Source organism: Mytilus trossulus, chromosome 1, assembly GCF_036588685.1.
Source record: "Mytilus trossulus isolate FHL-02 chromosome 1, PNRI_Mtr1.1.1.hap1, whole genome shotgun sequence".
Taxonomy (NCBI): Eukaryota; Metazoa; Mollusca; class Bivalvia; order Mytilida; family Mytilidae; genus Mytilus; species Mytilus trossulus.
In genome coordinates this window covers 90,168,370-90,230,996 of record NC_086373.1, presented here as the reverse complement: position 1 = coordinate 90,230,996, position 62,627 = coordinate 90,168,370, and the positions used below count along the sequence as shown (strand labels likewise).

Sequence of the window (62,627 nt, the reverse complement as noted above, 5' to 3'; positions counted from 1 at the left end):
TTGAAGATTACTTTCCTGTGCAAGTCTGAGTAAGGTTGCTTTAAAGTTGATTACATTTTGTTTTCTATTATTTATAAACTTTTCAAATTTTTATTTAACTTATATATTTACATTTTTATATATATTTTTTCACATTAAGATAAAAACAATAGGCACATTTGATTTAAATGAGAGAATGTTTTAGGAGGACTTCATGAGTAAGTTCATCCTTAATATTGTCTATAAAGGTTGTGTTTAAAATTTCAGGTGGTAATTTATTCCAATCTTTTGATTGTTTGGCTGAAGAATGAGAACTTAAAACGGAGTTTGATGCATTGAAGTTATCTGTATGTTTGTTAATGGGTATATATCTTGTTTTGGACTGGCAGTTTAAATTATGAGAATATCTTGAGATGGTATTCCTATATTTCATTGTTTATAACCTCGTTCTTGTAGGGTTTGCCAGTTAAAAATGTGTAGCTTTTCAGATAAACTGCTGGTGTTGTGAAATCTGTAACAAGTATACCGTAAAGCTTTTCTTTACTCTTGTTCCAGTCTGTATATGTTTTCTAAAGTGTGAGGATCCCAAACTGTGCAGAAGTATTCCAGTTATGGTCTTACTATATATTGTTTGATATGCTCTTTACTTTACTAATTTTAAGCTGATTTTCAGATTTCATCTGACGGATGATAAAGATTGATTTGCTTTTGCTGATGATTGTTGTATATCTGAAGACTGGTTGTAAAAGAGGGACGAAAGACACCAAAGGGACAGTCAAACTCGTTAATCTAAAACAAAATGACAACGCCATGGCTAAAAATGAAAAAGACGAACAGAAAAACAATAGTACACATGACACAACATAGAAAACTAAAGAATAAACAACACGAACCCCACCAAAAACTAGGGGTGATCTCAGGTGCTCCGGAAGGGTAAGCAGATCCTGCTCCACATGCGGCACCCGTCGTGTTGCTTAGGTAGCACTCCACAGTTAGAAAATAAAATTAAAAATGAGCCCCAAAATGTTTTATCATCTCCTATTCCTGGATTTCTAATACATTAACCTAACTGTTTGTGTTGAACATGTGCATATGTATGTAATCAGTATCTTCCATAGATTCAATTTTCAAAAGTTAAAAGGGTGAAAATTAATTCCTTTTATGTGTATCCATGGCAACATTCAGCATTTATTTACCATAAAATATTGCAAAAAGGGGGGGTGAACATGTCATATATCCCCCAAAAATTTGGATCAAACTAGAATTTCAATGCCTTTGAGTGATACCTTTTTAGAAACTGTTTTCTTAAATCTTCCTAATGATCAAATAAAAAATGGGTGTCTTTCGCCTCATTTTTTCGTAAAATCCAATCACAAAGTTCGTGCGATAAAAAGTTGGAAAAAAACATTACAATAATTGCCGGACCAATGTATGGTATGGACATGCAAATACGGACTGTCATACAGAAAACAGCCTATATTACATACATTACATAACCTTGATGTTCATATAAACCCAATACAAAGGCTATTTTAATACTCAATGAATTTTATTGCACACTAGCTCTCATATTTAAAAAATCCACAGGGGCCAAAATGCGAAACTACACACCTAACTGTGGAGTGCTACCTTATGTGATTACAAATCCGGTAAATAGTATAATTCGGTAGGTCAAATTCATGAAAGGGAAGGGGATTGTAGTTACGACGTAAGGAACATATCCGATATCATTTGTGAAACGGTTATTCCATAACGGTCAACCAACTCGTGATGGCGTCCGTAAAATTTACGAAGGGATGATTTCAACTTCACCATTTGGAACTCTTGGTTTAATAGCTTCCTTGTGAGCAGTAACCATCTATCAAGAAAATCATGATAGGAAATGCAAGCACGGGAATATCGTATCAATTGGGAGATATATACCCCGTATGCAGGTGCTGCTGGAATGTTGCTACTTAGAAATGGAAAGTTCACAATTGGAAAGCTGAAATCATCTCTTTTGTCGTAAAGTTTTGTCTTCAACCGACCCTCATTGTCAATTTCTAGATGTAAGTCAAGATATGAAGCCGACTTAACTGTATCTGTAGTATCCTTTATCTCCAATTCGATGGGATAGATGCGATCCACATAGTCACCAAATTTTGAATTGTTTAGTGAAAGAACGTCATCTATATAGCGGAAAGTAGAGTTAAAGGATATTGCTAACTTCTTATCTTTCTTCCTAAGAAGTTCCTGCATGAAGTCAGCCTCATAATAATAAAGAAACAAGTCAGCAAGTAGAGGGGCACAGTTTGTTCCCATTGGGATGCCGACAGTCTGTTGAAAAACACGTCCTCCGAACGTAACAAATATGTTGTCAATCAAGAAATCAAGCATCTTGATAATATCGGTTTCAGAGAATTTTTTGTTTGAATCAGAATGGTTCTTTACAAAGTATGATTTATCCCTCCCTAAGACAAGAAACTTGTATCTACGTTGGCCATTCTTTTTTATGAAGCAAAGTAATACCAACTCTTTTAATTTGTCTTTTAGTTTGGAATGTGGAATACTTGTGTAAAGCTGAGACTACTATAACACATGTGTTATAGTAGTCTCAGTGTAAAGAGTAGAAAAGTCAAATGTTTTAATACTGTTACAAGATGAAAGAGAGTTAGATTGTATGTACTCTAAAAGATCTTTGGAATTTTTAACGGTATCCACATCTGATTCACGCCACCTCTAGAATAGGCAGTTTCACAATAACTTTGAAGCCCGTCTTTGATTGCTGATAAAATGGATGTTAATAATTTAGAAAGGGGTTTCGTGGAGCACTTGGAAGACCCAGCAATATACCGTTGTTTGTAAGGACACTTATGTAGTTTAGGTATCCAATACAGTGATGGAAGATCCAGTTCTTCATCTTTGGTTGAAATACTAAAGGAACAAAGAACAGACCTATGATTATCCAGGATTTCCTCTTTGGTAAGTGTAATAGATACAGGAGGACTTGTTATGAGTGCCAATGAGAAAACTCTCCATCCAAGTCACAATTTTTAAAAGTAAATCATTATCATGAGGACAAGGTACGGTCTTAAACATTATTATTGTTTTAAGCTAGTTGGTGTATGGAGATATTACTTAAGATTTGCATGATCTTTTTTGCTCTAAATCCGTGTTGTAGTTGCACAGTATTTTATTTGATTCAAGGTGTTTCATCATATTGTTTACAAGTATATGTTCAAGTAATTGAGATGCAAGCAAGTGCAATTGGTCTATCATTACCAGGATGATGTTGGTCTCATTTTGTATATACTGGTGAAAAGTTTGCATGGTTCCAGTCGGATGGTACTTTGCCCGTTTCTATGAATTTGTTGAAAATGATTGTGAGTATATCCAAGGATTTGTATAAGATTATACAAATTCTTGGTATATCTGATGCTCTTTTGAATGTTTTCATTTAGTATTTTGCCAGCAATAGTATCTGGTCCTGTAGCTTGTTCCATTTTAGGTTGTGTACTAGGTTCTTTCCTTGGTATCTAGTCTGTATTTGAGTCTGATGTGAAAGCAGATTGAAATTTATTGTTAAATATGATGGACTTTTCGGAGGGGTTTGTATGAAGGGTTCCATCTTCTTCTGTCCTCCACTGTCGAGAGTACCACTACAATTGTAGTGTAGCATCGTTTCTTAAAGATGAAATGCTGATGTTTTCCTTGATTTGGCTTTTTATGTAAGAGTACAGCTGTTTTAGTTGTTGTTGAAGCATTGCTGATCTTGCTCTTTTATGTTGATGTCAAAGATCATGTTTTGAATGTATGCCCAGTTTGCTTCTCTCGTCTCTTAGTGTTTTGTTTTTTTATAGATGTCAGAGTAAAGATTTTTTTGAAAAGTTTATTTTGATTTCCAAGCTCAAAGTTTTTGTTTGTCCATGTTTTCTTATCCCCATTTTACTTGCATCAATTTTCATGTAGAATGTTTTGATGCAAAATATTGATTACAAACTGGTCAATCAAATGTGGAAATTGATAAATATTAAACCTACAGTATCAAATTATGACAAAGTTGCTGCACTAAATATTCCTCCATTGGACATCTTTGATACCAGGATGAATAGTTAAGCATTTGGAAAACATTCTCTCTGATCCTGGTATTTATGGGTTTATTTGCAAATATGTGATTATTTAATAATAAACAGTGGCCTATAATTGCTAACTAATTTCATTTCAACTCGTAGGGATAGTTGTCTCATTGACAATCATACCAAATGATCTGCTCTCCTTATTTTTATACAACTTGTAGTAGAAACACTACACATGGTTATAGACTTTAAGTGTGCATTTTTGTTTCACACAAATCACCATAACTTTACCTCAAGTTTCTTTAGTATTATTGCTGGTTTTTTTCTACATTGGCTAGAGGTATAGGGGGAGGGTTGAGAAAATCACAAAACATGTTTAACCTGCTGCAGTGTTGTGCCTGTCCCAAGTCAGGAGCTTCTGGCCTCTGTTAGTATTGTATACTTATTTTAATTTTAGTTCATTTATGTTTTGGAGTTGAGGGTGATATCTTTTTTTTACAGAACTACTAGTATTATTAAGGAGCCAGCCGAAGCATGCCTCAAGGTTCAGGATTTTCCCGCTGTGTTGAAGATCCATTGAAGGCCTTGGGCTGTTTGGTTGGGTTATTGTCTCTTTGACACATGGTTGCTTTCTGTCGATAATATTTCATTTCTCATTGAGCAGCACGTATGACTAAATTACGTTTATAACATATTTGGAAGATTTTCATGACTATTTGTTGAAAATTTCATCTGACAGGGGCATGCATCTAGCCTTTACTTCATTTTCAAGGTTTTTAAAGTTAAGTGTTTTTAGGTGGCAGTCTTATATATACCCTGCATCTCCTTCTTTCATATTAAATGAAAACTGGCTAGAATAAGTTTCAACTTGCCTAGTGAGACCAACATTTGAAAAAAGAGTAAAGGCATGAACTTTTTTGAGAGTACAGCCCACATTTGTCTTTTGGGTCACCTAAGCTAAAAATTAAAAAGAGATAGTGGTACAGTTGTAGGATTAAATAGTGTCCCCCATGAAATGATGTCCCATAGACAAAATTTCATGGATATGACCTGTGAAATTTTGTTCAGGACAGAATTTTATTATAAAATATTGTCCACCTCTGTGTAAAAGTGTCCCTTGAAAAGATATTCCATTTTGACCTTTTTTTTAATAATTTTTTCATAGCTAAGGAAATCAGATTAAAATTGCATAAAAGTCTTGTCTAATACCCTGTTTCAGTTTGTCCTTTGAATAACAAGTTTAATGTTTTCTTCTGTGTTTTTTTGTCAATATGTACAAATGTATATAAAACATTTCATTGTTTCTAATCTCAAATTACTTGCCCTTCTTTCCTTACAAATCATCTACTTTCATTATTATTAAACTCTGGAGGGTACATTTATTCAAACACACAAAAGGTCATATAGCTGTTTATATTCACCACTTTCCATTTTTGTTAACATCTTTGCTGTCTTGATTTAAATTTCAATTATCATTTAACAAATTGATTAAAACATTTCAATGATTGCTAAATTATTTCCCTTCTTTGCGACAGAAAAAATTAGCTAATCTATGAGAAATTGTCCCTTGTAACAAATTTTTATAAAACATCCATGAAATTATGTCAAATTACTAGGGACAATTTTTCACTAAAGGAGACACTATTTTATAGTTTGTGATATTCTGTCCCGTGAACGAAATTTCATAGATGAACTGTGAAATATAGTTCAAGAAGACACTATTTCATGGGTCACTTTTTTGGCTTACAGTGTCATGACAATGAAAGAAAAAAGAAATTGAAACAACTGTACAGGATTTTTACATACAGATCTAATTTAAGTCTCTTTAAACAACAAAACAATTGACAACATTGAGCATCAATTTTAGAATTTTTGCAAATAATTGCTTTGAAATTCATGTTAATTATAAAAGTTAATTTTGGTAATTTGCGTTCTTTATTTTTCATATTTTTTTCTGTTATCAAATTCAAAATGCTTATACTTTAGGCTCCAATTAGTCTGTATTGCAATCACCAAAAACGATTTTATAGATTGGACAGATGGTTTCAAAGCAACTTGTTACAGTCCTATAATTTTCTATTTTACCAATGCAGCAATCTGATCCAAAATAAGTCCCTGCAGGTTTTCCAAGATAAGCATTTGTATAATTTGATTGTTTGTATCACACAGATTTAAACAACATAATTACCCTGCCGCAAAAAAAAACCCAGTTTATAGAGTTATCTCCCATGTTTTTCATTACTACATAGACAGACAAAAGCATAGATCTTACAAGAATGCAAATCTTATTGATAAAAAGGCTTACAATCATTATTTTTAATGAATATTTTAGACATATAACTAAGCTACAACGTGTAAATAATACATTAAATACCAACAAACACTGAATTATTAACAAAAAGATGGAAAAACTTGAACAATTCTCTATATTACAATATCACAGTTATGCCTTGATGAGCAATATGTTCTTGTCCTGCCATTTTAACTGATGTGACATGAATGATAACTCCTGTGAAAATTTTTTTATTTTTTTATTTAGAAGCAATATAAGCTTTAAAAGTTTTGTTTATTGTTTTATTTTTAATTCTTTAACGGTACTGTAAGAATAAGTTGTCATGGGTATGAAAAAATGGCAGGGTACATAAGAAACAATATTGTCATTAATAAACTTGAACAAAAACATTAAATTTAACTATCATTAATAATTCAACAACTGGAATCCACTTTATCACAGTCATAAATCACAGGTTACTTTGGCATAAAATTTAATTAACAGTGTTTTTAAAGGATCAAATAAAAGTCAATAGACTGCTTTAAATAGAAAAAGTTCAAAAGAGGGGGAAGTTCGGAACATTTTAAAATGAGTGGAAAACATGGTAGTGTGTTGTCTGCTTTTTGATAAGAACATAAAATGTATTAGAAAAAATATGAAATCAAGAACTTCATATAATGACCCATAAAAATAAAGGTTTGGTCAGGTGTCCACTGTCAGAATGAATGAGTCTTCTTTTTTAATGAAGTAAATTACTTATAGTAGCAATGAAGCTGAAATTTTAATGAACTACCCTTGAACATTGTGTCTGAACAGAATTGCAAGTGCCTTGTCCAGAGTAAACACATATGTATTGTACATAGAATAGAAAAAATAAACATGAGTTACAGTAAATATCATTCATATCTGGTATATTCATTTTTTCTGATCCTTTAAAAAGCATATTTGATATCCAAGAAAATGATTATAAATTAATAAAAAAAAAATGTTAAATCTATTTAAAATAATAATAAAGGTAAATATTGAATACAAAAAAATAGCTATTTTATCTAGTACATTATAATACAAAAGAGTTTCCATCCTCCGAAATAACTAATAAAAAAAACAAACAAACACATGACTAACCTATAGCCACAGTATAATTAAATTAAGTATAAAAAGTTTACATCATTATATAAATTCTAATTCAAAGGAACATTTTTCAGACTCTTTTGAGTTTAGGATGTAAACTGCTAAGTTTCTGTAGTTTTGATAAACCCAGTCTGTATGGCTTTTTACATGTCTTCATAGGTGCTGGCAATAATGGCTTAGCTAAAAGAGAAAATAAAATTTGAGATATCATTTATTATACATATGTACAATTGAATATTACTGGTAACAAGAAGCTGTAAAATGTAAAAATTTCAGTTATACAAATTTCAAAACCAGGAGCCTGATTGGCTTGTGTATAATAAGTATTTATTTGTCATAATTATACTTGAACTTCATATGAAAATGCAGGATTCTGATTGTTTAATAAGAGGGAGAGACAATTAACTAACCCATGGCAAATTCTATCACTCTGTATGGAGACGCTTGATCAATTGTGCGCTTTATTAGGTGATTGTTTTGTACAAGTTATAGTTTTTATAAGTTATTATAGTAATAGAACATTCAGTAAAATAAAGTAAATAATACACAGCTGATAGGATGATTATAAGAGTAGATTGTTACCACTCAAAAAGGCATTGTCAACCTTGGATTAGCGGCAATTGATAATGTTTTCTTGGAGGTAACAATCTATTGATAGTAAATATTAGAATAATGGAAAATATTACTGATCTATCACAAGTAGTTCTTATTAAACTTAATTACACAGAAAAAGAAGTTAACATTGTCTAGAATTAGTCCTTGTTTTCAAAATTCCAATAGGGAACATACTTTATATAATAGTATCAAGAAACCAATTTTTCAAGACGTTTCGGCCATTGGCCTTCTTCAGTTCTTTAGTTCTCCTCACAACTACATGGCTGACATAACATTTTTCAATCATTTTAAAGATGTTATAGAATTAGCCTTCAAAGCTCAAACTGATATATATGCACATGTAATAGTAAGTGATTGAGAACTTATACATGTTATAGTTATATGTGTCTTAAAACAGACTTATGTTTCAGTCTTATACAGATTGACCCTACAGCAGCATAGAAATTGAAAACAAAAACATTTAAAAAAAGTTGATTTCAAAAACTAGAGGGTCTCAAGAGCCTGTGTCGCTCACTTGTTACTGTATTTATTGATGTCCGCCATTTAGTTTGGTAGGCAGGGTCATAATAGATACCCTAGTAATGATTGTGATCAAGTTTGGTTAAATTTGGCCCATAGTTTTAGAAAAGAAGATTTTTGTACAAGTTACAAAAATGATGAAAATTTGTTCAATATTGACTATAAAGGGCAATAACCCCTTAAGGGGTCCTCCAACAATTTTGATCAAATTGACTTATTTGTAGATCTTACTTTGCTGAACATTACTGCTGTCTACAGTTTATCTCTATCTATAATAGTATTCAAGATAATAACCAAAATCTGCAAAATTTCCTTAAAATTACCAATTTTAGGGCAGCAACGGCCAACCCAACAACGGGTTGTCAGATTCATCTGAAAATTTGTGAGGGGGTAGCTCTTATTCTAATGGACATTTAATTGTTGACAGATTTGCCCTAAATGTCTTAGTTTCAAAGATATAAAGCAAAAACTGCATTTTACCACTATGTTCTAATTTTAGCCAAGTCGGCCATTTTGTTTGGTAGGCTGGGTCATCAGACACATTTTTTAAACAATATACCACAATGATAATTGTGGCCAAGTTTGGAGGTTAAATGCAGTTTTTGGTTATTTCTCAAAAACCAAAGCATTTAGAGCAAATCTGACAAGAGGTAAAATTGTTTATCTGGTCAAGATCTATCTGCCCTGACATTTGAAGATGAAAGATACCCCAAGGATGATTGTGGCCAAGTTTGGTTAAATTTGGCCCAGTAGTTTCAGAGGAGAAGATATTTGTAAAAGTGTACGGAGGACGGACGCCAAGTGATGAGAAAAGCTCACTTGACCTTTCAGGTCAGGTGAGCTAAAAAATAAATGGTAACCATGGATGAAATATTCACATACCATCTTTTTCTTCTTCACAATTAGGTACAACTGAGTCTAGATCTATGGAAGGTACATACTTCCATTTAAATGCCTGAACCATTGAGTTGCCATGAAAGTCTGAAAAAAGTAGAACATTTGTCATCATGCTGAAATATCTCGCCTGCTTCACTAACCATGATCAATGGTATTTTTAAAGTCTAAAGGATAAAGGTTTTTTACAAGTATCACAAAAACTTAAAAAACTTTTTTCAAATTTCAGCAGTCAGAAGCACATATATTTTTTTCAACATTATCAATGCTCCAAAACAATGAAATCAGTCAAATAAGCCATGCAAGAAAGACATATGCACTGTATAATCATTTCATACACCAATTTTTATAGCTGACTGAGTAATGGGCGGATCATTGTTGAAGGTAGTATGGTGACTTATAGCCTTAGACTGTCACAAACTTTAATTTAAGACAAGACACCAATTGTTCAGAAAACTTTTACAGCTTAATCATACCATTGTTTTCTCTGCATATGTAATCCTCTGACATCTCCTCTGGTAAAATATGTTTGCCATCTCCCTTCATGTCCATTGTACACATATCATCTTCCTTTTTATCTAAAATTAAACATTTCAATTGTCATTCATGAGCTGGAATATACTTATACATATGAAAAACATATCTATTTCACTTAACCAACAGATAAAACTCTTTTGTGAAACATTTTTCGTTTCTCAAGGTACATTAAATTTTCAAATGATGCAAATCCTTTAAAATCGTTTAGATTTGATCAACATATTTACTATTCTTGACATGTTACTTCATGAAAAACATTTAAACTTACCAGCACAAAAATTATTCTTTCATAAAATTTCTTTTATCATAAGGTTTGTGAGGCCTCTTTTCAGGAAAATTTCACAGACACAAACACATTATTACATTCCTGGCTTGTGATTAATGTGAACACTGATTTATAAGCATGCACAAAAACCTAGCAATATGTCTTATGAACAAGAGGCTCTCAAGAGCCTGAATCGCTCACCTTAATTTTTTTGGGTTAAATCTCTCATCAATGATTAAGTTGGCTTTTCAATTTATTTAAATGTTCTTTGAATCGTCCTATTTTCTTCAAAAGCAAAAAAAATCAAATCATTTTCTCCTATGTTCTATTTTAGCCATAGGAGCTATGTTTCTTGACATACAAGGAAATAAAATATAAAATTTATAGTATACTAGATACTCTGAAACTCATTTAGCCTAAGTTTGGCTGAAATTGATACAGCAGTTTCAAAGGAGAAGATTTTTTAAAGTAAGTCAACATGATGAACAAATTGTGAAAAAAGTCTTTAAAGGGCAATAACTCCTTAAGGGGTCAATTGCCAATTTTGGTCAATTTGACTTTATCTGTATCTATTATAAAATATTCAAGATAATAACCAAAAACTGCAAAATTTCTTTAAAATCATCAATTCAGGGGCATTATACCTGCAAAACCACAGTCCAGTTACCCAATTCGGCTGAAAATTTCAGGACAGGTAGACCTTGACCTAATAAATACTTGAACTTCTTGTCTAATTTGCTCTAAATGCTGGAGTTTTTGAGATTTAAGCCAAAAACTGCATTTTAACCTGTGTTCTATTTTTAGCCATGACGGCCATGTTTTTTGACAAAATAGAAAATAAAACACAAACTTTATTTTATACACCCTACTGATCATTCAGTTGAAGTTTGGTTGAATTTGGTTGAGTTGTTTTAGAGGAGAAGATTTTTTAAAGTTAGCTAATATGATGAACAAATTGTGAAAAATTGTCATTAAAGGACAATACCCCTTAAGGTCAAGGAACAGTAAATGGGCTATGTCGCAGATTTTGCTAAAAATTTGCATACAACCTTGGCTCGTTGAACTACAACTGAAAATTGAAAAAATAATACATTTATCTCTTTTATTATCTGAAAAATTGCAGATTGATTTCTTTTTATATGGGTGAACATTTGTATAGAAAGCACATAAAATCAGCGAAAAACCTTCTAAAATTTGTATTAAAATCGCCAAATCTCTAATTCTACTCCATAGATTTTTCTTAAAAAACTATATATTGTTGACACATAAATTTCTGTTTTAATGACATAAAATAATCATAGGGTCACCGACTTCGTTTTTTGTCTAATAATCAATTTTATACCTTGTTGGAAGTGAAAAACGTCAAAAATCAACGTTTTACGGCCTGCAACGCGATAACGTTACAATTATTTCGACGTTTTGTTGGATTTTTTCACAAAGAACGCAACTTTGAATGATGTATACCATAAAAACGAAGTCGGTGACCCTATCTTTATTTTGCATCATTATAACGAAAATGTATGTATCAACAACATATAGTTTTCTAAGAAAAATCTATGGAGTAGAATTCAAGATTTGGCGATTTTAAGACAAATTTTAGAAGGGTTTCTACTGATTTTATGTGCCTTCTATACAAATGTTCAACCATTTTGTAAGAATTCAAACAGTAATATTTCAAATGATAATTGAGAAAAATACATTATTTTTTTCGATTTTCAGTTGAAGTTCATCGAGCCACAATTGTATGCCAAATTTTACTGAAATCTGTGACATAGCCCATTTACTGTTACTTGACCTTAAGGGGTCAATTGACAATTTTGGTCATATTAACTTATTTGTAGATCTTACTTTGCTGATCATTTTTGCTGTTTACAGTTTATCTTTATCTATAATAATATTCAAGATAATGACCAAAAACTGCAAAATTTCCTTAAAATTACCAATTAAGTGGCAGCAACCCAACAATGGATTGTTTGATTCATCTGAAAATTTCAGGGCTGATAGATCTTGACCTTATGAACATTTTTACCCCCATGTCAGATTTGCTCTAAATGCTTTCGCTTTTGAGATATAAGCCAAAAATTGCATTTGACCCCTATGTTCTATTTTTAGCAATGGCGACCATGTTTGTTGATAGATCAAAACTTCGGATACAATTTATAAACTAGATACCCTAAGGAACATTCCTTTAAAGTTTGGAAGTATTTGGCCCAGTAGTTTCAGAGGAGAAGATTCTTGAAATAGTTTACGACAATGAAAGACGACGCATACGACCACGGACGCCAAGTGATGGCATAAGCTCACATGGCTATGCCAGGTGAGCTAAAAAGAAACTTAAACTAGAGGCTCTACAGAGCCTGTGTCGCTCACCTTGGTATATGTGAATTAAACAAAGGAAGCAGACAGTTCCTGACAAAATTGTGTTTAGGTGATTGTGATGTGTTTGTACATCTTACTTTACTGAACATTCTTGCTGCTTACAATTATCTCTATCTATAATGAACTTGTCTGTGTAGTTTCAGTAGAAAATATAAGTAAAAATTTACAAATTTTATGAAAATTGTTAAAAATTGATTATAAAGGACAATAACTTCTTAGGGGGTCAATTGACCATTTTGGTCATTTTGACTTATTTTTGAGTCTTAAATTGCTGTACATTATTGCTGTTTACAGTTTATCTCTATCCATAATAATATTCAAGATAATATCCAAAAACAGCAAAATTTCCTTAAAATTACCAATTCAGGGGCAGCAACCCAACAATGGGTTGTCCCATTCATCTTGAAATTTCAGGGCAGATAGATCTTGACCTGATAAACAATTTTACCCCATGTCAGATTTGCTCTAAATGCTTTTGTTTTTGAGTTATAAGCCAAAAACTGCATTTTACCTCTATGTTCTATTTTTAGCCATGGCAGCCATCTTGGTTGGTTGGCCGGGTCAAAAAACAAAATTTTTTAAACAAGATACATCAATGATGATTGTGGCCAAGTTTGGTTTAATTTGGCCCAGTAGTTTCAGAGGAGAAGATTTTTGTAAAAGTTAACGACGGACGACAGACGACGGTTGCCGAGAGATGAGAAAAGCTCACTTCGGGCCCGGTGAGCTAAAAAATCAAGCTTGTGCACCTAATTATATTTTCTACGAAGTAAAATATTATAAAGATAAGATTAATCATACCCATCTGTTGAGAATAAAGCGTTTCTGTTGCCAGCTTTACACCATCGTCAATTTCATCAGGCACTGTCTGGTCCATTTGTTCCTTAGCACAACATTTCTTTTGTATATCATTGTAATGTAATTCCTCAGTCATTTTGATATCAACAGGTTCAGATACTGTATCGTCCTCATGCTGTGTTCCCTCTTTGTCCACTAATCTGACATCAGCATATTCATACTTTTCATCAACTTGATCAAGTCTTTCAGATATGGAATGATATGTAGACACTTTTGCTGATGGTTCTTCATCCTCAATCTCCGTCTTCGTTACAGATCTCTTTCTGTCTAATCTTTGATTAGTCTGGTTAGTTTGAAGATAATTTGAAGATAAATGATTTTCATTTATTTTAATAAACCTCTCCTCATCATTCTGATTGATACTAGTGCTTTCTTGCACTTGCAATTTGGCATCTTCACTGACTGCATTTGAGTGCAGATCTAATTGTTTGTTAATTACTATTGATTCAGAGCTTTCATTTAAACATGGATTAAGTTCCTGCTGTTGGTTCTTAGAATTAGATAATCCATTGAAGTCAATATTACTTTCTATAATAGGTACATTACTTTCTTGGTCTTTATCCAAATTACAATCCTTTGAAACATTTTTATAAATCAAAATGTTTGTTGTGTCATCATCAATCAAATCAGAGTTTGGTTTTCTGTCTGAAGAATCAGCTGGAGATTCATTGGGAAATTCTTCAGGAATATTTTGTTTGTCATCGATATGTTCATCCTTTCCATTAAATGCATGTTCATGATCTATCTTCAAACTTTCATTCACATTAGAAAATACCATTGTAACATCATTACTTTGCTCCACCTCTTTTGGACTAATGCTATTACAGTTGTCTCCCCCTTTTTGTGCTTCTGCACACAGATCTTGTTCATCACTCTTTATATTGTTATGTAAATCTTCATCTCCTTTTCTTGGATTTTCAAAATTGGTAATGCACTGATCCACAATTTCTTCACTTTCTGAGATCTCATCATTTTCATTGCCTTTTGTCTTGTCATTTAATCCATTTAATGGTTTGATATCTTCTACTTGAATGAAAGATTCATGCATTTCTGTTTCTGATTCAGTACTTTCATTTTCACTATCAAATATTTGAAGTTGTGAATTAGATTGCTCCTCAACAGATTGCTGTGAATGTGAACTTATTGATGTAACTTGATTATCACAGGAACTCATTGCAATTTCTGATTCTTCAATTTCCCTCTTCGATTCAAGACATTTTGGAGACAAAATCTGATTTACTTTTTCTTTATTTTCTTCCTGTAACATCTTGGCTTTATCACTGTAGTTTGGTGTGTTTGAAATGTTTGCCAAATCCTCCAATTGAGACATGTTATTTTCAGTTTCTAAATGGATAGAAGGTTGAATATCTATCATCTCTAACTTACTGTTTTCAGTAGATGAAAGTTCTTCTGATACAGAGTTTTCAAAGTTAATATCTTCTGATGATTGCTGTTGGTTGGAATTTAAAAGTATTGCTTCATCTAACTCATCAATATCAAACTTGGTAAAATCTTTAGTTATAACTTGTCTAACCTCTTGTCTATGAGAGTCAGAAAATGTCTCCAACTCTTTCTCCTTTTGTGAAAATTGTGAGAGCCCATTTTCTTCAAATGATACTTTGAGCATGACAAGGGCACAGTTTGGTTCAGATGTACATTTGACTTCATATTCATTTTTTAAACATTCATCATTTATGTCACAGCATTGAACAATTAGATTTTCTAAAGTTTTTCTTACTTCTGAAATAATCTTGTCTTCTTGAGAAGAATCATCAGAGGGAATTAGACTTTCAGAGTCTTTTACTATCTTGTTTTCAAATGAAGATGATGGAGCAACTTGTACACTTTCTTCTGACAATTTATTGTTATATATTGAAGGTATAACAGTATGTGCAGATATTTTTATAGACAAGTTACTTGTACTCTTGTTCTCAAATTGATCACTAAACATAATGGGATGTAAATTGTCTTCAGAAACTTTGGTAGAAGTATCACTTATTTCCTCAGATCTATTTGTACTTAGTTCCATAGATTGTTTTAATACTTCTTGTGGACTTTTACTTTCCATAGATTCTTCTAGCAATTCTAGAGGATCTTTACTTTCCAAAGATGTTTCTGATACTCCAAGAGGACCCTTACTTTCCATAGATTTTTCTAATACTTTTGGAGGACCCTTACTTTCCATAGATTCTTCTATGATTTCTAGTGGACCCTTACTTATGTCCCTTGTCTTGTTTTCTACACTTGATTCATCCGATCTAATTTCTGATTCAAGGATTTCCATACTACTATCAGAATCCATGGTCTCAGTTCTACTGGAACATTCACTTATGCTGTATTCATGATAGACAAATAATGGAGAAGCAAAATGCACTTGTAAACCATCAACAGTTTGACTCCTTTCTGGTTTAATCTGCTGTTCATCTAAATTAGGTAATAATAATGTTTCATGTAATGACTCTGCTTGTTTTATCGTTTCATCATTATTTTCTGTTGTGTGTATTGAATAATCATGTTCAGTTAAATCTTTTCTTGGTTCAGTGATGGGTTTACCAAAGGAATTCTCATTTTCCTCTTCCTGTATTTCTTTTGACATTTCATTTGGAAAAAAGTCTGTTTTTTCTGATGCTTCCTCAAATTGATTTCCATTGAAGTTGGTACTTATTTCTTCTGATGCCATTAATTTGAATAAATGTTCCTTAACTTGTTTTGCGTTTTCCTTACCTAGCGTCTGACATTGCAAATCTGAACTTTGTTGTGAAGACATGCCTGGATTATTTTCAATCTTTGTTGAATCTTGAGTTCCATTGTTTTGTAAAGTTTTTTCAGCAGTAAAATTGTCCTGATACAAGGTTATATCATCTGACTTGTTCAAAGCATCTAGTTCAGTTTCAGAGCTAAACATCATAGCTTAAGACTGTCTTGTTATCTGAAAAAAGGAAAATATTTAAAGTTATTTTCCTAATTATGCTTGCAGTTTCGAAAATTGGATGACTTTCTTGCTTTTTTGTATAAATGATTGCTCAAGCATTGTAATTAGATTGACTTATGTAATTAATTGATAGGCAGGGCTTCAGCTTGCTTGGAAAAAAAGCTCTAAAAAATATTAAAACACAGAATACTGTACTCAAATAAAGATTTTAGATACCTTTTTAACAAGTACTTGTCAGTTTCATCTTTTTATTATTATGACTTTTATGTTTATTGAAATTTGATTTAAAGGAGTAGGTCAGGTAAGGGCCGATTTTGGCCTCAATTTACAAGTTCATCTAACGAAAGATTATAACCCCTTTAAACCCTTTCCTCCATAATAACCTCTTTTGACGACACCCCCTTTACTCCATAATGACGCCTGTGTATTACCTCAGTTGAAACGCTTTGACTACAAAGTGTCTGCAGTAGTTTTAATAAAATTTGTATCCAATATGAAAAGGAATATCATAGGAATATTCAACTTAAATTTAATTGATGAAATAGTTGTTTTTCGCAATGCCTTTATACTTTAAGGAGGCTCGCGGTTATAAGATTTTGAGAAAAAAATTAAACATTTATTTTTCATTAAAAATTTTATTTATTACCTTAAGTAGTTGTTACTTTATCATATGGTACAAAAATCATTCCAAAAAATCAATTCGTGTTGACCCCAGGTGACTTATAAAAAGTAAATATCATTGAAAAAGCTCCAAATTATCTCCCTTTTGGTGCAAAAATGCCATTTTTTTGGCATTAAAATTGAACTATCTTTTTTAAATCATCGGTTACCTATATTTTTATTGTTGTTTTCGAATAAGCTGTACATAAACTAAATAATTGTAAAATTTAAGCGATTTCTGTAATTTAGTTCTTTTTTGATTTTGATATTACCTTATTTCTCCTATTAGATCAATAGAAAAAAAGGAAATTAACCAAAATGTATGCTTCTATTGAAAGCAGATTGTGAGCGTAAATGAACGGTGACCCCATTTTTTTATTTCATTTTTCTATTAAGTTTAAGATAAAGTTCATTTATAGAAAAATATGGCGAAGTCCTATATTAAATAAAAAAAATCATTTAGACCCGCAAGCCCCCTTAAAGCATATTTTTTGCATTTTATTAAAAAAAATCCTATGCGAATCAAGTATGCAAAAAAATAATTTCAATTGAGGAAAGGGTGAAACACTTAAGTGTCTATTTCAATTGATTTGATTGGTTTAAGTGAAAGATTTTAACTGATTTAATCATTAAAAACGCTCGGATTGAAGCTTAAATATGAAAAATCTGTGAAATATGCCAAAAAACGTCACTTTTTGGGTGGTTTTTCACAAAAATGAAAATGGTCACATCAATGTTCATCCTCAACCTTAATATACTATTATGTATTATCATCAAATACAACTTAATTTCAATATTATGAATGAACATGAATGTGGCCACTTTCATTTTAGACAGACCGTCTACAATTTAACTAAATTGCAGAAATTGTGAAGATTTCAATAATTTAGCATGACTAAATGATGCTAGAATCCATCAAATGTGCATTGTATTGTCAAACCAGATGCTCCACAGGGCGCAGCTTTATACGACCGCAGAGGTTGAACCCTGAACGGTTGGGGCAAGTATGGACACAACATTCAAGCTGGATTCAGCTCTAAATTTGGATTGTGATTAAATAGTTGACACAGCATAGGTTTTTGACACAGAATGAATGTGGTCTAATGAACTTAATTTTTGTTTTGCCTTTGAGCAATTCACTATGCTATTGAATATTAATCCTCTCAAAAAAAAGTTTAAAGAAATTTTCTTTTAATTTATGAAATCTGAAATGAGAAAAATTTACCCCCCCCCCCCCCCCCAATTTTTTTTCACATCCCCCTTTCTCTTATTCCAAAACTGATCTCAATTCAAATTTCTTATGGAGTTTGCAACAGTAACTACTCATTTGAATAAATCTTAAAATCTTAAAATGTAAAAAAAAGTGCTTGTTATCACTGAATGGTAAAGATTGTTTTAATTTATCAGTTGGTAGTAAAAGTGAATTTACATTGTATATTGTATAAAACAATGATTTTAGTTGATTCAACTACTATTCTGGACAAAGAAAGAATACTCCAATTAAAATTTCTTTCTATTGCACAACAATGTGTAATTGAAAATGTCTTGCCATTCAGTATTGCACAATACTGTGCAATTGAAAAATTTCTTGCTATTGCACAATACTTAATATATTAACTTGGGTTCCTGATTTGGACCAACTTGAAAACTGGGCCCATAATCAAAAATCTAAGTACATGTTAAGCCCAAAATTTCAATTTTTGTTAAAATCAAACTTAGTTTAATTTTGGACCCATTGTAGACCAATTGGAAAACGGACCAAAAATTAAGAATCTACATTCACAGTTAGATTTGGCATATCAAAGAACCCCAATCATTAAATTTTTGATGAAATCAAATAAAGTTTAACTTTGGTAAATATATTAGAAATTTTAAAATATGGTTTGGAACATAATCATATCAGACCTTATGAGTCCACATATGGACCCCGATTTGGGCCAACTTGAAAACTGGGCCAACAATAAACAAGAGGCTCTCAAAAGCCTGAATCACTCACCTTAATTCTTTTGGTTAAATCTCTCATCAATGATTATTTTGGCTTTTCAATTTATTTAAATGTTCTTTGGATCCTCCTATTTTCTTCAAAAGCAAAAAAAAATCATTTTCTCCTATGTTCTATTTTAGCAATAGGAGCTATGTTTCTTTACATACAAGGAAATAAAATTTATACTAGATACTCTGAAACTCATTTAGCCTAAGTTTAGCTGCAGTTTTTTTAAAGTAAGTCAACATGATGAACAAATTGTGAAAAAAGTCTTTAAAGGGCAATAACTCCTTAAGGGGTCAATTGACAATTTTGGCCAAATTGACTTATTTGTAGATCTTACTTTGCGGAACATTATTGCTCACTTTACAGTTTATCTATATCTATAATAATATTCAAGATAATAACCAAAAACAGCAAAATTTCCTTAAAATTATCAATTCAGGGGCAGCAACCCAACAACAGAATGTCTGATTCATCTGAAAATTTCAGGGCAGATAGATCTTGACCTGATAAACAATATTACCCCCTGTCAGATTTGCTCTAAATGCTTTGGTTTTTGAGTTATAAGGTAGCAATACACAGTTAGGAAAAAAACTTAAAATCGACACTCATAATTTTTAAACACCCCCTTTCCCCTCCTGTCTAACAAAGAAGGCTTTATATGTGTGTTATGCATGTATATACTTGTAGAAAGAGAATCTTCCATAGATTTGATTTCTAATGGTCATAAGGGTGAAATATAATCCCTTTTGGGTGTAACCATGGCAACAATCTGCATTTCTTAGATACAAAATATAGCAAAAAAGGGGGGTGAACATGTCACAAAAGTCTCCAAAATTTGGTCTAAAGGAAAATTTCAATGAATTACAGTGATACCTTTCCTGAATCCATAGGTTTATATCTATCAAGTGGTCCAAAAAAAATCATATGTCTTCCTGCTCGTTTTTCCATAAAATTGAATTGAAAAGATCGAGCGCAAAATCTTTGTTGATAAACACTACAATAATTTATGGACCTATGAACGGTACGGATAGGAAAATACGGACTGTCAATCATTGAAATGGCCTATAAAACATGTTAAAATCAATCTAAATGTTCATATAAACCCACTAAGAAGGCTATATTATTCTTCAATTACCTAAAAATCAATTTTATTGTACAAAAACTTTCATATTTAAAAAATTCACAGGGGCCATAATGCGAAACTAAACTTCTAACTGTGTATTGCTACCTTAAGGATTAACATTTTTTTTCCCAATTCCACTTTAAATGGATTTCTGTTTTCTACTAGTTAAAACGAGCATTTTCGCCTGCTAGTTTTGAAAATCGGTTCAGAAATAAATATTTTATGAAGGTTAGCAGTTGACACTGAAATGCAACAAAAAAGTGATTTTATGAAACATGCCATGTCAAAGTGCATTTTCTCCTTTTTTAGTCAATTTTCTAAAACTATACCTTCTAAGCCTGTCTTTCCTTGTTTAAAAACCTAACTTAACCTTAACAGTAGACAACTTTTACAAGTTAAAGCTATTTTAAAGCTCTAGAATGTCAATTTTGTTGTGTATTACCATACGAAGGCCTTGGTTAAAATTTAGTCAATACTGAATTTATTTATAACAGCGGGGAAAAAATTGGGCTTAATTCATGCTAAATTGTGACTCTATACTTGCTAAAATAATAAATTTGATTTAGTCGCATGAAAAAATATAAAGCGTTCCCTTCTAAGGTTTCTACATAACGCGCAATCTTCTTTTCCAAGGGGTAGCCAATAAAGTATCAATTAATAACGGAACCAAGTCTATGTGTCAAAATGTCTATATTGGTTGCTAAGGACAATAAACAACAAAACTAACATACATTGTCATACTAAAGGTTGTTTCTTCCTTAGAATTGTATCTATAACCTAAATATCAATAGTTTTGTGGTATGTTTGTCTGAAAAAAAGGCAATTATTTGCTTTGTCAAATGCCATAAGGTAGCAATACACAGTTAGGAAAAAAACTTAAAATCGACACTCATAATTTTTAAACACCCCCTTTCCCCTCCTGTCTAACAAAGAAGGCTTTATATGTGTGTTATGCATGTATATACTTGTAGAAAGAGAATCTTCCATAGATTTGATTTCTAATGGTCATAAGGGTGAAATATAATCCCTTTTGGGTGTAACCATGGCAACAATCTGCATTTCTTAGATACAAAATATAGCAAAAAAGGGGGGTGAACATGTCACAAAAGTCTCCAAAATTTGGTCTAAAGGAAAATTTCAATGAATTACAGTGATACCTTTCCTGAATCCATAGGTTTATATCTATCAAGTGGTCCAAAAAAAATCATATGTCTTCCTGCTCGTTTTTCCATAAAATTGAATTGAAAAGATCGAGCGCAAAATCTTTGTTGATAAACACTACAATAATTTATGGACCTATGAACGGTACGGATAGGAAAATACGGACTGTCAATCATTGAAATGGCCTATAAAACATGTTAAAATCAATCTAAATGTTCATATAAACCCACTAAGAAGGCTATATTATTCTTCAATTACCTAAAAATCAATTTTATTGTACAAAAACTTTCATATTTAAAAAATTCACAGGGGCCATAATGCGAAACTAAACTTCTAACTGTGTATTGCTACCTAAGCCAAAAACTGCATTTGATCCCTATGTTCTATTTTTAGCAATGGCGACCATGTTTGTTGATGGATCAAAATTTCGGATACAATTTATAAACAAGATACCCTAAGAAACATTCAGTTAAAGTTTGGAAGTATTTGGCCCAGTAGTTATAGGAGAAGATTTTTGTAAAAGATTACCAAGATTTACGAAAAATGGTTAAAAATTGACTATAAAGGGCAATAACTCCTTAAGGGGTCAACTGACAATTTCGGTCATGTTGACTTATTTGTAAATCTTACTTTGCTGAACATTATTGCTGTTTACAGTTTATCTTTATCTATAATAATATTCAAGATAATAACCAAAAACAGCAAAATTTCTTTAAAATTACCAATTTAGGTGCAGCAACCTAACAACGAAAAATATCAGATCAGATAGATCTTAACCTGATAAACAATTTATCACTGTCAGATTTGCTCTAAATGCTTTGGTTTTTGAGTTATAAGCCAAAAACTGCATTTTACCCCTATGTTCTATTTTTAGCCATGGCGGCCATCTTGGTTGGTTGGCCAGGTTACCGGACACAATTTTTAAACTAGATACCCCAATGATGATTGTGGCCAAGTTTGGATTTATTTGGCCTGGTAGTTTCAGAGGAGAAGATTTTTGTAAAAGATCATGGAGATTTACGAAAAATGGTTAAAGATTGACTATAAAGGGCAATAACTCCTAAAGGGGTCAACTGACCATTTTGGTCATGTTGACTTATGTGTAAATCTTACTTTGCTGAACATTATTGCTGTTTACAGTTTATCTCCATCTATAATAATATTCAAGATAATAGCCCAAAACAGTAAAATTTCCTTAAAATTACCAATTTAGGGGCAGCAACCCAACAATGGGTTGTCTGATTCATCTGAAAATTCCAGAGCAGATAGATCTTGACCTGATAAACAATATCAACCCTGTCAGATTTGCCCTAAATGCTTTGGTTTTTGAGTTATAAGCCAAAAACTGCATTTTACCCCTATGTTCTATTTTTAGCTGTGGCGGCCATCTTGGTTGGTTGGCCGGGTCAAAAAACACAAATTTGAAACTAGTTACATCAATGATGATTGTGGCCAAGTTTGGATTTATTTGGCCAGGTAGTTTCAGAGGAGAAGATTATCGTAAAAGATCATGGAGATTTACGAAAAATGGTTAAAAATTGACTATAAAGGGCAATAACTCCTAAAGGGGTCAACTGACTATTTTGGTCATGTTGACTTATTTGTAAATCTTACTTTGCTGAACATTATTGCAGTTTACAGTTTATCTCCATCTATAATAATATTCAAGATAATAACCCAAAACAGTAAAACTTCCTTAAAATTACCAATTTAGGGGCAGCAACCCAACAATGGGTTGTTTGATTCATCTGAAAATTTCAGGGCAGGTAGATCTTGACCTGATAAACAATATCAACCCTGTCAGATTTGCTCTAAATGCTTTGGTTTTTGAGTTATAAGCCATTTTACCCCTATGTTCTATTTTTAGCCATGGCAGCCATCTTGGTTGGTTGGGCGGGTCAAAAAACACAAATTTGAAACTTAAGATACATCAATGATGATTGTGGCCAAGTTTGGTTTAATTTGGTCCAGTAGTTTCAGAGGAGAAGATTTTTGTAAAAGTTAACGACGACAGACGCCGGACGCCAAGTGATGAGAAAAGGCCAGGTGAGCTAAAAAGTAAATAGAAATTTATTTGGTCCTGTCATTGTCGATTTTGGCCCTGTCATTATCAGCGTTGGTCAAGCCACGTTTTCTAACGTGTTTTAAAAAAGATTTTTTTTTTTTTTTTTTTACATCAATATATAAAATGATAAAATCTTTTAAATTTCAAATTTTAAATAAAGATGAAGTTCATTTTCTTTTATATTGTTCTCTATATAAAGACCTTCGAGAGAAGTTTGATATTTTCAAAAACCTTAATAATGATGATGATATTAAATCAACGATTTATTTTACTTAATCTAGTAAATCTGGTTGACACCAGACAAATATGTAATTATTTAAGTCAAGCTTTTGAACTTCGTAATAAAAATCTAATGTCAGTTGGTCTACCATTGGTATTATATATATATATAATTAGTACTTGAAATGTTTTCTGTATGTTGTATTTGCATAAATTGTCACATTTAATGTGTTTGTATCTTGGAATACACATTGGGCCTAAATTAAAATATTGTTTGTTTGCCCGACCCTAAGTTTTGAAACATGGTAGGTAGGTAGGTAAAATATTTTATTTTTTTCTCTAATAAAATAACTTGGCTCGGTATATTATTTGTCATGGGTAGGCAGGTAGGTATAATATTTTATTTTATAGATACAAAATCTGCATACTGTCATTTTGGTCCGTTTTGTTTTTGCTAATAAGTTTTCTGGGACTATATTAGTTTTGAAAAAAAAATATGTAGAATGTGAAGCTAATTCATATGCACTACAATTTTGTTTTCAAATATCAAAATATAGACCTGTGCAGCATATCTTCAACGTTTATATGCCTGGAACTTTGAAGAGTTGGAACTTGCACTCATATTCTGAACTACGTCATGTACGTACCTTGTACGCTTTCCTAAAGGTTTTCTGTAAGAGATAACTTTGTACTGGTAAGATATGTCCGGGAAGTCATACATTACTAGTAGAAAAGTCCCTAGAGTGTTAATTTCGTGTGTGCCTAAAAGTTGTTTCCAATAAAAATGCTACAAGACTCAATTGTAACGTATTTTACATCGCATATATAAATGATCTGTATTGAAAAGTTGGCGATTTTACTGCCAGATATTCTCCACTTTACAGGCTTTCGTCACTTTTGGTTCATGTCAGATATAAATAATATATCGGCATCGTTAATATAATCATCCTGGTCTGCGGAACACAACGTCCGTTTACAAATTAGTTTGTACACACGTTGACAATTTTGTATCAAACGAACTTTTGTAAATGAACCCTGCTCTTTAAGTATAAAGGTACAGAGTAACGTACGTTATATCATGAGGAAACGTTCAACATCGATTTCAAACAAATGCATTGAAACTTCAAATGCGAGTGTTCATGTCAAAAGCTGAGGTGATACCAAACGGACCGGACCGTATACGTTAAAGATAAAACCCGAGGATTCTGGTAAAAATGTTTTGAGCGGGAAATACAAATATAAGATTTTTGGAAGGAACGAAAAAATAAAACGAAATAAAATCTTGCTGGTAAATACAAATAAAAGATTTTCAGGCGGAACAAATTGATAGGGTCGGTCGGTAAAGGACAAACAAACAATATTCTAATTTAAGCCCTGTATCATATGTGCTTTGTCCAATAAAATATTTGAATACTGGAATAAAAGATAAATCCTTCGAGAAATGAAAAAGTTATTAGCATTTTTCATTTGGTCCTGTCATTCGATGGATATATATGAAGACATATAACAAGATACAAGATATATAAAAATCGATTTTTTGAAGATCTTGTATACTTTTATTAAATATGAACGCCTTAAACCTTATTATTGTATGCGGTTACACTCATTTAAGCAGTACAACACCAATAACACCATTAAAAATCTTTTTCTAAGGATATATATATCAGCTTGTTTTGGGGATATTATGTTTTTCTCGTATTTCTCAGGAAATCGTGGTACCCTTATAACACCATTAAAAAAATCTTTTTCTCAGGATATATCAGTTTGTTTTGGGGATATTATGTTTTTCTCGTATTTCTCGTGAAATTGTGGTACCCTTATAACACCATTAAAAATCTTTTTCTCAGGATATATCAGTTTGTTTTGGGGATATTACGTTTTTCTCATATTTCTCGGGAAATTGGGGTACCCTTTCCCCAAGCTACTTGTTTCTGTGCATATCCACAGGAGTTTGAAATCCTATCAATCAGTGGGTAAAAATATACCAAAGTCGACTCTCTACTGTGATAGTCGACTTTGGTATATTTTTACCCACTTATTGATAGGATTTCAAACTCCTGTGGCCTATTCTCCCTCATCTTCGCTAGCCAAGGGTTACGATCCACTCCCGTTCTCTTCACGGGAGTGGATGGTAACCCTTGGCTAGCGAAGATGATCCTCCCTTAATAGCTCATAGGTCCTTATGTTATCTTTTGACTATTTGTGGTCTGCAATTAGTCAAAAAATAATATAAGGACCTATGAGCTACGGTTCTGCAGCTAAAGATGAAGAACTGGATCTTCCATCACTTTATTGGATACCTAAACTACATAAGTGTCCTTACAAACAGCGGTATATTGCTGGGTCTTCCAAGTGCTCCATGAAACCTCTTTCTAAATTATTAACATCTATTTTATCAGCAATCAAAGACGGGCTTCAAAGTTATTGTGAAACTGCCTATTCTAGAGGTGGCGTGAATCAGATGTGGATACTATAAAGATCTTTTAGAGTACATACAATCTAACTCTCTTCCATCTTGTAACAGTATCAAAACATTTGACTTTTCTACTCTTTACACAAGTATTCAACATTCCAAACTAAAAGACAAATTGAAAGAGTTGGTATTACTTTGCTTCTTAAAAAAGAATTGGCCAACGTAGATACAAGTATCTTGTCTTAGGGAGGGATAAATCCTAATTTGTAAAAAATCACTCTGATTCAAACAAAAATTTCTCTGAAACTGATATTATCAAGATGCTTGATTTCTTGATTGAAAACATATTTGTTACATTTGGAGGACATGTTTTTCAACAGACTGTCGGCATTCCAATGGGAAAAAACTGTGCCCCTCTACTTGCCGACTTGTTTCTTTATTATTATGAGGCTGACTTCATGCAAGAACTTCTTAGGAAGAAAGATAAGAAGTTAGCAATATCCTTTGATCTACTTTCCGCTATATAGATGATGTTCTTTCACTAAACAATTCAAAATTTGGTGACTATGTGGAACGCATCTATCCCATCGAACTAGAGATAAAGGATACTAGAGATACAGTTAAGTCGGCTTCATATCTTGACTTACATCTTGAAATTGACAATGAGGGTCGGTTGAAAACAAAACTTTACGACAAAAGAGATGATTTCAGCTTTCCAATTGTGAACTTTCCATTTCTAAGTAGCAACATTCCAGCAGCACCTACATACGGGGTATATATCTCCCAATTGATACGATATTCCCGTGCTTGCATTTCCTATCATGATTTTCTTGATAGAGGGTTGCTGCTCACAGGGAAGCTATTAAACCAAGAGTTCCAAATGGTGAAGTTGAAATCATCCCTCTGTAAATTTTACGGACGCCATCATGAGTTGTTTGACCGTTATGGAATAACCGTTTCACAAATGATATTGGATATGTTCCTTACGTCGTACCTACAATCCCCTTTCCATTCATGAATGTGACCTACCGAATTAGACTATATACCGGATTTGTAATCACATAAGCAACACAACCCGTGCCACATGTGGAGCAGGATCTTCTTACCCTTCTGGAGCACTTTAGATCACCCCTAGTTTTTGGTGGGGGTCGTGTTGTTTATTCTTTAGTTTTCTATGTTGTATCATGTGTACTGTTGTTTTTCTGTGTCTTTTTCATTTTTAGCCATGGCATTGTCAGTTTGTTCACAGGAGGTTGAAATCCTATCAATGAGGGTCTATAAATATGTCAACTCGACTATCACAGTAGAGCTTCTCTCGTAGAGAGAAGCAACAGGAATGCAACGCGTTTTTCAATTTTTTTTAACTTTTTTGAATCTGGGACTTTTTGATCGGAATAAACGCTATGCGTCAACTAATAAACATATTGTTACTTCAATTAACCACTTAAACTACTTTGCAGGTCACTAATTATTAATTTACAGCTTCTTTTTACGTCCTGACAGAATCCTTGTCATTATTTTTGGCCATGGCAGGAAGTCGAGGAAATTCCAATCAGCAGTGAATATATGTAAATGAGGTATAGTATTTAATTAAACAAACAGTCGAAATAAATCATACAAATTTATCAAGTACTTTCTCATAATTATTCCTAAAGTATTATGATGTCAAACTATTAAAAAATCCGTTTCCTTGGAATGGTTCTTTTGAAATATTTTAAAGAATCAACAAAAGAAATTCTAATAAAATGTTCAGTTACATCCCGATATAATTCCATAATAAGTGTTAAAAATAGTTCATCTTCAATTTTACCATCATCCTGAATATCAAATAATGAAATCCATTTGCCAATTAGTACATCATCATTATCAACAGCATTCCTACAATGGTTATGCAAGTCTTCCAAATATAAATGCATTTGTTTCAGACTTAATTTATGTTGTAATACACTATGTAAAGACAGGAAAAAGTTAAATACACTGTCATTTGGTATTGTTAAACCCCTCGATGGTCCTTGCTTAAAATCAATTTCAACCATACTTTCATCATTGTCAGCAACATCTAATTCACTAATGCGAAACTGCTTCAGCAAACACTGTTTTTTATAGTCCATCCTCATAGCCAGCTTGCTTTTTTTGGTGCTCTGACCCATTTTTCTTAATACAGACTCTTTTAAACGTTTAGTAATTTTTTGGACACAGGCTCCAGTCAAATACCTAATTTTGCTTTTTCCTGCTGAGGACAATTCTTCCTCTATGCTTGTTTCAGCCTCAATGTCAGTTATCTGTTTAGCAGTTACAGCTTTAGCTTTTTTTTCTATTTCTTTATTCATTAACCAAAATACTATTTTGGTGGACAATTTATTCTGATATTTATTTATATTGTTCACTTTAAATAGTTTCTGAATAGACAATATATGTTTATCAGATAACACAAATTCATTCAACTTGGTGTATGCATTAATCCAATTATCAGAATTATCCAATTTCGCACTAACAATGGCATCAACATTATAATATAGATAATTCACATGGTCTTCCAAAGGTAATGATACGAAGAAATCAGGAGATATATCCGACATAAATGGCGCAGATTTATTTTCTGTTTGAAATTCAAAAATATCCCATGGTGAAGCTAAAACTGGCAGTTCATCCATGTCCATACAAATATAAGTATCATCTGGATCCTGATCAGTTGGGTCATCTGGCGGGGAACATTCGACAGATGGCATAACAAATGTATCCTTACAACAGGATAAATCATCTAAAAAATCATTAAAAACTCTGTCATAAAATTCATAAACAATATCTGGATGTTTCTTATTAGCAGCTGAACTGTTATAATTAACCAGCCTTAAACCGTCAATGCTGACTGCACGCCCAACTGCAACACCCATCTGTGAGGGTCTGGATGGGGGGGTCTGTTATTCTGTAAACATTTAATTTTCACCCCCTTTTTCTCTAATCTTTAAAAAATTACCCCCTTTTTTCTCTAATCTTCCAAAAATTAACCCTTTTATTCTCTAATCTTCTATTTTTTGGCCCATTATTCTCTATTCTTCATTTTTTAAGGGCATTATTCTTTAGTCATTTAACCCCATCCAAACCCTCATCTGTCCTGGAGCAAAAAATGAAAAAGAATCAACTTCCACATTTTGCAGTGTCTGTCCTTGTGCTCTATGTACAGTAAGTGCAAATGCCAATATTACAGGAAACTGTTTCCTGCTAGCCAAATTCTTCTGTTGTTTCAGATCAAAAACATCAAAGGAAGCTCTTTCAAGAGTAACTAACTTTTCATTAAAGTTGATAATAGGAAGACTATCCTTTGCCACATGGTGTACAACTCCCTGCATGCCATTACAAAGTCCCTGAGTAATATTTTTGACCTCATTTTCATGGTTTAGTGATCAAAAAAATTGAAAAACGCATTGCATTCCTGTCGCTTCTCTCTACGAGAGAAGCTCTACTGTGATAGTCGAGTTGACATATTTATAGACCCTCATTGATAGGATTTCAACCTCCTGTGGTTTGTTTTTGATTTATGAGTTTGACTGTCCCTTTGGTATCTTTCGTCCCTCTTTTCTAATCCTCCCTCAAACATGACATTGACAATATTTACACAAACATACAAATTCATAATTTACTATAAAACATGGGGCCATTGACTTTGACCAGACAATATCTTTGAAAGATATATCACTCAGTGTTTAAAACAGAGGTTAACAACTTTTGTAACAATTAAGGGAACATACAGTTAGTTTTTGTATAAAATATTACGCCAATATATAATGTCTTGTAGCGTTTGAATCTCTCTGTTCCTGTTTCTCCAGTTTCGTCTGCTAACAAATTCAGCAGACGCACGTGGGAATGTTTACGATATTGATGTCGTAATTGTTTTTTTATGTTAATTCCTCTTAGTTATGATATTTAATCGTGAAAATTTAAATGAAATGGTTACTATGTTTCAAAAAGACATAAACATGTTAAAATGAAAACAAGATAAGTGAAAACTTGAAATAAACAACAAATGAATTGAGTAGTAAAAGGGAAATAACCAACTATTTTAACTCAATGTCCATATTTGGAGCGGCCTTGGCTGACCCGGAAATAAAGCAAAACGCGGAAGAACCAGGAACTGGATACCACAAATTTATTAATGCACATCGATAAACCGTTATTCTCAATATATTAGATGTTACGAAAGGTAAAAGTATATGCTTGGAGCAAAAGATTTCACTGACACATTCATTTTATGCTCATTAATTTTTTTGATCAAATTGTCATTTCAACACCAAATCTTGAATTTTTGCTTTCACTTCATAACTTCTTCCTTCATGTCCTTAAGAAAAACCGAGTCACAAGACACAACAAACAATGCGTTAGTTAGAATTCATTTTATACTGACACAAACTGTGATCCAGGCAAGTCTCCATATTATAGTCGCCGTCAGCTGAAATTCGTAGCGGTTATCAATTAAAATAATCTAAACTATCAACCACGTTCACTCGAGATAAAGTTTTTCACATTCCCTTCATAAATCGCAAAAAGAAAAACCACTACTGACCTACCTTTTAAGTGATTGCACTGTGATAATCCTGACCTTCACATTTTCCAAGACTATTTCTCACTATTTTCAATGGTGGAATCCGCCATTGTTTTTTCCGGAAGTGTTCCCCTGGAGTTCAATTTCATAACATTTGCATAAAGCGCGGGAAACCGTATCACATCAATGAAAAGAACATTTCAGGAAACTGCGTAAATGACGAATTTCACATGTAAACAAATGATCCTCATAGAAACGAAGATGGCGGAATTACAATGGAAAACATTCTGGAAAATGTGAAGGTCAGGATTATTACAGTGCGATCACTTAAAAGGTAGGTCAGTAGTGGTTTTTCTTTTTGCGATTTATGAATGGAATGAGAAAAACTATATCTCGAGGGAACGCGGTTGATAGTTAAGATTATTTTTACCGATAACCGCTACGAATTTTAGCTGACGGCGACTATAGGCATTTACAATGTTTTCTTGTAGCTACTAATTTTACAATGTAGTTTTTTTTTTAATGAAAAATAAAACCTTGCTTCATGTTGCATGTTTTTTAACTTGTCAAGTGCGTAGCTTTAACATCAATTCAATCTAAGGCAAGTGACATGTGAAAGAGGACAATGTTCAGTTATTATTTTGGTGGAACATTTTGCTATAAATATGCATATTTGTGGGCAATCATATGTAATGGTGGTCATTTTGTTTACTTGTTAATTCTACTATTTATTTGGGGAAATTGGTTAATGATAGTATCACTTATAGTAACATAACTCTTTCTCCCAACACCAGCCATGTAATTATTGTTGTCGGGACTTCCTGCTTCTTGCATGTCTTGCAGTCCTGACCGGGCTTGTTGTGCCAAGGAACTATAAGTATGACATCATTCACCGAGTTCGAAGCAGTCTACACTTAGGATTTGAAATGAGCAGACAGTCATAATATAGTTTGGCTTGCAAATATGGAACTTTACAATAACAATTTGTACGACAAGAAGACTTATAGCCACCACCGTACATTTTTTTTTTTGTATGTTACTTGTATTCAACCATAATGTATGTCTTTAAATAAACATCTTGGTTTTATTTAAGTGTTTTACTTAGTTTGTCCAATAACCCAGAACTTGGGTAGACAACAGGAAAATGAAGCCAGTGGAAACTCCACTCCCGTTACACATATGATTATCAGCATGGTAGTCTATCAACAGTGTAAATACACAAGTGCAACAGTTGTATGATAACTTGACAATTTTCACTAGTACACATTTTTATGTATGTTCAATTTTATACTAATCTTTGTTCATTGTTTTTTCATAGACTACTTTCAAATAATACACTTTCCTATAAATTTCATGCGTCACTCACAATGCTGTAAGAACTGATTGTTTGATGACATTGTCTTCACGCATTGACCCTGGGTCTACCAGTGTAAATCATTCATAACAAAACAACTTGAGATTAGACTAATCGCCGTGCATCATCATGAATATCAAGTTTGATGTCACATGAGGAGCAGGATCTGCTTACCCTTCCAGAGCTTCTGAGATCACCCCTGGTTTTTGGAGGGGTTCTTGTTGCTCAGTATTTAGTTTTCCCCTCTCCAGGCATTGCTCAGGGCACACACTCCTTCAGTTCCATAGAGAAAACCAGGAAAAGTGACTTCACTTACTGATACTGATAAGACCTATATATATACCTTATAAGGTAGCACACCACAGATAGTTGTGTAGTTTCGTATTTTGGCCGCTGTGAATCTTTCAAATATGAGAGCTTGTGTGCAATGGATATTTGGATAGCTGATGATATGATTTTTTTTTCAATTATTAATGAAGTGAAATAGTGAATTAAAAATATGCTTTAAGCAGCTAGTATCAAATGGTGCAATTTGTTAAATTAAGCTAAGAAATATTGATGATAATTTATTCACTCACAAGTGAATAATTCCACCTCATTGAATCCATATTTTTGTGAACTTGATTCAAATTGGTGACCCTGAATTTGACAGCTAGTGGTGGACAAAGAAAAAAAAATAACATATTTTTACATACAATTTAAAAAGAATATTGTGTTTATACTTTATAATACAATAAATTGGCGAAACTTGTATATTTAAGCATGCAAGATATCTTGTTAAAGAGTACACCAGCATTCAGAAAACTACTATTCTTGTTTTGAATTGCCTTACACTTTTTGATATGAAACTGCTACTAAATCATTGTTATTATACATTGTATATGTTTTTAAGGTTTGAGAATCAGATATTTTTTGGAATGGGGAATCTCCTGAAGATTCTTATGAAAGATGAAACTTCAAAAGACGCAAAAGACGTATTTGTTGATTTTGAAAGTAAGTACAATGAAGTATTGGCTTTAATATCTATATAATCATGATAATAGAGTCTGAATAACATTTAAGTAAATAAAGGTAAACAATGTAGGTAACTGTGCTGTATGCATGCTTGAACTACATTAACTACAAACGATATAAATAACAATAGTTATTTTGCATGATTTCTTAAATTTCTGTGACAATTCTTTTAATACATACCAATTGACCACTTTCCAGTCACACAGGTTTTATTTGACCTTGACCTCATTTTCACGGTTCATTCCTCAGTGTTAAGTTTTTGTGTTTTGGTCTATTTTTGTCTAGCCTTCGACTTTAGTCTAAAAGCGAGACTAAGCGATCCTACATTCTGTTGTCGTCGGCGGCGTCAACAAATATTCACTCTGTGGTTAAAGTTTTTGAAATTTTAATAACTTTCTTAAACTATACTGGATTTCTACCAAACTTGGACAGAAGCTTGTTTATGATCATGAGATAGTATCCAGAAGTAAATTTTGTAAAAATGAAATTCCATTTTTTTCATGTTTTACTTATAAATGGACTTAGTTTTTTCTGCAGGGAAACATTACATTCACTCTGTGGTTAAAGTTTTTAGAATTTTAATAACTTTCTTAAACTATACTGGATTCCTAACAAACTTAGACAGAAGCTTGTTTATGATCATAAAATAGTATCCAGAAGTAAATTTTGTAAAAATAAAATTCCATTTTTTCCATATTTTACTTATTAATGGACTTAGTTTTTTTCTTCGTGGGCAATTACATTCACTCTGTGGTTAAAGTTTTTAGAATTTTAATAACTTTCTTAAACTATCCTTGGTTTGTACCAAACTTGGACAGAAGCTTGGTTATGATTATATTAAAGATAGTATCAAGAAGTAAATTTTGCAAAAAAGATAACTCCATTTTTTCTGTATTTTACTTTTAAATGGACTTAATTTTTCTGCAGTGAAACATTACATTCACTCTGGTTAAAGTTTTAAAGATTTTAATAACTTTCTTAAACTATCCTGGGTTTGTACCAAAATGGGACAGAAGCTTATTTATGATCATAAGATAGTATCCAGAAGTAAATTTTGTAAAAAGATAACTCCATTTTTTCTGTATTTTACTTTTAAATGGACTTAGATTTTCTTCCAGTTAAGATTATGTACAGTCTGCAGTTAAAGTTTTCAAAACATTATCAGATTCATTAAATATCCTAGATTTTTACCAAACTTGGACAGAAGCTTCTTACAATCATAAGATAGTATCAAGAGGAATATTTTCATTGATTTTTTGCCTCATTTTTTTTTTAGCCTGCGATCAACAGTTAACATAGGCGAGACACTGGGTTCCGCGAAACCCTTACAAATTTTTTCTTAAACTATAAGTAATAGGTCAACTATATTTGTTGTATGGAAGCATTGTTAGCTGTACATGTCTGCCTGGCATGGTTCATCTGACCTTGACCTCATTTTCATGGTTCATTGGTGTTTGTTTAGTTATCTTAGTTATCTTGGTTTATGTTAAGTTTATGTGACAGTTTTTAATAAAGCTTTATACTTAGGACTATCAACATAATATCAATGATTAGTAAAGAAGGTGGAACATTTCAGCATGTGCATTCTTGTCATATTTCAGTGGTTATAGTTAAGTTTTTTGTGTTTTGGTCTGTTTTTCTCATACTTTATGCTATAGGTTTACTATATTTGTTGTAGGGAATGATTGTAAGGTGTACATGTCTAGCGGGTAGATGTCACCTGACCGTGGCCTCATTTTCATGGTTCTGTGGTCAAAGTTAAGTTTTTGAGTTTTTGTCTTTTTTATCTAATACTATATGTCATAGGTCAACTATATTTGGTGTATGGAAATATTTTATGATCTATATGACGGTCCTGCAGGTTTTATTTGACCTGGACCTGGTTTTCACGGTTCCTTTCTCAGTGTTTAGTTTTTGTGTTTTGGTCTATTTTTCTTAAACTATAAGCAATAGGTCAACTATTTTTGTTGTATGGAAGCATTGTTAGCTGTACATGTCTGCCTGGCATAGTTCATCTCATTTTCAAAGTTCATTGATCAATGTTTAGTTTTCTTGGTTAATGGTAAGTTTATGTGACAGTCGTAATAAAGCTTTATATTTAGGTCTATCAACATAACATCAATGATTAGTAAAGAAGGCGAGACATTTCTGTGTGTGCACTCTTGTTATTATTTTTCAGTTATTTTTCATTAGAGGTTGATGATATCTCTAAATTTACACATACTACATAGTCAAAAGTATGCATGAGATAGTCTCTAACCTAATAGTGACTTACTTGTGTACATAATAAATCATATTTTAATTTGACTGCTACCCTGAAAATTTCCTCAAAATGACTTTACAAATTTAATGAAATGGTTTTCCTTAAACTTATTTTTTAGATGCACAACCCACAGAGGCTGAACGAACAGTTTATGATAAAGTAAAAATCGTTCTTGAAAAAAGTCAGACTATACTTAAAGATATACAGCAATACACAGGAGCAACCGAAGCAATTAGACAGGTTAGAAATTAGATTTATGTTGAACAAATATAACAAGACAAGTTTTATCCAAATCGATTTTTTATAACTTTGTAACTTTGTAGCCAAATTTCTCATCACTTGGCGTCCGTCTTCGTCGTTAACATTTTACATTTTGAACTTCTTCTAGAGAACCACTGAATGGAACGAAACCAAACATGGCATGAATGTTCCTTATGAGTTGCTGACCAAGTGCTGTTACTTTGTAGCTGATCCATCATCCAAGATGGCCATCAGCGGGGGACTTAGTTAAACATAGGACCCTATGGGAAATGAATACAAATGACTTCTTCTAGAGAACTGTTGAATGGAATGAAACCAAACATGGCATGAATGTTTCTTATGAGTCGCTGACCAAGTGTTGTTACTTTGTAGCCGATCCATCATCCAAGATGGCCGCCAGCGGAGGACTTAGTTTAACATAGGACACTATGGGAAATGCATACAAATGACTTCTTTTGGAGAACCGTTGAATGGAATGAAACCAAACATGGCATGAATGTTCCTTATGAAGTGCTCACCAAGTGTTGTTACTTTGTAGCCGATCCATCATCCAAGATGGCCGTCAGCGGGGGACTTAGTTTAACATAAGACCCTATGGGAAATGCAAACAAATGACTTCTATTAGAGAACCAATGAATGGAATAAAACCAAACATGGCATGGATATTCCTTATGAGGTGCTGACCAAGTGTTGTTACTTTGTAGCCGATCCATCATCAAAGATGGCCGCCAGCAGGGGACTTAGTTTAACATAGGACCCTATGGAAAGTACATACAAATGACTTCTTTTAGAGAACCATTGAATGGAATGAAACAAAACATAGCATGAATGTTCCTAATGAGTTGCTGACCAAGTGTTGTTACTTTGTCATCCATCAAACATCCAAGATGGCCGCCAGTGGGGGGACTTAGTTTAACATAGGACCCTATGGGAAATACATTTAAATTTCTTCTTTTAGGGAACCACTGAATGGAATGAAATCAAACATAGCAATAATGTTTCTTATGAGATGCTGACCAAGTGTTGTTACTTTGTAGCCGATCCATCATCCAAGATGGCCGCCAGCGGGGGGTTTAGTTTAACATAGGACCCTAGGGGAAATGCATACAAAAGTCTTCTTTTAGAGAACCACTGAATGGAATGAAACCCTACATAGCATGAATGTTCCTTATGAGGTGCTGACCAAGTTTTGTAACTTTGTAGCCAAATTTTATCTTTTTTTTATATGATTTCAAAAACCCAAGTAGAGTCAGGTGAGCGATTCAGGCTCTTGAGAGCCTCTAGTTTTAAAATAGATCTACCATCTTTTTTGTTAATTCTGGTTGGCTTTGATGCCAGTTGTTAGGGTACCATGTTTTGATGCAGACTGTTAGTTTGTGAACAAGAGAATGTGTAAGATAAACTAGAACATTGTAGTAAAAAATAAACATAAACTTTTGCTGTTAGTTAATTTGTGAATTTACTTTTCTACTTTTAAAAGACTATGTTATTGGCTCATACCTTCATGTATTGTGATACATTTAGATTGCATACATAATTAAACACATATATGTATGGTCAGATCATATGTTTTCGTACATCATATCTATTCGTAATGTGCATGCTTTTTCAAGGGAATTGTGACATCACAGTGCATTCTTAGTAGCACGAAAATCCATAAGATAAGAATATATTCATTTATTAAAATTTTCTAAAGTACTGAGAATTTATTTACTTGTAGGCTATATCTAATCCAAAATCAGATGATTTACAAGACAAGGCTTGGCAATCAGTATGTCCGCTTGTTGGAAAATTGAAAAATTATTATGAATTTTCCAATGAAGTAGGTAAGTAGTTTGTAATTGCAAGTCCAACATGTCCAACAGTTGGAAAGTTATAAAATTATGGTATGATTAATGAAAGGTTTATCTACTTCAAGGTTCTGTGGAATTTCGTAGTTTTAAGTTCACCGCTTGTATTGTTTGCAAACAATGTTTTGGAGAAAGACAAACATGTTGTGTTACCAACATCTTTATACTCAAAACCCCTTGATTTCAGTATTCATGTGAATTGTAATTGATTTTTATGTTGCATGTATTTATAACAAACCTTGAAATTTGAAATACATGAACATTTATATATAACAATTCATACATCTTAGCTGTATGTAAATAAACCAAGGTTTATGAGGGAACATTTAGTTTGTCCTTTACATAGGTCATCATACTAGTTATCATATGTATTTATGATTGTATATTTTTCAATTGTAATAGTAAAAAATAAGCTAATGTACCATATAAAGTATGAAAAGATACATAACATGAAATCTATTTAACAAAAAGACATCATGCAATGAAATATTGTTCAAAGAATTTTGATTTAAAAACTTAATTCTCAAACTGGAAAGGGGAGGTATTTGAATATCGAAGGGGACATTATTTTATTTTGGAAATGTATATAAGATGTTTTTTTTTAAACATTATGCTGTCAATGACAGCCCTTTTAACTGTAGTTATTTGATGAGCGAAACTAATTATGAGAAATGATATGATTACCGGTATATCAAATTTATGAAAAAATTACAGGATCACTACACTCTGAATGGATAACAGGAAGTAATACCAGGAAAGATTTTTTTTGGAACTGGAAATTCATTATAATTGCACATGCAAAACAATTTAATTGACACTATTCAATTACAGGGAAATGTCCAACTAATATACAACTTAATGATTTCATGATTATCAAACAGTAAAACAGGGGAGAATACCATGGGGCAACCAAAAATCATAAGTTGACAAAAAAAAAAGGCAAACACAAGAGCCTTAAAGGAACAGACCAACACAAGTCAACAAAACATTATAATACAAAAATAATTGTAGGATTGAACAAATAAAGATTAAACCAAAAACCAAAAGTAGTCATTTAGTCAAAATGAGTTTCTTTTTGTTTTATGTAATAACATTGTGAGAATAAGAGGAAAAGAAAAGAAGATATTAATGCTGAATTTCATTTCAGATGGAATTGTACAAGAATTACTTCAAGTGTTGTGTTCCAATGATTTATCCCCTAGAGAACATTTAGAGCAGCAGCAAGCTTTGTTTAGACAGTTCGCAGATATTTTAGATTTTGTACTTCGTTTTGATGATCTGAAGGTAAAGCTACACAATAGTATTGACAAAAACATGATGAAATCCCAATAGTTAGAAGAAAGGATTAGGGATACATGAATAAAATAAAAGGGGATGTTAAGTATAAGTGAATGAAACATCAAGCTAGACAACTATTAATACCATAAACTTCAACATATTGTTTAATCACAAATTCATGAAAAATCTGTTTATATATTACTGAAGAATCAATTTGATACGACTAAAAAATTGAAAATTTGGTTGTATATTGGTATCACGAGAGAGCCGTGGTGTAGTGGACTACTAATGCAAAGGTTCCTGGTTCGATTCCCGTTCGGGATGAAAATTTCAGGAACTCAATTTTCGGCTCTCCCTTGACACCATTTGCAAGTATGGTCTTGTGGAAACGAGGATAGTCTCTCAGAAGGGGACGATAAATGGGTGACCCGTGTTAAGAGAGAGCCATATCTCTTGCATGTTAAAGACACCCTGGTAGATTTAAAAAAAGAGTAGGCTAATGCCGCTACTAGGCAACACTCCCACCTGCAAAGAGGAAAGGGATTAATATAAGTTGCAAAACTTATTTCCCAATGCACTATAAATAAATATGTTAAAACTATCAGGTTGGCATGGTCGTCGTCGTCCTTGTCCGAAGACATTTGGTTTTCGCACTTTAGTATAAGTAAATAGAAATCTATGAAATTTTAACACAGGGTTAATGGCCACAAAAGGAAGGTTGGGATTGATTTTGGGAGTTTTGGTCCCAACAGTTAAGGAATTAGGGGCCAAAAAGGGCCCAAATAAGCATCTTGGTTTTCACACAATAACTTAAGTATAAGTAAATAGAAATCAATGAAATTTAAACACAAGGTTTATGCCCATTTAAGAAAGGTTGGGGTTAATTTTGGGAGTTAAGGTACCCACAGTTTAGGAATAAGGGGCCAAAAAGGGGCCCAATTAAGCATTTTTCTTGGTTTTCGCACCATAACTTTAGTATAAGTAAATAAAAATCTATGAAATTTAAACACAAGGTTTATGACCATGAAAGGAAGGTTGGGATTGATTTTGGGAGTTTTAACAAAAAATGAATCCATGGGGTTCTGAATCTAAAAATGTACTTAGAATTTTCATTATTGGCCCAGTTTTCAAGTTGGTCCAAATCGTGGTCCAAATTTAAACGTTGTTTTTATCAAAAATTGAATAATTGGGGTTCTTTGATATGCCAAATCTAACTGTGTATGAAGATACTTAATTTTTAGAGCAAGAGATATCTATTTGCACAATATTGCGCAATAGCAAGAAATTTTCAATTAGAGTTATCTTCTTTGTATATTCACTTTTACTACCAACTGATAATTAAAACAATTTTTACCATTCAGTGATAACAAGCACTTTTTTTACATTTTAATATGTTATGATGTATTTTAATGAGTAGTTATTGTTGCAAACTCCATTAGAAATTTGAATTTGAGATCAGTTTTTGGAATAAGGGAAAGGGGGATGTGGAAAAAAATTTGGGGGCGGGGGTTCAATTTTTCTCATTTCAGATAAATAAAAAGAAATTTTTTTCAAACATTTTTTTGAGAGGATTGATATTCAACAGCATAGTGAATTACTCAAAGGCAAAAAAAATAATTTTAAGTTCATAAGACCACATTCATTCTGTGTCAACTATTTAATCACAATCTAAATTTAAAGCTGAATCCAGCTTGAATGTTGTGTCCATGTTCCAGACCGTATGAGTATTTGAACCATACGCGTAGGATCTGGACCGTATGCGTACCTTTACAAAATACTCATACAGTCGGACCGTACGCGTACGGTCTGACTAATATTAAAAAGTTGGTCAAGTTTATTAGATCATACAAATGCATATATCAGATCATCATAACTTAACTATCAAATTAATATAAAAAAGTTCAATTGTAATTGAAACAATCATTTTATATTTTAACTTTTTTAATTCATGCTAATTAAATATGTTAATCTCTTGTATTAAGCATGTCGATCAGTAATACATTAACTGTATTATGAACACTGAAATTAAAGATTTCGGAAGTAAACATAATGTGGGGGGTCAATTTTTAGAATATTTAGCAAAAAATGCATATGCAAAGGAGCATGGATGAACTGCATACATGAAAATGTAAATAAACATTACGTTACTTGAATTAAGTCACCTTGGGCGAGAGTACCAAAATAGGATTCAGATATGCAATTAAACAAATACTTAATTTCAATTGTTCGTTTGTTCATTATATCTATTTAATTGTAATAAATTATCAATAACAATTTTTAAAACTAAAAATAAAGATTGTTTTAAAGATTGTTTTAATATAACCCATATGATCAAATAACATGTATGGTCAGCTCGTACTGAACTGTACGCATATTCTCATACGGTCTGACCGTGCGAGTATACGAATACTGTCCGGACCGTACATGTACGTCCAAATACTCATATGGTCGGGAACATCCATACTTGCCCCAACCATTCAGGGTTCAACCTCTGTGGTCGTATAAAGCTGTGCCCTGTGGAGCATCTGGTTAATTCTAGGTCTGTTTTGAATAGCATACTTGATTCCGAAGATAATCATTATATTTATCAAAACTTGCAGTTAATAATTATTTTTTTCCCTCTGTTGTTAAATGTTTGAAGCAATTTTTTTTAATTTCCATAGTTTTGATGAATATCAATTGAAGCCAGATATTTAGATATACATATGAAAATTATCTATTTCAGATGACCAACCCCTCCATACAGAATGATTTTAGTTATTACAGAAGAACATTAAGTAGGATGAAATTGGCAAATGAGGTATGTATGCATTTCCTTGATATGAACTGAAATACTTTTAACCTGATAAAATAAAATATTTGAAAAACACATGTATCTTAAATTTATAAGGTTATGTAACCAGTTAGTTGTGGTTACCACAAGATAATTCCTTTTTGAATATTCATAACAATCACAACTTTTGTTTGGGGAATTTGATATAACAGGTTTTTACCAGTAGGATCTCACTATATATATACTTGCTTTGTAGATTAAAAAAAAATGCAGTATTTAATAAATTTTATACTCAATCAATTGTGAATTTTGAAAGGAATAAGATGCTGTAAAATTATCCTTGTTTAATGACTGTAAATTAAAAGTCAACATCAATGAGACAGCAATTCACAATTCCATGTCAATGAACAATTGATATGCATGATTATCAAGTAATTGTCAATGTTTTTATGCCCCACCTACGATAGTAGAGGGACATTATGTTTTCTGGTCTGTGCGTCCGTTTGTCTGTTTGTCCATTTGTCTGTTTGTCTGTTCATTTGTTCGTCTGTTCATTCGTTCGTCTGTCCAGTTTCAGGTTAAAGTTTTTGGTTGAGGTAGTTTTTGATGAAGTTGAAGTCCAATCAACCTGAAACTTAGTATATATGTTCCTTATGATATGATCTTTCTTAGTTTAATGTCAAATTAGAGTTCTGACCCCAATTTCACGGTCCACTGAATATAGAAAATTATAGTGCAAGTGGGGCATCTGTGTACTTGGGACACATTCTTGTTTTGTATACTACAGCTGTATTTTATGTTTTTCAGGAACATATAGTTGAAAATATAGTGTCTAATGAAATGGCAAATAGAATAGCTTTGTTTTATGCTAATTCTACACCTATGTTAAAAGTTTTAAGTGAAGCTACAACAAAATTTGTATCAACACATAAAGACTTACCAGTAGAAAATACAACAGATTGTTTGAGTACAATGGCAGATATATGTAAAGTAATGATTGAATCTCCGTAAGTACATTGACAGATAAAGCTCCATATTAAGGACTGTACTTTGACCAATAATTGTTTACTTTGATAAGTTGTGACTTGGATGGAAAGTTTTCTCATTGGCACTCATACCACATCTTCTTATATCTACATGTGAAGTCATTATTGGAACTTTCAAAAGTACCAAGGCAGATAAATGTCACATAAGGAGAAGTGGTATGGTTTCCAATGAGACATCTATTCACTGAAGACAAAAGAATGTGTATGCAAGCAACTTAAGGTAACCATTATCTTCAATAATGATAAAAAAAAACTTGTTAAGTAAGCTATAAAAAGCACTGGCATGATAAAAAGGTTGAACAATTCAAACTATAAAAACAATGACCTTATCAGATGATCTTTGCTGAAATGATAAACAAAAAACAAAAATGGCAGACATCAACCAATTACAATCATTGAATCCCAGGCTCCTAACTTACATCAGGTACATTAAGAATATGGTAGGTTTAAACATGTTATATGGGTGCAATCCTAAAAAAATATCCAACCTGGGTCATTGGTGTAACAGCCAAACATAAGAACAAACTGTTAATGTCAGTTGGAAAAGGCTGAACTCATTATTGGTTCACAGAACACAAGAAAAAGTATCAAAAAGGGAAAAAAAAGTATGGATCCAAGAGCACAGTTACTTAAAGCTAATTTAAAGCAATTTACATCTGACAATTAAAAATAACGGTTTTCCAAGATTAAATATCCATCTGTGCACATCCAGCGAATTGAGTGTATAGATGTAAAAAAAAAGTCTTGAGAAAAGTAATGGAAGGATGTTTGACAACAACTGTATGATTATAAAATTGAGAATGGAAATGGAGAATGTGTCAGAGACAACAACCCGACCATAGAGCAGACAACAGCCAAATTATATATGTTCTTGATTCATTGAAACAAATGAAAACCAAGAAAGTTGTAATTCCAAGATGAAAAAAATCTTACATTATTCATCGTTGAAAACAGTCATGTTAAATTGGCTTTATAATTTCAACAAACTCATTAGTCCAAATTATACTTAATAATAATACCTATTACTTTTTTATAGGGAATTTACATCACGCTTCCAAAGTGTAGAGACCAAATTATTCTGTTTACGTGTAATGGTTGGAGTGATCATACTTTATGACTATGTTCATCCTGTTGGTGCTTTTGCTAAGGGTTCATCAATAGATGTAAGTTCTACTAAACAGTGTCCATAAAATAAATGTAATGTGGAATACATCTTGCTGACCACACATCTTTCTGGGACTCTTTCCAGTGATTAAGGGCTTACCATATATTACAGAAATTCTACTTTTTTTTGTTTTTGTTGAATTGCTTTTTCATTGAAAACTGGTTTATTTAAAAAAAATAACATACATAAAACAAAAACTGAAAAACCTGAGGATATGTTTGATTTTTTTATGCCCCCTTCGTTGCAGGAGCATTATATGTTACCCTTGTCCAGCTGTGCATATGTAAATCACAAATTTGGTTTTGGTTGACATCATCTGTGTCCCATTTATTTCTTCTCAATATAGAAAACTATTACTAATCAGAAATTAACCCTTTCACTGATAAGCTGCCCTGACAGAAATTACCCTGAGACATTGTGACACAAGTGGGAGAACTTCATATTGAATATCATTAAAAACTTATCTGTTATTATTTATGCCTTATTTTACTTGCTTACACCATGGACATTGTTTTGTCTATGTTTATTTTATTTTTTTTGTCAGATAAAAATGAAATCTACTATTTTTTTGGCATTGAAATACAATCCACATTATTTAAGAACTTATCATAAATTTCTAACCCAAAAGTATGAACATTTTTATGAGGTTTTATAAATTCCTCTGACAATCTAAACTAGTCAGTTTCCAGTGGTTCTGAACATAAAACAGCATTTTATGTCAAAATAGTTTACTAGTCTGGCTTTATAAATACTTTCAAAGAAAATGTTCCCTTATTTCAAATTCCAAAACAATGTGTAAATTTCAGTTGAATTTGACCTGATTTTCAACTAACAGAAGTGCCATGTTTGCACGTTCATAAAGGCTAAAAACAAAGAAAGATAACTTCAATTTGCAATGTTTTCAGTAGGACATATAAATGAAGTATGCTGATCTGCGGTAAACTGGGACTTAGCGTCAAATTCTGATAGGTAAATCCCGGTTTACCAGGAAATTTTACCTAAATGGCTTATATATTTTTATCTTTGAGCAACGATCAGTTATATTACATTTTTAACCGGATTTTTGTGACAAAAATGCCAGTTATTGATTTGGGGATGTACGGCTGGCGGCCGGGCGGCAATCAAATGTTGTCCATGCATTAAAGCTTCTCAAATTTTCATATAGGTATTGTTACTGATGACAAAATGGAGGTCAAGTTCAATAATGACGATTTTCACTTTGTTGCATTTACTTGAACCACTTGAACTTGAAGCTTATTGAACCATTCAACCTAAGCTTTTCAGACTACAAAATGGAGGTCAAATTTGATATTGACGATTTTCACTTTCACCATTCATCAGTAATGGTTCTTGTGATATTGCCAGGACACAAATAAATGTTAATAAATCCGGTTTGCTGTCGTTGTGACAGCCTCTTCTTTAACTTATCATGAATTGTATTTTTAATAGATAAAAGGTTCCATAAAAGTTCTGAAGGACCAAGAACAAAGACGAGTGGAAGGTTTATTAAATGCTTTAAGGTATGATACATTTATTTAATAAACAATGGTTAAAATATATTTTGAATGCACAATATGTGCATCTCCCCTGTTTATGATTCTATTAACTTTTTTTACTGTAAAATATTATGCACACTTATCAGCAATTAAAGACAGTCACAGTTTTTTACAGGGCCTCTATGGTTGCCTGGCCCTATGGTTGGATCAGAATCCAAGGCTATATAAGCCTTTACTTATATAGAAAATTTTCATTATTCACACCAAATCTTTATGTATTTGATTTATGTCTATCCTGTGAGATATGTCAAATAAAATGAATGCTCAATTACAAAATATATCAACTTTTCTCAATTTGTTTCTAATAAAACACTTTGATTTGAAAAAATACCTTTCCACACTGTAAAGATATGTATTTAAAAAATACAAATGTATATATATAAAAATATTTATTTTTAGTTTATATTAACCATTACCATCACATCTCAAAGTTGAGAGTTAGGCTGTGGGATTCTTTATTGGTTAATACTATGATCATAACTGACTATTCAGTACATAAGATAGGAGGATAGCAATTGTTTACATGAAGCAAAAACTGCTCTAACTACCTCAGAGTTCAAAAGATGCTCAAAAACTTTGCTCAAATATGTTATTTTATCTTCCTCAATATATGTGTAAAGTCATACTTTCTGTTCACACCATGCAGTTAAGTGATTGTTGTCACTGCTAGTGAACAAAGTTAAAATTGTGTAGAACTTTTATGACTTATTTCACATGCAATCTTGCCAAAAAAATGATAAGAATCTAACATTTGTGAAAAATTTGATAACTGTGGCAATGGAAGTGATTTACTTTTAAAACTATTTTACTTGTCTCTTTCAGGTATACAACTTTACATTTAAATGATGAATCTACACCAAAAACAATCAAGTCCATGTTAGCCACCAATTAATTTTATAGTGCTATATGTCATGTGATTGTCATGTGATTTACAACGATAGAAAAACAATGTGATGTGATGTAATGTTTTGTTGTTTGTTATACCTTTTTATAGAAATTATATGCATATTTGTTAAGATTTTCATATTTTGTATGAGCTATTTTGTAAACTTTTTTTCAAATGCTTTATCTTTTTCTGTAATATTTCAGAGTAGTAATTTTTATTATTATGAATTGTTTATGTTTAAAGCTGTTTTGCTCATTGGAGATGGAAAAAAATAACTGTTAGTAGCAATATGTTAAGTTTGTTCTTAAAACTGTAAAACCGGTGTTGCGTTTATTACACTGATTTGAGAATAATCATACTTTAATGGACTTTTTTTTTCTTTTCTTCATTTTCTTTGACCAGCTTTTATATAATAGTTGCCCTCAATAATATTGATAAGATTTAAAGCACATCAAGGGTTGTTTACACAATGAAAAACCTATTTGGTCAGTATGCCATTATTCTACCTTTATGATCTGTCTGTTTTTCAAAGTTTTTAATTATTTGGCTATAAGTTTATCCAATTTTGTATAAGTGACAGATAAATTGTTTATTCTTTAAAAAACAATAAAACATAAGTACAAAGAAACATACAATACATATTAAAACATGCAATAGTATGTGAAAAAAGCTGCAGTTTTATTTTAAAGGCAGTTTTGCATAGCCGCTGTGGATGATCTCTGTCTACACGGTAAATCTTTTTATATATTTAGTAAAATACCAAATATTTGAAGAAACAAAATACATTTTGATATGTTTTTCACATGCAAATGTAGTTTTTCGAACATACACTAATTTGATGATTTATCTGAGATTTTTTTACCAGAGACAGATTAAAATCTTTTGAAAGTAATTGGTGAATTGTATGATATTTACTATATTCACTGATGATACAATAAAACTAAAATGATAAATCTAATTAAATGGCCAGACAACTTTTTTGTGTGTCTATGAGTTGCTGTCTCATTGGCATACCTAGATCTCATTTTTTTTATTTTTTTTAAACGACTGACATAATTTGCTATAGCAATCTTTGGTACTTGACATGAATCTTAATAATATTTCACTCTCAAACCATTCTGAGAAATAAACATGATTGATATTGTATGGTAAAATCTGGAGAGAGCAGACAGCTTATAACAATCACTGGAATATATGTTGTGGATTTTGTTTTGCTCAAGGACCACTTATTTCTTAACCAACCAGATAACTGCAATTATTTGTGCCATAGATGTTGTAAACTCATCTGTTTTTGTGTCTAGAGATAGAATATGGAATCATTTATTTATAGACTGAAATATTTTAGATAGATAGTCAAATAACACATCAATACACAGTCAACCAATGGCAAAAGAAAAGATAACAAAATAAAATTACAAGCTTATTTTAAATGATTGGTATAGAAGAAAAACAATACTTTCATTATACTAAGATGATTTATAAAACAACTTCAGTGCACTCATGAATATAACATATTTGATTTTTCTAGACATATTAGATGCACGTTATTAATCAGGGTTTTAACTAATAGTTGCTCATGCTATGAGAGATCTGTTTGTGTGTGAATCTGCTGCTTCATGATGATATATGTTGTTATTGTGCTGAAAATTCATCATTTGGATGTGTGGAATTGTACTTCATTTTGCTTTGTTTACTTTTTTGTATACTTGAAATGGAATTTTTAAACATTTGACTTTTGTAAAAATGTTTACTCACCTCTAGGGACATTTTTCTGCTGGACCAATTTTAAAATGTTTATGAAAGAAATATAAGATTCAAATTCTTTAATTTCTTCACACTTTTCTAACCAACTAAGTTTAATAATTTTTTAATTTTTTAAATAAAACAACTTTTGAAGCTTTTTGTTGGTATACAATCTAATTTGATATGTATATGACTTAAAACTATCTTTTTTGTGTGTTGTCCTAAAGCCCTTTTTGTATCACAATGAATCATTGTTGACTATGTTGCTATATTTTCCCAAATATCAGCAACCAATTTAGAAATATCTTAGTGTTTTAGTATGTGCTTTGTAATCAAGACATTGAAATGTTATGTATGATAAATATTATGACAAAAGATGCATTTATAACCTTCAAGTTTCATAGTAGAGTTGAGATTTTAAGTAATTAAGGGCCATTTATGTTAAGATAATATTTAATCATAGTGTTTTCATAAATATCTTTGGAGAGCACTGAAGTTTACTGCAAGCATATATTTTCCAAAAAAGAAAAAGAAAACAAAAATAATGCATAATATACAAAATTAACAGGTCTTCCCTCTAGGATCCAAGAAGATTATGGCATGTGATGTTGCAAGCCCAAACCATTGCTAGCATTCAGAAAGTTGTCTTCCAAATGAAACATTTGAAACACTTTGTTCTGATATCAATATTTTTTCAAATTTGTTAGAACATATCCTTTTATAAACAGAGTTCTGTATAAAAAGCAGGTTAATGCCATTCTACACTGCCTAATGTATAGTTTTAATAAATTTATTTTTTAGTTGTGTTCATATTTCTGAGGGATCATAATCAGAGAAAATCTTTATCAGAGTAAATATAATACATTTGATATGATAGGGTAGGAACATATGTGCCACACACAATTTTTCACTACTTTCTGTATAATTTTATTTTATAGTCTTTTAAACATTTTATATTTTGTATATGGAATAATAAACTAAACAAACTCACAGTCACATCATATTAAAGTGTATTGTGATAATATTCAAATTAAGGGTATATCCACAAATGTAATGTCATTACAATGGTTTTTAAATTAGGTCATATTGTAAACTTGTCTAATATTTTGCTCCTTGCACTTTACCAATTTGGGTTTTAAAGAATCTTTTTGACTAAAATATTTTCCCTATCAAAGACTCAATTTTCTTTTTCGTCTGTGAGAGTATAAGCATGTTATAACATTTTGTATTCTTTTTTCAAACAACTGTTTTTAGTCAATTAAACCTGTACACACGAAATATCAATTACTGTTTGTATCCATTGATGTATGGGAATAAATATTTTGGTGGTCAGCTGAACCTTCACAATGAATTAGATTGATTTTATATATTTATCAAAATGTATACCTTTTGACTAGACACCTATAAGATCCCTTGGATAATTTGGTCATAACATGTTAAAAGCAAGGGAACAGATACTACTTGGTAACAAGTAATGCAAGTTTCGTATAATTCATTTCAGTTATATGAATGCCAGTTTCTTATGATTAATTTCAGTAATGTGTTATTTTAAATGCCACACATTGTTTTAACCAGTATTGATAGATGTCTACTAAGAATGTAAGAGATGGTAATATAATTTTATAAATTAGTGTAACTTATAACCACTATAACCATATGTGTACATAAATTATTGACATTCCAATATCCAAAAACATATTTAAACCATTCCAATCAAATTTAATATATTTTGTAATAAAAATCCATTTGTAACATTACCTTTTTATTTATTACTTTATGTAAGTACAAACATGTATCATATTCCTACTTTGAAATTTCTTTAAAAACACTAAAAACCTCAGGAAATAAGAGTTCTATTGCTTTTCTTAAAGTTGACAACTTAAAGAGAAGTTTTGCTGTTCGAGAGGAGTATTAGTTTTGATAATGCCAAACGGCCTGAAATTATTTTTTGCAACTGACATATCTTTGTTTTTTGCTGGCAGTCATTTTGTATGCTACAAGATATATCATAGAAGTGAGCTTTGTAGACATAAGCATAAGACATAGAGTGATTCATTTGTTTACAATCTGATGCCCGGTCAGTTTATTCTGTAAAAGGAAATATTTCACATTACCAAACACAGCCATCCGTCATAGAACATATGTTTTAATATGGTATTACCGGTATAATGTGCCAAATATTACTGACTGGAATAATGACAAGAGTTTTATTGGTAAATTCTTAAATGTAGCAGATACATGATTTGTTGATGTGGATAAATGTTTTAACTCTTTATTGGAATTATAGTATTCCAAATTTTCTTGTAAAATGAAACTTAATAGAGTAGTGAGGTTCATATTTCAAATTTTTAAAAATCCAACAGTTGTCATAATTAATTTGTTTTGTCCTTATATATTGAGTCGATTTTGGTTTATAAATGCATAATGGTTTTTGATTTTGAATGGCCTACTTTTTTTACGGGATTATGATCATGTAGATATTGCACTGAAAATAGTGTTGTTATAGATCAATCATGTGTTCTTTTGAAAAAAATATAGAGCCGTGTCATGTTGCATGCAAGGGCTTTTTTATTGAAAAGAAACTACTAGTTTTTCTATTACATTTATAGGACAAATTTGCAAGAGAGAAACTCTTACATTTGCAGTTGTTAAATTTAAGTATTTGTTTGCTGCTGGGTGTAGATCCTATATGTACTTATATTTCAAAGTAATATTAAAAAATAGAAAAACAGATTTTTAAAAACAGATAGTGTTCAAATGGTATGTAGTTGTTGAAAATAATTTTTAACACAGTATGCTAATACATGTATTCCAAAATATTTCAAAAGTAATATTAAAAATGTAAAAATATTTCAAAATTAATATTTAAAATGTACAAAAACATATGTTTTAGATACAAATACAGTGTTTGAATGGTATATAGTTAAGAAAATAATTTTAACATAGCAATTATATCATTAATATATCATTAAATGTCTTGTTTTTCTGTTATGAAAAAAAATATGTCAGTATTGAACACTCAAGTAAATCAGTTCTCGTCTTTCTATGCAAAACCTTTGTATTAAATATATAAAAATTCTATTGCTGAATCTTCATTATGGATTTAAAATCATTGCATAATTATTCAATATGAAAACTTGTTATGTCCCTTTGACCCTTAAATCCAACTGCAGCTCTGATCAATGTCAAATGTAACTTACATTTATTTTTTTAAGTGCAGTAGATCTTGTTCAAGCTGTGCAAGTTTTCAAATAACACAAATCCATTTTGCTAGTTTTAGTTTATGATTTGAAATTGATCAGCATAGCAGAATGAAGAGATTTTCCAAGAGATTATCTGTATAACTGATACAACAGGTGTTGAAATTTTAGGGTTCAGTTAAAGATTTTACAACTCATGGGGCCAAATAGAACTTACAAAAATATTTTCTATTAATATTAATAATAGACCATATATCAGATGGGACCACAACAGAAAGCATAAAAAAATAAATACTTATAAAGTTATTAATAGACTACACAAAGGATGGGACCATAGCAGAAATTACCAAATAATATTTATCAAGTTCAAATTAATTTTTGAAATATCCTCCTACAATATCTATCTCTGATCTAACAAAAGCACATTGATTGACAATACTACCCCTCCTGTATGTTTGATAGAACAGATTACTGCTTTGTTTGTCTATATTTTTACCAATTTTTACAAAAGTTGGATGCAAAAAGAAGAATTGATTTACTATTAGATCTACATCTGATGAATTTTTGTTGTGTTACAAATATAATGTGTAGCTGGCTTTTCATCTACTGTAAATTATGACATTAAAGCCATTGGACTGTATTATGTGTTCTATTATTATTTTTAACAAGATGAACATTCTGTTCTGATTGCATTCATATTTATTGTTTCTGAGTGCATATAAAATGTGACTTTGTTTGTTGGTTGTCTTTGACTTCATCTTCATGGTTCAGTGACTGCTTTATAAAAAACTACAGTTGTTTTTCAGGATTTTTTTCGCATTTGAATATTTGGTATATAAATTCATAGCATGGTATACATGTCCGTCAGACAAGGTTTACATGACCATAACTATAACAAAGGTTGCAACTCTCTCAGGCAAAATTTACCTCAGGCAATTTGTCCAGTCTGTTGAAGCCTGTTTTGGGTTAGGTGCTCTTTCACAACTTAAATTAACTAGTTTACCTGAAATTTAAGAAACATTAGTGCTCCCCAATAGGAATCAAACTTACATAAAAATAGCAATAAAAATATGTTGTATAATTGCCAATGAGAATACTATCCACCCGAGAAGAAAAACTGAGATGTAAACAATTATTGGAACTTTTGAATTGTTTTCTTCTTCAATATAAACAAACCCAGTGCCTATTTCATATGCTTACTTAATTGGGCTATACTGAAGTAAGGCTTTGGGGAAATAGATTGTCAATAGAATGTTGACAACAAATTACAGAAATGGTTCATCAGAGAAACTGCAATGGTCAAGCTTTGGTACAGAGACAAAGGAAACAGATTTATAAAAGGTTAGTATGGTGACATTAATATTGCAAGCTTCTTTATTTATTGATCTAGAAATAGGAACATTTGGTACAATGTCTGTCATTTTGGTTGTGCAGGATGTATAAATACACTAGGATCGGGCTTTACAGCATATCTGTTCTTTCGTCTGTTCATCCATCAAATGTTTCTCAGGTTAAAGGTTTTGGTCAAGGTGGTTTTGATGAAGTTGAAGTCCAATCAACTTGAAACTTAGTACACATGTTCCCATGATATGATCTTTCAAATTTTAATGCCAAATTAAAGTTTTGACCCTGATTTCAATGTCAACTGAACATAGAAAATGATAGTGCAAAGTTCAGGTTTAAGTTTTGGTTGAAGTTTTTGGTCAAGGTAGTTTTTCATGAAGTTGAAGTCGCATCAATTTAAAACTTAGTACACATGTTCCCTATGATATTATCTTTCTTTTTTTTTAATACCAAATTAAAGTATGACCCCAATTTCACAGTCCAATGAACATGAAAAATGATAGTGCAAGTGGGGCATCGATGTACTATGGACACATTCTTGTTGGGATCTGTGACACAATCTGCTCCTGTTTGCTGATACTGGGAATTTTTCAGTGTGTCAAATGAAGTTTTCTCAGCTATCTATAAACCAAATGATTTTACATTTAGTCAACAGCTTGAAAGCCTGCAACATGTGATTACTTTTAGGATATGTATGTCAGTCAACCTGCTTTCAAATACTTGACATTTTTTGATATGTTGATTACTCTGAAAAAATTCAACATTTAACAAAGGTCAGAATTTAGGCAAACATAGATCAGTTTAACCTACTCTTTATGCTTTAATGGCTTTGTTTATGGTGTACACAGACTGTTTTGACATAACTTTTGATTCACTAAAATATATGACTGTCGTATTAAAGACAAGTTCTATATTTCTGTAACTTACTATAAAGAACCATTTTTTACCCCTATTCTCCCACTACCACTACCAAATGTATTCCTTTGTTTATTGTAAGACCTAAGTTTATGTCTATTCAATATGTTTACATTTATTAGTGTATAAAATAATTAGTTATTAAAACAACTCAATTAATTTCTTTTGATAACAATAGAAGCAAATTATTTTTTCCATCAAACCAAAATCATATATTTTGGAGAAGTGACTACTTCTAGTCACTAATAAATTGCATAAAACAAGTGATTCACCAATTTATTACAAACATTATTTTTCAACTCTTGGACCTGTTTTTACAAAGAACCAATTTGCTGAATGGAAATGCCAAATACCATGCTGCTTCTACGTTAAGTGTTCTTATGTTATTGACTCCTATCATGAAAGTATTTGTTCATCAGGTTCGTCACCCTTTTAAAATATTTTAAAAATTATATAAAAAATGAAAATGATTGTCATCCAATACAATTATCCATTGTAGATAATTATGTCTATTTGATATGTTTACATTTGTTGGTGTATAAAATAATTAGTTTTATTATTGTTTGAGGTCATGGTTATTGTACTTGAACTTTTAAACCCAGAATTCTTCAGTAAATAGATTGTAATCACACATTAGAGTATCCTTTCAACAATGGCTTTATTGGATTACATAGACCATTAATAATCATTACTGTGGATTCACATGGAACAAAACATAATAACTATTGTTTTATTTTTTTGAATGAATATTTTATTAATTCCCTTTTTTTATTACAGTAAATGTATGTTTAAGTAAATGTTAATTGATTAACTCATTTCACTTTAGCTAATTTTTATAGTTTAATAATCTTTATTCTCATAAACCATAAGGTACAACAGTACAGAGATATACATACATAGAGCAATGAAAACAAACTTATTTATAATAACATCTTATACACAGACATACATACACACAAACATACACTAACTATCGTTAAATACACATATACACATGTATCAGTATGTACAGAATATACAAAATGGGGGTTATGTTATTGCCTAGAGAACAATATAAGAATTTGGATATGTCTCAACAGGAACAAATAAGCTCTAAAAGGGTTATTGCTTAGCAAGCTGAGGAGCATATATCAAGCTCAAGCATAGGTATACAAATATACCATTATATTCCTATCAAAGTCTTACATTTCCAAGATTTCCAAAATTCCCATATTAATTGAATTAGAGTTTTTTTTATTTTCACAGCAGCATTATATCAAATGAACTTCTCTTTTGAACGGTTTTACACTAGTAATTTTTTATTTTTTTGGGGCCCTTTATAGCTTGCTGTTCGGTGTGAGCCAAGGTTCCGTGTTGAAGACCTAACTTTGACTTATAATGCCATGGTTTACTTTTACAAATTGTAACTCAGATGGATAGTTGTCTCATTGAAATTCATACCACATCTTATTTATACTATTAAAATGAAGACCTCATTTTGTTAGTCACTTCTCTTCCTTCTTCAATAAATTAATCGTCATGCATGTGTCATATAGGTACCATGCATAGTCGCATTTGTCATCCTTTCTTATGATTATTCAGTTTGGGTTATTTTGGGAGAAAAACTATTTAAAAAAGGCGTCTGGATATTGTTTCCATCATCACACCGACTTTTAAGTCAGACAATACTTCCAGTTGTAAGCTTTTAAACATAATTTTCATAATTACTAGCGTTATTCTGCATGTATGCTATAATTATACTCCTATAATATCTACAGATTTTATATAGCAGTGATCAACGTGGAGAAGAAACTTGGAATTGATAGTTAATAGCAAATGCACTTTATTTATAATGTACGTATGTTCACGAAAGTCATGGAATTTAACAGAAAACAACAACAAAAACTGACTTTGGAAAAAAGTGAGAGGGTTTAAAATTACTGTTCTGTCTCCAAGTACAAATTTGTCTATGACTTTTGATACCTTTTCTGAAATTCTCTAGACTCCAAATCTTTTACAAAAAAAAAGTCTTGTACAATAGTTTGCATACTTTCAAACAAGCTCTTAATGCCAAAGATTTTGCGGTTGTGTTCTAGTATCTATTTAATGTTCATTGTAAAAAAAAAAAAAGGAGAAGTGACCACATCACCCAAATTTTCTAATAATTTCCTACTGTCTCTGTTTGATAGCAATATTTGCATGTCCTAAGATTGGTACATAATATAAATATGTAAATAAAATATGTTTGTGAATGAACCCTAAAACAAACAATAAATAGACTTGTTACAAAATCATTCCTATTTTTAACTTTTCAGCCACTTGATAAATGGTTCTATTGGTGACAATTCTAGTTCAGTGAACTGTAGGACTTCACGATAGAAGGCAAACAACAACTTTATCTAGAGCCACTGAACTTTATATCTATAACCACTCAAAGTAAGTAAAGTTCATTTTAAATATTATTTCCTTATCAAGTTTATTTATTTTTCTTAGAAATATTGGGATGTTTAATTCTTTGGTTCAAGTGCACCAAATATACCCATATTTAGACTTTGCTTAATTAGTTGGCACTCAGTGTTGTATTAGTAAATTGTTAGGTGAAATTCATTAAAAGAAAATATTCTGTTAAACTATGTATCTACTCTACTCCCAGTTTCCCAAAGAAAAGGGTGACTTGGTTATAAAAATATAGTCTTCTCCTGGTTTGCAATAAAACCCTTGCAAAAGTTGGGAGTCTATATAGCTGTGCAGGATGTATAAATTCTCTGCCACATGGGGACAGAAACTTGATGTTAAGTCCTATGCCTCATGTAGAGAAAGTGCATGATAAGAACAATTTCAACAACTCCTTGAGGGGTCTATAGGTGGCTTGTTTCCAGACTCAACTTCTGTTTCTATCAAATACCTACCCTCATTAACCACCCTTTATTATGGTTGAAAGACTTGCAGGATCTAACTATTGAAAATTGTTTATTTCTATTCATTCTGAACATATTTTAAATATTTGCCACTGGACATCAATCAATCACTAAACCGCCTCTGTGATTTTGTGTTCACCATGATGAGAGGAAAAGGCCCTGGCTTGATATATTCAATGTCTTGCAACTTGGTGTGTGATGCTCCTTAGCAGAGCACTGTCATTAATGAGTAAGAGCTAAGACTAAGTGACTCTACATCAAAATGATGTACTGTGGATTCATTTATTTTCATGGGTACTAATTTTCTTTGATTGCTGAAAACTTGCATATTCGTTGATATTTGATTTCATGGTTTTGCTAATCTCTTTATACAAAGCCTATATATAACTATTGAAAATATGTTACTTATAAAACATTTAAATTTGTGGTTCAACAATACCTACGAATCCCACAAAAATTGGTATCCCAACAAATATTAATGAATTCACAGTATACAGGTACAGTGACATGTCTTCCTGCAGACTGTAATATATTTTGAAATAGCATCTTAAACTTTGGCACAGATTGTCAGCCATGAACAGAGCAGAGTTCCAGTCAGAGTTTAGGGTTCTTAACGCTCTTCAATCTCATACTAATATATGCTTTGAATTTTTTTTGATTTGAGATTCACAGACAAGTCTTTTATAGAGGAAAAGTACTTATTGCATACAATTTTGTTTAAGCCTTGTGTCTTTGATTGAGTTTATTCATATCACATTAACCTGTTCTTGTCCTTATATGCATGAAATATTTGCCACTGGACATGAAGCACCATCTGTTTCCATGTGATTAACGTCTCAGCATCTAAGCATCCCATTTATGTGAAATTTTGTGAGATAACCAATTGTCAAGAATGTATATTTGATGTTTATAAAGATAAACATCTGGGACTCAAATTTTATTTATCGACATCAATAGATGTTTAGCTACATAGGCCAGTTAAAAAAATATATAATACATAAAAGGAATGACAGTAATTATAAAAAAAAACAACAGTAGAACAGACTAAACTTACCACCAGACTCCCTCTGATAACATTAGAGGTACTAAGTAAACAACAACATAACAGGGTTCAGAAACATGGATTTATACTGGTATTATTTTTATATCACTTGTTAAATCAACCAAAAGTATATCAAATGTCTACATCTTTATATTATGCCCTTTTGGGGAATTCATTCACTGATGCGATTTATATCTTGTATAAAGAGAGAGACTTTTGATAAATGTAAACACATCACTAAAAGGACCTTATAAAGTTATACTTGTATGATGTTCAGATTATTTATTTGTTACAGTATGTACATGATTTATAATTATCTTTAGCAGAGTTAATTGCCCTTTATATTTTATGAGGTAATTTACCACCTCTTATAGAACAATATCCTTTCACTCTCTCTACTTTCCTACAAACTGTTTATGTTTATAATTGACAGACACACAGAGAAGGCATTGAAGAATGTAAACATCAGATGTCAAGGTAAGATCTAGAGAACATTGTCCTTTCTTGGCCTCGACAGAGGGGTGATCTCTGATTGGGTGATTAACCTGTCCAGGTTTCGTAATTTGATATTCTTTATCTGGAAACATCAGTTATTTATCTTTTTTTATTTTTATAGTGTCAGACCCAAAGTCAAATATCAATTTTATTGAACTTAAAGACAAACTGTGCCATGACTGCATTGAATGTACTAAAAGTACCATATATTGATCCTGATTTCCGTTGTGAATTATTTTTAATATGAATGTTTGTAGTTTTTGTTAAAACATGATTTTTAGTCTTTTTATAGCATGTTTAGAAATTCAAAAACCTTAGAGACACACATTTCTTTATATGGCCTCAAAATATATGCTTGTTTCCTTCCTCAGTGAAAACAACATTGGGAGGTGAAATGATTTCATTTGTAAAAGTATATTTTATATAGGCTATATCGGGAAATGTCATAAAGTGTAACATTGCTTACCTAAAAATGACCATGAAATGTGATAGACAATTAAGAGAAGTTGAGGGTCAGGAAACAGAACTCTATATGTTTTAACCTATTAATCCAAACATATATTTGAATTAAAGGCAATGAGAAGTATATTAATGTGTCAATAAGGCAGCAATCAAACCACATAAATGAGATATATGTCATTTATTTCCTCTTATCAGGATGCATCATTAAATTTTCACAGATTTGATTTTAGAAGCTTTAGCTTTTTGAAGTACATGTATTGATATATTTGATCTCCTACGCCACTATATAAAAGGTTGTATTTTACTTGTAATGGAATTCTCATGAAACATATAGGATATAAAAGCAGCTGTTTCTTTAATTTAAGAGCCCCTAACTGAAAAAAGAAAACCAATAACTGGTTTTCACTTGTATTTTATTATAAGACTATTTCATACTTTTGTTCTGTGTCTGTATTGCTATGACCAAAATTGGTTTGCAATAAAGAACTATTATCATTTATTGAATTCTTAATTAGTAAGATTAGTCAGACAAATTTAGTTCTACTAATTGCCAAATAAAGTTTGTAAGAGTGTTTATGCATATTCTTACAAGATATTTTATGAGTTTTGATGCAGACCAAATTGAGACGCTGATATCTAGAGGTTGATTACTGTTTTGATTATTTTGATTGACGTTATATAAACCTAGGAAAAAATATCTCTCAAGACCATGACCTCCATACCACTGTTTGCACAAGACTGTTTTGTTGAAAGTATTTTAGAAAGAAATAAAGATGTGTATAAACTGAAAAACACTTTGATTTGAACATTTGAACCAGGACATGCACTTAAAACATGGTACATTGTAGGAGATTGACCTTTTATCCCAGATCTCATTCCAGGACACGGATCAATAAAAACTCTGCAGTTTATTAGGCTGCTATTGATTTCCTGATGCAGATTGTCTAAGTTGCAATGATGTTTCTGCATTCCAATATCTAAAGCAGTATCCAATACTGAAAGCAGTATGCAACATTTCATTCTATAAATATTTATCAATAAATGATTTGTTTTCTCCAGGTTGCCTCCCTTTGGCCATTAGAAAGAACATTTAATTTGTCTGTCTGTACCATGGTTTGGTCTGTTACTATTTTGGCATATAAATTATAACTTTCTTTTTATAATGTCTAGATATATATAGATGTTTATTGAATTTTTAGTCTATAAAAATAGGATTTGTAAGATGCCTCAAGGACAGTTAATTTTTAGATCAGACATATTGCAACAAGGGGAATCAATGTCTAAATTTCTTCTCAATAGATAAAACCATTTAAAAATTTTACTCTCTGTTTGTATCATAATGAGACTACAGATTAAACTTAACATTGCTTAATAGTAGAAGATGCTGTACTGTTTTACGGGTATTAGTCTGGAGTGATATAGAGAACACACACATGCTAACAATGGAAAATTCTAACAGATTAAGAGCTGTAATTTAAGATTTTTTAGTCATTCTTTTTTTCTAGTTTATAACAAAACAAGTTATATTAATAAAATAATTATCAGCAGAAATTTGGAAACCATCTTTCATCTTTTAGGGTCAGCTTATTAGTATCCTTGTCCATTTATCCTGCAGCAGGCTATCTATGAAAACTCCTTTCATGTATATGTCTAGAGTGTTGTCTTCTTATAACATATATTAAAAGATGTAAGGGACGACATAAAAAAATCAATGAAGGCTAAACAAAATTAATTCAAATTTGGGGGTGGGAAGTCAACATTTTTCTGCAAGTTTTGTGTAAATGACATCGATTTTATATTATATCCTTTTTGGTCAATCAATTTTTCCAAAATTAAGTTAAGAGGGGGTAGGTGGTCAGTACATTGAACTTTTGATGTCGTCTTTAACCTCCCTATTCTAACCAAACATTGTTGGACTGTATTACATTTATCATGACAGGGCCTGTTATCAGCTGATTATAGATTGTTATGTGATGTGGGTATTGCTTATTGTTTAAGACTGTACAGTTGACTGTAGTCACGTTAAAATTCTACATAATTTTGTCTCTGGTTGAGGGTTGTCTAATTTTGCAAAGTATTAACTCAACAATTGTCCCAAGCTAAAGAAGTCTAACCAAGGATTTGTATAGTTACAAATCCTTAGTCTAACCTAGCCAGCCTCTTTTTCTTTCACATTTGGTATGGTATGAGGACTAGATCCTGTAGTAATGCAAGCTGGAAATTTTATTTTCTGTTTGTGTAATGTTTTTGTTTACCTTTTGTCCCCTAGCAGGCATAGTGTATTGGCCTGTAAATGATGGTTGATAAACAGATGTTTGATAAACAGATTGACAGAACTTTAATTATCCTTTATCAAGATTAAAGTTACAAGTGTGTCACTTTCTTCTATCTTCACAGTGTGGTATTATAACTTTCACTTAAGATAAACCCAATTACCTCAATTTATACCACTTAAAAATTTGACCTATGGTCAATCAATTTAAATTTGGTTGAGATTTGTGTATTCATTTTGTTGTCTTATTTATGCTACAAAACTTTAATAAATCTAAACTGTTTCAAAAATAGTAAAAATTGAAGATTTTTTTTTGGAAATTGGTATCAAGACTACTGCTTATCTATAAAAAGCTTGTAACTAAGGATACAGATTGAGGTTAAAATGGAAGTATATGGGAATGATGTGCATGATTCAGTAGTATAGCATGGACTTCCATGATTATATTATTTATTTTACCATACATTTTTTTCATGAGGCTTATACATACTATTCCATATCACAGTTCAAGCAGTTATTAAAACTGTACCTGAAAAAACATTCTAAAATTTTGTTTTTCTTGAAATTCCTCTTGGTATAAGATCTTCCCTTAAGGCAGAATCCGAATAAGATAGTACATGGCAGTAGTTTAAGTTAACATTCCATGTGACGGTAAACCATAGTTACCTGGAAGGCATCACTACGCAAACGAAACCTCAGACATGAACCACAAAAATCTGATTATGCTAATGATTATGCGGATGTTTGTCACTTTGATGCATATAATATTATTAATGAAGATGATATGTCTTGTCTTGACAGGATGATTTATATACTTCATGGAACGATTTAAAAGGTTACATTTCTTCAAATATGTACAAAAAAATATCATTCATTTATATAATACTCTTTACAATTTGAACAATTGTGAACATGAAGCTTGGAACATGCCTCTCATTTTAGTTTATTATACTTCATGTTACATATAAGATGACAGATTTGTCTCACCAGGACAGAGTTGTGGAGGCGAGATGTACAAATGTAGGTATCCTGTTTGAAACAGCAGAAGCCACAACATCAATAATTAGTTAAAAAAAAGTTGATGATTAGTTAGTTACAGGGTTACTTTAAAAGGGCAGGCAACAGTATTTGAAATGCAGTAAAAGAAGGATAGCCAATTCTCATTTCCATGGAGATCATTAGGTCCACTCGCTCATACCTGTTATCTGCTCTTTGGTTTCTGATCTTTGTCTCCTGACATTTTTCCTGTTTTCACTCTCTTTTGGCTTATTTTAAATGGTAGAATTTGTGACTATTGTTTGCTTTAGTAGAATTTAATTATTGTTCTCAATTAATAGAGTAATGGTATTATTATGAGATAACAAAATATTTAGTTAAATAAATTTAATACCACAGCTAAATGGTATAAGAGCAGATTGATTATTGATTTGTATGTGTGTGGGTGTGGAGTTGGATGGATGGGTGGGGAGGGCTTTGTGTGTGTGAGGGGCTATAGTGTTGTCTCATTCATGCTGAAATGAATAACAAACACTAATAATTTTCAACATATGATCATGTTATACTTTGTATATTTTCATGATCTGTGTCAATCAAAATCTTTATTAGATATAAATATTAACATGCAGAATTCCATAATGTCCTTACTCCATTTTCAATGGAACTACTAAAAATAGCCGTGTCTTTATAGTTCAACGTCTTTATGTAACTAAGTGCAACATGTTCCTGCGTCTTTGATCTATAAAAGGTAATTGATTAAAACATTAGTTCTTGGGGTCACTAGAGAGACAAACTTGTCAACATAAATTTATCTCATTTTACTGCTATTGTCTTAAAAAGTAGTTATATATTATTTTTAAAGTAAAAATTTGACAGACGACCAAAGGAAAAAAAATGTAGTAGGACGTGTATATATTTTATGATGTACATTAAATGCAAATGAATACACTTTTTTTTGTAAAAACTTTTCCCACATTCTCTAGTTGTTATCACCAATTTTAATATTGGTGTATTAGTATTTGTTCAGAATCGTCAGATTTTTAAAGGTTTATCTAATTTTCTGATACTGAAAAGGAATCAGAAACAAAAGTTAAAAAGGTGTTAGAAATTTCATAAAAGTTTTTAAAATTCTTTACTGTAGATCTAGGATATATAATTCAACTTGTAATAAAACTATTTGTTATGCTCCAATATTTTGCAAACATAGA

The 62,627-nt window shown here is 31.6% G+C and overlaps 3 protein-coding genes across 4 annotated transcripts; 1 reads left to right on the top strand and 2 right to left on the bottom strand.

Moving 5' to 3' along the window:
• Nucleotides 1-6,335: 6,335 nt before the first annotated feature.
• LOC134690015 (repetitive organellar protein-like) lies at nucleotides 6,336-29,958 on the bottom strand. 2 transcript variants are annotated; one of them, XM_063549988.1, is made up of 5 exons: nucleotides 29,817-29,958; nucleotides 13,448-16,433; nucleotides 9,942-10,043; nucleotides 9,454-9,552; nucleotides 6,336-7,617 (listed from the first exon to the last, which is right to left on the bottom strand). In XM_063549988.1, the coding sequence occupies exons 2-5, from the start codon at nucleotides 16,410-16,412 to the stop codon at nucleotides 7,508-7,510; spliced, it is 3,276 nt and encodes a 1,091-aa protein (XP_063406058.1). In that variant the 5' UTR covers nucleotides 16,413-16,433; nucleotides 29,817-29,958; the 3' UTR covers nucleotides 6,336-7,507. The 2 variants fall into 2 exon arrangements, with proteins under 2 accessions (XP_063406058.1, XP_063406066.1); XM_063549996.1 differs by having other exon boundaries at nucleotides 29,842-29,934.
• LOC134703492 (uncharacterized) lies at nucleotides 27,741-29,417 on the bottom strand. The gene is made up of 2 exons (XM_063563503.1): nucleotides 29,172-29,417; nucleotides 27,741-28,808 (listed from the first exon to the last, which is right to left on the bottom strand). Exons 1-2 carry the CDS (start codon nucleotides 29,415-29,417, stop codon nucleotides 27,741-27,743), a joined length of 1,314 nt encoding a protein of 437 aa, XP_063419573.1.
• Nucleotides 29,959-30,125: 167 nt separating the features above from the next.
• LOC134690003 (CYFIP-related Rac1 interactor B-like) lies at nucleotides 30,126-51,636 on the top strand. The gene is made up of 10 exons (XM_063549977.1): nucleotides 30,126-30,268; nucleotides 32,854-32,954; nucleotides 35,357-35,478; nucleotides 37,220-37,325; nucleotides 38,497-38,633; nucleotides 41,353-41,427; nucleotides 42,208-42,407; nucleotides 43,483-43,609; nucleotides 45,061-45,131; nucleotides 45,990-51,636. Exons 2-10 carry the CDS (start codon nucleotides 32,879-32,881, stop codon nucleotides 46,057-46,059), a joined length of 984 nt encoding a protein of 327 aa, XP_063406047.1. The 5' UTR covers nucleotides 30,126-30,268; nucleotides 32,854-32,878; the 3' UTR covers nucleotides 46,060-51,636.
• The last annotated feature ends 10,991 nt before the right edge of the window (nucleotides 51,637-62,627 follow it).

Coding starts and splice junctions, on each gene's coding strand:
- LOC134690015 (XM_063549988.1), bottom strand. CDS start 16,412: ATGATGTTTAGCTCTGAAACTGAACTAGATGCTTTGAACAAGTCAGAT. Junction 9,553..9,941: donor CATATGCAGAGAAAACAATG/GTATGATTAAGC, acceptor TACTTTTTTCAG/ACTTTCATGGCAACTCAATG. Junction 7,618..9,453: donor TTGTGAAGAAGAAAAAGATG/GTATGTGAATAT, acceptor TTTCTCTTTTAG/CTAAGCCATTATTGCCAGCA.
- LOC134703492 (XM_063563503.1), bottom strand. CDS start 29,417: ATGCAGGGAGTTGTACACCATGTGGCAAAGGATAGTCTTCCTATTATC. Junction 28,809..29,171: donor TTGCTCCAGGACAGATGAGG/GTTTGGATGGGG, acceptor TCCTGTTGTAAG/GATACATTTGTTATGCCATC.
- LOC134690003 (XM_063549977.1), top strand. CDS start 32,879: ATGGGGAATCTCCTGAAGATTCTTATGAAAGATGAAACTTCAAAAGAC. Junction 42,408..43,482: donor AAAGTAATGATTGAATCTCC/GTAAGTACATTG, acceptor ACTTTTTTATAG/GGAATTTACATCACGCTTCC. Junction 43,610..45,060: donor CTAAGGGTTCATCAATAGAT/GTAAGTTCTACT, acceptor TATTTTTAATAG/ATAAAAGGTTCCATAAAAGT.